Source organism: Pygocentrus nattereri, chromosome 1, assembly GCF_015220715.1.
Source record: "Pygocentrus nattereri isolate fPygNat1 chromosome 1, fPygNat1.pri, whole genome shotgun sequence".
In the NCBI taxonomy this organism is placed as follows: domain Eukaryota; kingdom Metazoa; phylum Chordata; class Actinopteri; order Characiformes; family Serrasalmidae; genus Pygocentrus; species Pygocentrus nattereri.
This window is the reverse complement of record NC_051211.1, coordinates 14,073,956-14,135,358: the sequence shown is the minus strand read 5'-3', so window position 1 is coordinate 14,135,358 and position 61,403 is coordinate 14,073,956. Positions and strand designations below refer to the sequence as shown.

Sequence of the window (61,403 nt, the reverse complement as noted above, 5' to 3'; positions counted from 1 at the left end):
TTATGAACTTCTCAAGGCCGAATGGCCAAGATGGAAAAACACCAGCAATCGTGCTAGGGTGTGCTAGGGTATGCCTGGTACATTGTCTTTTTTTAAAAATGATACAGATCGGACTTGGAGATAATGGTTCCATATGGTTCCATAGTTGGATATAATGATAATGACAATGAGTTATAAAGACATATGGGGCGGAAGAAAATCATCAATTTGGACATAATGGTGATGTAAAGAGATGAGATGAGATGAGGAGATAACAAAAAGGGGTGGGGTGACACCACCCCATCTTTACTGAGGGTATAAATTATGTGTACAAACCCTGTATCTGTGTGAGTGTTGTCTGAAGGCCTTTGGGAAGCATTCTCCATGCTCAAGAAGAATAAATGACCTGCATTCTTCTGCATGAGTCTTCTCTTAAATTCGTCTTATTTTACCAACCATAAATAATACCTAGGCTTAGTAGTCAAACAAGTGTCAAGCGACAACAATTTTATGACAAATGGGAAACGTCCTGGTCAGTAAAACACAGGGCCTACGTGATAAATTAAATGAGCCTGACTTTGTAAATGCAAATATTTGAACACAAACCAACTATATATTTAGTTAATTTTCTATGTGAAACCAAACCTTTCCCATGTGCAATTTTCTTATTTATGCAAATTTGTATTTATTTGGGTTTAAAATGTTAGAAAACATAAAACATACCATTTAAAAGGTGCCATAACTTTTGCACCCACCCCATTTCATATATATATAGTTGAGACGGAGATAGTAGGAGTGTGTGTGTGTGTGTGTGTGTGTGTGTGTGTGTGTGTGCGTGTGTGTGTGTGTGTGTGTGTGTGTGCGTGTGTGTGTGTGCGTTTGTGTGTGTGTGTGCGTGTGAATGTGTGGGTGAATGGGGAGGGGGGTGTTATCGTCCTTTGCTAAAGCCACTGAGAGAAACCGGAGGGCTGATCGTTACTGACAGCGACCCTGAGGAGAGAGAGGGAGAGAGAGAGACAGAGAGAGCAGAAATCAGAGAGAAGAGGAGGAGAGAGACTGAAGCTGCTGAAACGGAAGTGTGTGAGCGTGTGCATGCGTGTGCGTGGAGTCTATCACCAGCAGCAGAAATCGGGTAGGTCGCACTTTTACATAAACCTACATTTGCCTGCACTTTTTATGCGGGAGAAGTAGAGTTGTTGTGGTCAGTAAACAGAGAGTAAACAACAGTGAGCCAGTAAACATGCATAGTCTTCTGCTGTTGTTGTTGCTTTGGTGTGTGTGGGTGTGTGTGTGTGCATATGTGTTATCCTCTTATGAGGATCTGTTGTTTTTCTGGTCTCTTGAAGAGAACATCACAGAGCTTTAGGTCTGTCTGGAGACTTTACACACACAGGACAGAGATTATGGACGAAATGTCAGAGCACTGTTAGTGTGGGATCTGCTTCTGTTGCTGATCTATGAGTGGTTTAGTGGTGGTTTACTGAGTAGTGATGAATTCATTTTAATGTAACATACATTAATATAATAGAACATACATTTTTTTACTGTAACACTGTGCACACATACATACGGGTTTATGTATAATTTTTACAAAGACTATAAAGAGGGATGAATAATATTTGTATAAATTGTATTGTATATATATTGTTAGATACTGAGACTGTGTTATACCTTCTGGAACATAAAACAATATTGGTCAGCTCTTAGTGTGACAGTTAAAATGGACCTGCATTATTCTGCCATAATTGCTTTTTTTGTTGAATAGCTGATTTTCCTCAGATATCAGAGCAGCACAGATGGATTTTGCAATAATGTTCAATAAATGAAACACTGCTCAGCCTTAGCTGTGAGTTTACACACTGTGTATTTGTCAAAAACTGCTTTTGAAACCAAATAGCAGGCCAGACTGCAACAAAAACCAAGTAATCCAGGCTGAGCAGTACACAGTGCACTACAAAAAAAAATGGTATCATGCCAAGTGAAATGATCTTAAATCTAGTCAATACATCGCTGCTGTCGGAAGAAAACCTCATGTCTCCATTTTTGTCATTTTTCTGTTTTTGCCATAACTTGAAAAAGCCTACTGCTCTTCACATTGTGTGTAAATTTCATAAATAATAGACCAAAAGAAACAACCCAAAATGACTTTGAAAAAAGTCTGGTTCCATTGACTTACATTAAAAGTAAAGGAGGTTTTTTTCCTTCTCCTGTAAAGTTACCATTTTGGAGATACAAGGTTTTCTTCAGACAACCGTGATAACTGATATGAGATGGTTAATCTGACATGGTTATGCACAAATTATAAGATTATCTAGTTTATTTGTAGGCTTGTAAAATGGTCTTGTAAAATGGTCTCACTAATTTTGCTGGTTTCAAGCATATTTCTTAAAACAAGCACAATTATCTGCCAATGTAGTGAGACAAATTTACCTAATAAAATGACTTAATACACGTAAAAATGTAAAGTAATGACGTAAAAAATCACGCTTATCACAATCTAAACATGAGAAATATTATCTTTACTGACCATATTTAAGATCATTTTACTTGACAAGATCTCATTTTTTGTAGTATCTTCTTACAATGAATGTATTTTTTTTAACATGCATTGAATTTTTTACATGTTGCGTGTGAAATATACTGCCAGTCAAAAGTTTGGACACACCTGCCAGATGCTCAATATTCCAAAAGTTGTTACCCTAACAAAAATAAATATGGCTCACACCATTTATCAATGTATTTTTCTAAAACAAAAATTTTAATTCTTATTTTTCTCAGTTCTAGAAGTCACCCAAATCTTTTCTATTAATACAACCCTAAAACCTCTCTTGATGTGCTTATATCCAGGGTGTGAAGACAGGTGTTGCACTCCTACTGCGGGTGTGAGTGCATGCGTGTCACGCATGCCACTGATTTTGTTCAGCTTTCTGTCGTTTGAACGGAAGATACAGGCTTCTAAAAAAAAAACAACAGAAATCACAAGCAGAATCTGGCCTTTACAATTCCACTTGAATTACGTGGAAGCCAAAGGGAGCCAGATTCTGCAGGGAAGGCAGAATTCAGCACAACACCTATTGTCTAAATTGGCTGCCTCCATTGTTCAGCTTCACGATGAACTTTTGTTGATTTTTATAGTTCACAGTAAGTCACACTGAGTCCTAAACCACGGCAACAATTATGCACCCCCTTCACAAAACGTGGATATGGTTTTTGTTAGCAATGTCAGCCTCATAGCTCTAGCACTAAACTAAACAAGCAAAGTCTGAACACATCTTGGCTGCTCTGAGTTGAAAGGAAAATAGAGTAAATTTGACATTTCACTGAACCTTAACAAGCTAATCCCGACTCCCCTGGTCCTAGGGGTCTTTGGTCAAGTACAGCTTGTTAATTTCCCTGCTCTTAGCTGATGAGTTGAATCAGGTGTGTTAGAGCAGGAAACCGTGCTGGACTAAAACCCTCTCAAACCAGAACTCCAGAACTGGACTCTACATCTTCAAATCTGCTCATGTGCCAATTACCATTCTTTATTCCTTCAGTGCTGTCCGAGGTCCTGAAGACACTCCATCTTGACCTCTTGCTTGACCTCCTGGAGAAATGACCGTTGCCAGACTGCTGCTCGGCCTCGCCTATGTTGCCACTTTCTTCACTACATTTGTCTGGTGTCAAGAGGGGGCATGTCTGCAGGACGGGAGACACAAAGCCACACCCAGTCCAGAGCCCTATCTGAAAGAGTGCTCAATGTACACGGAGAGTGAGTACATTTTCTTATAGATATGCGTTATTCAAATAGAACAGGTTGCACAGAAACTGGAACATTATGTTCTGATCTGCTGGCCAGTATTGATTTTCTATTCAAGGCCGGCAGATAGACCCACAGAAAATGCTGCATTCAATACGTTTCCCAACGTAAACCCACCTGGAGCGAAAACATAGCCTTGAAATTTTGGCCTGAAGCAAAAGTAAAAAATAACTAAAATGTTTATCCCACAAGCAAAAGACACATTATTCATTTCTTATCCTTAAATTTAAAATTAAACTGCACTGTTTAGTGACTTGTCTATGGGCATTTTTCCACTGCACATTGAAGAACAAGTACTGACCCAAGCAGAAGTAATGGAACATCCAGTTCTAGTATCTAGTACATTTTCCACCTGCTTGAGTGCCAAGTCCTTGTTGAGAGACATCAATTAATGGTTTCATTGTCTTTTTGCTTATTTTATGTATGTGTGTGTGTGTGTGTGTGTGTGTGTGTGTGTGTGTGTGTGTGTGTGTGTGTGTGTGTGTGTGTGTGTGTGTGTGTGAGTGTGTGTGTCTCTGCTTCACTGTCACTATCTCACTGCTGTTATCCTCATTATGTTTGAAATCTGGTGTTATGATTACACAATCATGAATAATGATGAGTTGTGATGCATAAAATATACATTAATGACATTTTTGTAGCTAGCTAATATACCTGGCTACTCTGGTAAGGTTAGCTAGCTTGCTGCTTTGCAGATTAGGTAGATGTTAGCTAGCTAGCAGCTATGTAAGGAAAGTTAGCTAATTTTAGTATTTACCTCCAAAAATGTCCATATTAGCTGATTAATGACTGACGCTTGAGCTTTTAGTCAGTCTCTATTTAGCAGGCATAATCATTTAGCTAGCTAGCTACCAAGCTAAATAACTGCTCATTTAAGTAGGCTGTAAACAGCTAATTGTTGAGCTTTAGCACACGGGTAAGGCATGAATTTCGATTAGTTATCCTACATTCATCAACAATTTTGGATTTTGCAGTCCACACAACAGACCACAAAAGCCTCCCCAGCACACAACATCTCTATTGTTGTCTTCTGACTCACATTATGAGATAGCTGATGTTGTTTGACAGCTATGAAGTGCTGAACGTCAAGCTGAAAGGAGGAAAGCTGAAAAAGAAGTTCTGGATCCTTTTGACAGGTTTAGATCACGATGATCACGATGTGTCTCTAAGTAACAGCATAAATTGTTCAGCTTCAAGGCTTCATTTCACAAGATCTCATACAACACATTCTAAACACAGAGCCGTAGTGGCTTGTTTTCAGTTCCTGTGCATGTGAGGCCTAGTGCTAATTATTCACTGCTGCATTCTCTCCTGTTTTTCAGTCTGAGACACAGTGGCTGTGTTACTTGTTGCAGATGGCCCAGCCTCGGGATTTTTTTCTGTTGAAACCATTTATCAGTGAAGGATGAATTCCACACAATCAAAAGAAAAGAAAAAAGAGCATGCTTTACATTCATTTGTACTGAAAATATAAATGTAACTAGTTTGCATTTTGCCAGACTAATCATACTTAAATATAATTATTTAGCAAATAATGTAATATAATAATCATACTAATATAGCATTAGTCATGCTTAATTACATTTTGTTAATTATGCAAATATTGTACAGACATTAAAGTTTAAAAATGAAGGCTGACAACTCCATAGCAGTACCACCAAGACCCAAAGGGGGCTGCAGCTTAGAAGCACTGTACTAAAGGACACTGTAGTCTTCATCAGCCTTTACTGTGTACATGAATTTCCAGCCTTTTGGCAGCCGAAGCTCAAGAAACCCAAGAAATGATCTGCTAAGACAAATTCATAAGAGCGTGACCTGTGTGATTATTTGGGTTTAGAAATGTGATTAAAATACATTATTCCTGTAATACTGAAATGTTGGTCATGTAAATTTTTTTAACACCAACATTTCACAATATTCATTTCAATTTTAGAACTTTTCTCAGGTTTCCTCTTTCAAAATTTCTTTAGTAAGACAATCGTTCTATACAGAATCATTAACACTCATGAATTCATTTTCATGTCGTTGCAATTGTGAAATGGTTCTTAAGCTTGGTGGACAATGTGTATCTGGTTCTTTATAGCACCAAAAAAGGTCCTTCTCTTGTTATAAGCTTGGCATCATAATGTGAGAAGAACCTTTTTTGGTGCTATATAGAACCATTTTCAAAAAGGTCCTATATAGAAACGTATACAACACACTCTTCATCAATCTGAAGAACCATTTCACCATGCAAAGAACCATTTAATCATGCAAATGGTTCTTTGAGTGTTCATGGTTTATATGGAATGAATGTCTTTACTAAAGAACCTTTGAAGAGCCATCTGTTTTTTAAGAGGGATGACAGTAATAACACACCTTATATCCCTGATTACCTGCTCATTTAATCTCTCTCTCTCTCTCTCTCTCTCTCTCTCTCTCTCTCTCTCTCTCTCTCTCTCTCTCTCAGATGCTTGCTGCTTAGAGCAGGACATTGATGACCTCACTTCGCCCCCTGCTGGTGCTGACAGTGCCCCGTGGGACAGGTGTGGTACACTCAGCCCTGTGTAAGTCACAGCCTTTCTGGTTCTGTTCTTTAAAAGTAGTATTAGCCTGGACGGCACAGCAGAGTCAAGACAGAATAAAAATGTATCTGGTTGGTCTGTGAGGCAGGAGGTAACTGACTGACACAGTCTGGCCTGCAGACACACTTTGATTAGGGCTGGAATTAAACTCTGCTGGAGGGCAGATCTCCACGCCTGCAATAGACGGCACAGACTTCAGATGGATCAGTACCTTACCACTGGAACAGTACTGATGCTTCAAGCACATGATTTTTATTGGATCAGATATTATTCACACATCTGATACCTATCTGATTATTTCTATAGATATTAATCCTTTAAAATCTCTTATTACTAAAATCTCCCCTTATATCTCGTATTATTAAAAGGCTTATTACTTACTAAGGTTTATTATTCAGTAACTACAGGGACTTCAGTGCAAACTGCCTGAGCTGTTCTTAGGTTACGGAAGGGTATAATAAAACCTGGGGCCCACCAGCAGGGCCTGACCACGTAAGGGGTTGAACAAATATAGTTTTAAGATTAACAACTGAATCATAAGATTGCATTATATTCAGTAAGTACGTTCTCATTCCAGCTACATTAATGTAACATAGTCATATAAACAAACCTGCATAAGTGACAAGCTGATCTAAAGATTATACGCTACTCTATAAAGGCTTTACCTATTGAGCTGTACTTGATGAACGAAGAATGATGTAAAACCATAGGCTTATTATTTTTATACAGTTTTTTTTTTCGGTAGGGGCATTTTTGTCAGATAATACCACCAACACTAGGAGGGCACTGTGGCATGAGGCTTTAGTTTACATCACATCTTCCTCTGTGCGTTTATTGGTTGTTTGCAAAGCAGAAATCTGATTACTGCCTGACTCATGTAGACCTGGAGTTTTCCAGCTAGCTAATTACCAAAGTGCAGGTAATCGCGTTAAACGATTTACTGACAAAATCTGATTTTCTGCCATCATCAGATTATTAAGCGCATGTAAAGGCCCTCATTGTCTTATGTAGGACTACCAGAAAGCCTTGAGTGACTTTTCTCACAAAATTGTTGCTGCCTATTAGAAATCAATGCAATTGTAAATAAAATGATATTTGTACACCTTTGTGTAAATAAGTAAAGCACCACGCATTTGTTGAAATAAGTGACATTTGAAGATGATGTCACTGCATAGTGGGGTTACCTTGTTAGTGATGCATAAAATACTACCTTCAAATTTGCCCAAATTAAGATACATTAGCAGGCAGCATATGTAAGGTATGTAAGAACTGAGAAAGTCAGTTGGGGACTACAGGTAACACTTCATTTAAAGGCTAACTACATAGGGGATTTATAACACATACATAAGCTTGATAAGATAATGTACATAATTGATTAGTAGTATATAAGGTGAGACACTACAGTCAATAGGACACTTTTTTAATCACATTTGATTGTTGCCAGGTGACTACTGATATTCTAGCAAGCATTTTTTGTATTTTGTAAGTTCAGCAAAAGTACATTTAGATATGCAAATGGTCGCTGTTCTGCTGCTTCAGAATCCACACCAGCATGTGCTCTTCTCAGTGCTCAAAGGTAACACTGTGCTTCTGTGGAAAGCTAAGCCACACTTGCACGTGTTGTATGTCACGACTTGATCCTTAATTTTAGGAAAATGCTCCTTGCTGTGTTTAAAGGTCTGTTTTTACCATATTTGTTATTTACAGAAATGACTGAGCACATTAATAAGTATCTTTATTTCCACCATCAGGCATTAGACGACTCAACTCTACCACTCTCTCCCTCTGTCTCTCCATCTTCCTCTGTAGCTGTGAGGCCTTCCTGAAGAGGGTGGTCTGCTTCTATCGCTGCTCTCCCCATGCTGCTCACTGGCCACACCCCCAGCGAGACTCCTTCCTGAAGGCAGTGCCGCTGTGCCACAGCTTCTGTAGAGACTGGTGAGGCCACATGCCCTTAATCAGTACAACACTGATGCTGACATTTACTCGACTCATCAGCTAATTTAGCCTTTGTTTGAGTAAGGAAACACTAAACTGTCTCCTATTAGAAGACTCTGGAAATGACTGACCTACTCTGTCCTCTGCCTGTGTCAGGTACGAAGCATGTAAAACTGACCTAACCTGCGCTCGGGACTGGGCCGGAGACCCAAGAGGACAGAACTGCACCGGCAGCTGTGTACCTTACCAACAGGTAACAAACGTGCAAAGCCCACATGACTCTGACCAGTGTTACAATCAGGAAAGCAAGGAAGGCAGAATCAGTATTTGATATTGATACCATGCTGCAGCGTTTGCAAGAACGGAGGGAAGGAAGAGGGGTGATTCATAAGCATTTCTCCCTTAGATGATGTAGTATGATATTTATGACCTCTAGACATTACTGACTATGAGAAATGGTGAAGGTACTATGATTATCAGCGTTAGGGTGATTACATAAGCATTAACTCTTTAAAAGGAGTTGGCAAAAGTCTGAGAAGAGAGAGAACATGACATCTGGGGATATCTCAATACCAAACTGTTCATATGTGCAATAATAACAATTGTGTGTGCAATAACTCAGAGGGACACTAACTTCATTTAAATAATTTAAATAAGTGAACTGCTTTATACCAGTTTTATAACAAAATATGTTTCATATTTCCTATCACATTCACCGCCACTTTACTATATTCATAAGTACTTAAATCTTGTGTACATACCGCAAATTTCTCTATATTGTCTTAAATTATTATTAAACTGTTTATTCTTTTACATAAATGGCTGCAACTGTAACAACTGCAATTTCCCCCTGGGATCAATAAAGGAATCTGAGCAGGGACTGGGACAGGGACTACCCCTTCAGACGAGCTAACAGTAGAGCTAACTGATCACCCGATCACCATCTCTTAGTCTAATAATTTAGATTAATTTACTACTGCTATTCTCGCTGCGGGGTTGCTGTGACAGTGCTGTACAGTGTGATAGTGTTGATTACATTAAAAATATATTCTGTGCAAAGATAAATACTGTAGGCTAATGGTGAAAAGTCAAGTTAAACAGAATCAAAACAATGAAAAGGTATTTTATTTAGTTTTAAATGTAACATTTTGTACATCATCCACCAAAGGGGCAGTCGTGGGCTGGAGGTTAGGGATCTGGCCCTGTGCCCGGAAGGTTGCCAGTTCGATCCCCAGGGCCAACAGTCCATGACTGAGGTGTCCTTGAGCAAGACACCTAACCCCCAACTGCTCCCCGGGCGCTGTGGATAGGGCTGCCCACCCACAAGTGTGTGCTCACTACCCCCTAGTGTGTGTGTGTTCACTAGTGTGTATGTGGTGTTTCACTTCACGGATGGGTTAAATGCAGAGGTGGAATTTCCCCGGTTGTGGGATCAAAAAAGTAAAAAAAAAAAAAAAGACCAAAGGTCTCATCAATCCACCAAAGGAGAAATCACCATCAGTATCTAATATTTCACTAGTTATGGCTAATTTTAGCCAGTGTGTGAAATATGCCCTGGTGCTCAGAGAGTTCCATGTTGGCTGGCTACTCCAGCGTTGGCTGGCTGCTAACTGACCTGTCATAGTGATGCTGGTGCTTCAATGGTACCAAATGTTTAGTTCAATCGTTCTTTCTAGTTTGGCAATGCTCTCTTCCATACATTAATGGATATCTTACACATCTTCTCTTTTGTCTTCGGTTTGAGAATTGAGTAACAATACTTAGGAAATTGGGCATGTTTTCAGATTTATAAATATGCTATGGCATATTATAAAGTTTTCAAATGTGTCTCAGAGATAGTTATATTTGCTAGGCTGTGAAGTGACCAAGTGGGTGAACCAATTTGCAATAGCGCCACCCTGAGAGAAACCAGTGCTATATTTCAAGTTAGTTAAGACTATTAAAGACAGAAACTCACTGTTTTGCAGACGAAGCAGGTAAACAGTGACCTGAATTTGTAAGTAAGCGTCTAGTTTTCCCTAATGAACAGCATAGCACAAGTTTATTTTGAGGGACTCCTCAGAATTTTGTTTTTGAGACATTCAGGGGGTCCAAGAGGTTAATTAAAGGTCTTGGACCCCACAGGACCCCTGTATTTCGTACCTTTAGCTCAAATGCTAGCACAGCTGACACTAAAATTTAATGGGTAAACGATTCCCCTTGGCTTGTTTATGACCAAGCCAACAAGGTTATATTCTGCTGGTAGTGTCAGACAGCAGGTGACCCACTGCTGTTTGTTTTGATGAATGGTTTTTTTCTTGGATTTTTGCATGAAATATCTTAATAACTTCTAAATGCTCACATATGTATATATGAACTAAAAATGCCATTTAAAGGTAAAGTTTTGGAAGAGTTTTTCCTTTACTTAATGGACAAAATAGCATTTAGAGACGTTGTGGCTTACAGGCCTGTCAGTCATTAATTTGCAAACAGTCAGTAATTAGGCTGTGGAGTAGGATATATAATGAGATTTGAAGAGAAGAGAAGAGAAGAGAAGAGAAGAGAAGAGAAGAGAAGAGAAGAGAAGAGAAGAGAAGAGAAGAGAAGAGAAGAGAAGAGGTTTATATAGGCTATAAAGAGGCAGAATGACCCTGGGCTTGGACACAGCTGGGACTTTCTCTGGCCCACTGCCTGAAATACACACACACTCTCTCTCACACACTCTCTCTCTGATAGACACACACACACATGCAAACATACACAGTCCTTGTCAGTTTCTATCATCATCTCTGACCACTGGCACCCTGTACATGCATATGGTGTGATAGAGAGCAAAAGGGAGAATGAGAGAGAGGGAGAGAGGAAGAGAGAGAGGGAGACAGAAAGAGGGAGACAGAGAGAGAGAGAAACACAGAGATGAAGGGATTCTGGAGGATTCTAAAAATGGCTTCCAAACAAACATGTAAAAGTGGGTCGCGGTGGAGCGGCTGGGTGAAAACATGTTAATGTGGTGCTGTGCTCTGCTTACATATGCATAATGAAGCCCACGGCTGAAAAGACCAGGAAAGAAAGAGAAAGAGGAGGAGTTTGGACGCTTGCTGGTTGAGGACATGCACTGGGGGCGATTCTGAAAGAGCAAAACGCTTCTTTTGGTCATTAAGTGTGTCTCAAAGTAAAGGCTACAGCTAAATTAGGAGAAACTTTGCTAGCACTGGTATACACAGCTTCCCTTCAGTGCTCACTCTCACACATTTGAGGCAGCCTGAGCAGGCGGTACCAGCTGTATTAACATTCAGTTCAATTTTATATATGATTACAAACTGTGGTGCAGCAGTATCACACCACTCATGACTTTTTAAAATTGGTGGTGAGTGAAGGATTGTGGGCGACTGAAGGTTTTAAAGGATACACCAGCGATTTCTCAGAAGCCAAGGACACATTTCTCAGCTGCATTTGAAGGATCCTAAAACTCGGGCTAGTCGTCAGTGATGTAACGGCTGAGAAATGCAGCATTTCCCGGCTAGGTCTTTGGCATTGAAACAGGGCTGTTATCACCGTTATTCCTGATTCACTACGGAGACAGTTTGGTGGGGAAAAAATACAGTTTCCTAGTTTTTCTCTTTTCTATTTGGGAGCTTATAACTGACCATCTACAGACAAAATTCAGGATTCAGAAGTACTGCTATTTATGATTTTAGCTATGTGATACAGGTTTATCCATGTTTATAGACAGCAGTGTGCAATAGAGTGTCAGAAACCACATAAGCAGTTAGCATGATGCTAATTGTTGGGATATATGCTTCTATCACTTGTCAGCTACATGAGCCTCATAGCTGCAGTGCAAAACTATTCAGACACCAACCATGTGTTGGTTGGTTTTGGGGAATTGTGTAAATGTTTTGTTAAATTAACAGTTTAAAATATCAGAATCAAAGTTTCTCAATAATTTTATACTGTTTAATATTCGTGGGAAGCCAACACCCTCATATTTTGTTGAGGGGACTTAAATGACTAGGAATTTCTGTAGGATTACTGCGTGTGTGTGTGTGTGTGTATGTGTGTGTGTGTGTGTGTGTGTGGTTTTGTAATATAGCAAGACATGCCCAATTTCACGCATTGCTATTCAGGCTGTAGGTACATTAGGCTGTAGGCCATTGTTAGGGTAGCACGCGCACACACACTGGTGTGACAAAGTAACTGGTAATGACAAAGTAAAAACTTGTACTTCGTGGCCATTCTGGCTAGAAACCTGAGGTGGGGGCTCTGTCTTTTTTGTACAGTGAAATTATGTTATGTGTTGCATTGACTGTGATATTATTGGTGTGGGAGATTTTATGGAAAAATCCTCAAAATATAAAACTTTAAAATAAGCTTTATACTTTTCTCAATAACCATTCCTCAATCCCTCACAATGGTCTTTGCATAATTTCAAGAAATGGGCAGCCATACCTCTTTATGTCCCCTGATTTTCGCTTATGAACATACCGACGTAAGAACCAACACACGCACACACACACACACACACACACACACACACACACACACACACATTTACACAAATACACAAACTAAATTCATTGCAGTGGACCAGACTAGTAGATATACACAACTGAAGTAGATATTTTAGGCACACTGACAAACATACTCAGACAGCCCAGTGCCAAAATAAACAAAACACACACACACACACACACAGTCACACACACACACACACACACACACACACACATCAGATGCTGTTTTACTTGTATAGTCTTTCCTGTCACTGAACATGGCATCATAGAATATGTGTTACCATCTGGGTCATTCTAACACTACAGTGGCAGAACTTTGAGGCCATGAAAATTCGTTCAACCTTTATTTAAACTCTGAGATATACTGAGGAAGAAACCCATTTTCAAAATAACCAAGTAAAAACACAAATACAAAACCACAAACCGTTCATAACATAGATAAGAAACTAAATTGCTCTGTATTGTTTAAACGCCAAATTGTATATAATTTATAAAGGGTAGTCAAAATAAGCTATAGCTTATTAATTACAATTACAGAATACATTTATAAAATTAATTATTGTAAAAAAAAAATAAAAAGAATAAAAACAAATGTAAGAAAATAGTAAAATAAATATTTTTAAATATAAATCACAGACTTATTATATATTATTTAGTAAATACAGAATGTTATGGTAGAGACTTCACACTATTATTTTTTTATGTGAAACAATAATTTTGCTGCTTGTTTTTCAGTTTATTTCATTGTAAAAATACAATACAATTATTTTAAATAGATAATAATATATTCTGCTAATTCACATTTTCTGAAGGAGCTTTGTCAGTGGTGTGGTGTTACAGAAAATCTAATTCTAGTAAGGAGGTCTCACAGACTAAACTAATTCTTTAGCTTACTTTAGTTAATGGAACATGTTTTTTTAGATATTAGTCATTTCAACATACTGTGATGCTGTTCATTAAAACAGACTACATTTTACAGTTGAATTAGGTATCAGTATTTGTACCATTTGGTAGAATGACCTAAAATTCTCTCACATGCTGGAACAGACAGATTACACACATAGTATCCTCAACACACACACACACACACACACACACACACACACACACTCAAACATAACACCACAAACGAAGCCGCTCATATACAAACATACTCAACAGATCAGTCTTCATAGAAAATGTGAAATCTGCTAAATCTGCTTTGGAATTGTTTTCCTGCATGTTTCAGTCTCACAAATAACTCCAGTACACCTGGTGGAGATCCAGGAACCCTGCTGATTCCTACTAAAGCCCATTCCAGCCAAAACCAGTTCACTCCAACAACATTATTAAGAGCACAGAGTTAGATTAGATTGTAAGATTGGCTTAGAGTTTTAAGTGCCCAATGTTAAATTCACTTTTGGCTGTGCAAAGCATATTCCACTGTATCCAATATATCCACCATATCCCATTGTATCCCATATCCCCCATATCCCACTGTATCCCATATCCTCCATATCCACCATATCCCACTGTATCACATATCCCCCATATCCCCCATATCCCACTGTATCCCATATCCCACTGTATCCCATATCCCCCATATCCCACTGTATCCCATATCCCACTGTATGCCATATCCCCCATATCCCACTGTATGCCATATCCCCATATCCCACTGTATGCTATATCCCCCATATCCCACTGTATCCCATATCCCCCATATCTCACAGTGGTGATTAACTACCTGAGCCAGATAGAAATGTCAGAACTCGGGAAACAAAAGGATGTATTAGCAAAACGCTGTTTAGTAAAATGCTAGCAAAATAAGAATCATATGACTGCAAAGTATTAGCATTTTTTGAAAACTGAAGTTCATTTTAAAGAAGGATTACATTTATTATGTTATTTATCATTCTTATGTACTATTGTGTAGCATATCATTGGAGCCTTAGCCTCATCATCTTGATGGCAGTTTTCATGTTCTTGTTCATCAATGTTTTCTCACTGTAATATCCAGTGCTGCGCTGTGCAAATGTGTCATAGAGCCATTTGCAGTCCCTGTGGTGTAAACAGACTTGTAGAGAGGAGAACTGCCACTCTGTAATGTCTTCCAGGTTTCTCAAATGCTAGAGGGCGCTCCCGAGCGAGTCCAAAATAAATGGGGTGAGCAAAATTGTGGTTTGTAAATGCTTAAACTTTTACAAATGTAAAAGGATACAATCATTTCCTGAACATAGAACAGCATAAACTATTTTAACACCGCTGTTATATTTTTAAACTTGACTTGTAGGAGTTTAAAATGGCTCCTCATTCATAATGTCTGTGAGCGCAAACAGCTAATGAGCTGCTCTGCTCGCCAACCAATCAGCACTCAGTAACAGTAATGCTAGCATCTTGCTGCCCAAAACCCTGTTTGAAGAAATAAGGAAATTTATAGGTATATTTTCTTTGTTTTTAAGTGAAATACATCCTTCTACTTTCTAAAATTAAATTTAAGTTCTGGATGTTTAGAAACTATTTTAACTTTCTGTTTTTAGCCATTTAGCTCCATTCACCCAATTTATTGATTACTCGCTCGTGGGCGCCCTCTGGCGGTTTGCAGTCCTGTTGTTGACATAACAGGGGAAATAGGAAGAGGCCAGCTTCCTCACAAATCATCTGTTGTGTAAACCATTACTGACTGCTAGTCTATAGCCAGTGAGCTAAAACTTTAATCGGTACAAATCATAAAGAAAACAGTGATTGAGCCTTTATTCCGCATAAAGACTGTTACTTTTCCAGCCAGAGAAAAGGAGCCAAACCTAGAGAACATTTCGAAATAGCCAGGTGATGTCTTGCATTCAGCCGTAATATGATATCCAGCTTGCTAGCAGTAACATCAGCTATCTGTTTTTACTTCTGTCTTCATCATTCAAAACTGTCTGTCCCTAAAAATCCACCCTGAAGCAGTTGCATTTCTTTTAAATGTTCCTCCAACCTTCAAGATACATCATCAGATGGGGGAAGGTTACCTAGTTCTTTTAGATCAGTCTTAGCCCCAATTCCATTTCTTATTTTTACCCCTTCCCCTTGTTTTTGAGTGTCACCTTGCCCCATGGAACTGAGATACAAGGGGTAGTGGTTGAAATCATCCCTTATGAAATGGGACCCTCAGGAACATAACGTCATTAAGAGGCTACTAGCGGTGCTCTGATGGCAACCCTGCCAGTCTGCAATGATAGCAGAGGAGGGTAAAGTTCAGCTCCTCACTGCTGGGCTTTAGTTACATTAAGGGCATCGTGTGTTCTCAAAAAGGGCAGGGAATCATTTATTATTGCCCACCACTAATTCTTTGGTGATACAAAGTAAACAAAGTAAAAAAAAAAAAAACAGAGTAAACAAAGTAAAAATAAAGTAAAAAACAGTAACCAAGTTAATCTTATAAGGGAACAATTTGCAGACTATTTTCCATCATAAACATCATTAATGACTGACTAACTGCTTATAGTAAACAAATCTCTTCAAGAATGGCAGATGTTGTGGATGTACAGGTGTTACAGTGTGAGAGATGAAGGTTCAGTGAGCTGCAGAGTGCCAGAGTGAGGAAACTCCTCTCCCTCAGCCACAGTAATGATGTCCTCAGGAGGGCATGAAGAGCGGAACTGGTTTTGTAAGATTAAGCAGATCTAGTATGAGTTTGACCCTGAGGTGACTGTCTGCCCTGATCACAACACAGCTCACGCTCACAGCTCGACTGCTACAGTGTGTGTGTGTGTGTGTGTGTGTGTGGACCCTCAGGCCAGCACCGTCACCCTCACCCCTCCGATCTGCTCACAGCCTCACTCCACTGTGTGAGTGAGTTTATACTTCATACTCTCTCATGCCAGCAGACACTCACTGATACTTCTGTTCACTTTCAAACAGCAAACATCATCCTGACTGACACTGCAGAGAGAGAGGGACAGACAGAGAGAGAGGCAGAGAACGAGAGAGAGACAGAATGAGACAGGGAGAATGACAGACACAGTAAGAGAAAGACTGAGACAGAAAGACAGTGTAATAGAGTGTGAGAGGAAGAGAGAGTGAGCAATAGAGAGAAAAAGTGAGAGAGAGACACAGTGAGTGAGAGAGACAGAGAGCGTGTGAGACTCAGAAAGTGTGTGTGTGAGACAGAGAGAGAGAGAGCAAGAGAGACAAAGAATGCAATAAAGAGAAAGCACAATAGAGAAACTGAAAGTGACACAAAGGAGAGAGACAAACATAAAAAGTGACAGAGAGAGACAGTCTGACACAAAGGAGAGAGAGACAAACAGAAAAAGTGATAGAGACAGTCTGACACAAAGGAGAGAGAGATAAACAAAAAGTGATAGAGAGAGGCAGTCTAACACAAAGGAGAGAGAGACAAACAGAAAAAGTGATAGAGACAGTCTAACACAAAGGAGAGAGAGACAAACAGAAAAAGTGATAGAGACAGTCTAACACAAAGGAGAGAGAGACAAACAGAAAAAGTGATAGAGACAGTCTGACACAAAGGAGAGAGAGACAAACAGAAAAAGTGATAGAGACAGTCTGACTCAAAGGAGAGAGACAAATAGAAAAAGTGATGGAAAGACAGTCTGACACAAAGGAGATAGACAAACAGAAAAAGTGATGGAAAGACAGTCTGACACAAAGGAGATAGACAAACAGAAAAAGTGATAGAGAGAGACAGTCTGACACAAAGGAGAGAGAGACAAACAGAAAAAGTGATAGAGACAGTCTGACACAAAGGAGAGAGAGACAAACAGAAAAAGTGATAGAGAGAGAGAGTCTGACACAAAGGAGAGAGAGACAAACAGAAAAAGTGATAGAGACAGTCTGACACAAAGGAGAGAGAGACAAACAGAAAAAGTGATAGAGAGAGACAGTTTGAAACAAGGGAGAGAGACAAACAGAAAAAGTGATAGAGAGAGACAGTCTGACACAAAGGAGAGAGTGAAAACAGAAAAAGTGATAGAGAGAGACAGTTTGACACAAAGGAGAGAGAGACAAACAGAAAAAGTGATAGAGAGAGAGAGAGAGTCTGACACAAAGGAGAGAGAGACAAACAGAAAAAGTGATAGAGAGAGAGAGAGAGTCTGACACAAAGGAGAGAGAGACAAACAGAAAAAGTGATAGAGGCAGTCTGACACAAAGGAGAGAGAGACAAACAGAAAAAGTGATAGAAAGAGACAGTCTGACACAAAGGAGAGAGAGACAAACAGAAAAAGTGATAGAAAGAGACAGTCTGACACAAAGGAGAGAGAGACAAACAGAAAAAGTGATAGAGAGAGACAGTTTGACACAAAGGAGAGAGAGACAAACAGAAAAAGTGATAGAGAGAGACAGTCTGACACAAAGGAGAGAGTGAAAACAGAAAAAGTGATAGAGACAGTCTGACACAAAGGAGAGAGAGACAAACAGAAAAAGTGATAGAGACAGTCTGACACAAAGGAGAGAGAGACAAACAGAAAAAGTGATAGAGACAGTCTGACACAAAGGAGAGAGAGACAAACAGAAAAAGTGATAGAGAGAGACAGTCTGACACAAAGGAGAGAGTGAAAACAGAAAAAGTGATAGAGACAGTCTGACAAAAAGGAGAGAGAGACAAACAGAAAAAGTGATGGAAAGAGACAGTCTGACCCAAAGGAGAGAGAGATAAACAAAAAGTGATAGAGAGAGACAGTCTGACCCAAAGGAGAGAGAGATAAACAGAAAAAGTGATAGAGACAGTCTGACACAAGGGAGAGAGACAAACAGAAAAAGTGATAGAAAGAGACAGTCTGACACAAAGGAGAGAGAGACAAACAGAAAAAGTGATAGAGGCAGTCTGACACAAAGGAGAGAGAGACAAACAGAAAAAGTGATAGAAAGAGACAGTCTGACACAAAGGAGAGAGAGACAAACAGAAAAAGTGATAGAAAGAGACAGTCTGACACAAAGGAGAGAGAGACAAACAGAAAAAAGTGATAGAGAGAGACAGTCTGACACAAAGGAGAGAGAGACAAACAGAAAAAGTGATAGAGACAGTCTGACACAAAGGAGAGAGAGACAAACAGAAAAAGTGATAGAAAGAGACAGTCTGACACAAAGGAGAGAGAGACAAACAGAAAAAGTGATAGAAAGAGACAGTCTGACACAAAGGAGAGAGAGACAAACAGAAAAAGCGATAGAGACAGTCTGACACAAAGGAGAGAGAGACAAACAGAAAAAGTGATAGAGACAGTCTAACACAAAGGAGAGAGAGACAAACAGAAAAAGTGATAGAGACAGTCTGACACAAAGGAGAGAGAGACAAACAGAAAAAGTGATAGAGACAGTCTGACACAAAGGAGAGAGAGACAAACAGAAAAAGTGATAGAGACAGTCTGACTCAAAGGAGAGAGACAAATAGAAAAAGTGATAGAGAAAGACAGTCTGACACAAAGGAGAGAGAGACAAACAGAAAAAGTGATAGAGAGAGAGAGTCTGACACAAAGGAGAGAGAGACAAACAGAAAAAGTGATAGAGACAGTCTGACACAAAGGAGAGAGAGACAAACAGAAAAAGTGATAGAGAGAGACAGTTTGAAACAAGGGAGAGAGACAAACAGAAAAAGTGATAGAGAGAGACAGTCTGACACAAAGGAGAGAGACAAACAGAAAAAGTGATAGAGAGAGACAGTCTAACACAAAGGAGAGAGTGAAAACAGAAAAAGTGATAGAGAGAGACAGTCTGACACAAAGGAGAGAGAGACAAACAGAAAAAGTGATAGAGAGAGAGAGAGAGTCTGACACAAAGGAGAGAGAGACAAACAGAAAAAGTGATAGAGACAGTCTGACACAAAGGAGAGAGAGACAAACAGAAAAAGTGATAGAGAGAGACAGTCTGACACAAAGGAGAGAGAGACAAACAGAAAAAGTGATAGAGACAGTCTGACACAAAGGAGAGAGAGACAAACAGAAAAAGTGATAGAGAGAGACAGTTTGACACAAGGGAGAGAGACAAACAGAAAAAGTGATAGAGAGAGACAGTCTGACACAAAGGAGAGAGAGACAAACAGAAAAAGTGATAGAGAGAGACAGTCTGACACAAAGGAGAGAGAGACAAACAGAAAAAGTGATAGAGACAGTCTGACACAAAGGAGAGAGAGACAAACAGAAAAAGTGATAGAGAGAGACAGTCTGACACAAAGGAGAGAGAGACAAACAGAAAAAGTGGTAGAGAGAGACAGTCTGACCCAAAGAGAGAGAGACAAACAGGGAGAAATGCAGTGTCGTTTGGTGGTCTGGCTTTGCGGTGGAGAATCTTGGCGTGTTTTTTTCTCAGTGCTGAAGCGTGAGCCAGAATGTGAGGGGACGCTGGTGGCGCTTAAGCTGAGGAAGACCAGTCTTCAAACCATTCAATGAAAAGAGATCAAAGCAGTGCTTCATAATAAAGCAGCACTAAATCAACCATTTAGCTCAGGCGGCTAAATCTCATTCCATTTGACTAACAGTTACCCAGAGCAGTAATCCATCACTGCGAGACTATAGACTCCACAAGACATGAATCCAAGAAAATATTCATCAAACATGAATAATAAAACATGCAGACAAATATGGCTCCTGAATATACCTCTGCAATTTCATGGCCTGTGCTGTGACGATGTGTATAATTAGATTAGCTGGTTTTCTTTTAGATACAGATTATTTTCACTCCTAAATTAGAGATGCTGCTTTCAATCCTGATGCCAATACAGCTGCATTTAGCATTTTATTTAAAAGGCCCCAAACCCCCAAAATCCTGTTATTCTGCCAGCATAGTATTTAAAAAATAAGAGTGCTGATGACTAATGCGTCAGTCTTGTCTAAATCTGTGTCACAGTCATTCATTTTTGCTGTCTACTTTAAAAAGCAAGCTAAAATGCCAGTGGGTTGGTCAGCGCTGTCCATCTAATGACCCCGGAACGTGGCACAGATGGGCTTTGTTTACACCACTTGTAATTGTTTACCTACATAGAATTGTTTGCTTATTGGCATGACGCATATACACTGACATTCAAAAGTTTGGAACTACTTGTCATATTAATGTTGGTAATCGGAGAAAACTTTGAATTTACTGAGATAACAGAAGTCATTCAAGCATGATAGGAAGTAATGAAAGGAGAGGGTAATTAGCAGTAAGCAGTACTAGCAGTCGAGTACAGCAGTGGCTCTGGTTGTCAAGTGAAGTTATGAGCAGTTGTGGTTAGGGCTGCTTTATTATGGCAAAATCATAATCACGATTATTGTGATCAATATTGAGATCTCATTATTTACCATGATTACTCACTGATTATGCAAACATCATACATTTATTGAACTTTTTAAAAAAATGCTTTTCTTTTAACAGTGGATTTCCTTGAACTTTGAACAAAACTGAAAAACAAATAAATAAATGCAAAAAAAGATTAATAAATAAAATATATATCACAGTTGTCTGGACAAAATCTTGTATCTCCATTTTTCTTGTTTTTCAGTTTTTGACATCATTTGAAAATGTCTGTTGGCCTTTGCATTGTATGTAAATTTCATGATAAATAGACCAAAGCAAATAGCTCAAAATGACTTGGAAAAAAGTCTGGTTCCATTGATTTACATTAAAAGTAAAACGTTTCTTTTCCTTCTCCTGTATAATTTTGGAGATACAAGGTTTAGTTCTGACTAATATATATAAATAAAAATAAATAAGATCAACTATGGTGTAGTGCACTTCCACAACCTACTGAAAACCACTAAATAACAATAAAAATAATAATGAAAAATGAATTCAATCAAAATAAATTAGATGAGTTTGGGAGGCCCAAAAGCACATCGCGCTAAAGGAAAGGGGTACACTGGATTATTAACACAAGGAAAAATGAGAGCATCAGTGCAAAACAGAGTGCGGCACAATAATTGTTTTATCTCAGTTATCTTGTTTTCACAATCGCAGTCAAAATTCAGATTACTGACCAGACCTACCTGTGGCCTGAAATCACAGAAAGCCACCATGTACACTTTAGTAAAGGCTACACAGCTACAAGAATGTGTCCTACATCACAGCATTATCCAGGTGATTACAGGCAATTTACACAAGAATATCCAGCACACAGGACAAACTACTGATAACTCGTGAGCTAAAGCTCAAGACAACATGCTTCCATGTACAAAACAAACAAGATTCAGGGGAAACGCTAGCAATGAGTACTAGCAGCAAGGCATTAGCAGCGTTCAACAAAGGGCAAACTCAGGTTCACGTAGTTGAAGAAAAGCAACATCAAGGTATAATGTGATATGAGCCGTATAAACATAATCTGAACTGAGCTATATTAAAGAGATAAGATTGAACTTAATAATTAGACCCGTCAACTGTGTGGAAGAATCTGGTCGGAAAAAAAATCTTGAATGACTGTGATGAAGTCGCAACGTTAAAAACTACTGTAGAACCCATGTACATAGGTAAGTAGGTGATTTCAAAGCCTAACACTGAATATTAATGGAGGACAGCTTTAGCATGTTAGCTATAATTTAGCCTGGTATGTTTTTACCTATTTGTTTTTACATAATCTTGCCCTGGGGAAGGTTCACTGGCGGAACACACCAACAGCAGCTATACCAGTGAAAGTAAATGATCACCAAAGGAAAGCTTATTTCTTAATTAAATGTTCAATGTTTTGTTGTATAAAACCTGTGATCCTGGACTTTAACAAGGAGCTATGCGGTGTTCATGGCTACCAAATCAATATCCGGTTTATTTCACTGCTGTAGGAAAGTTGGGAAAATTAACCTCTTGATGGAGCTTACCAGTCAGTGGTCTGATGCTGCTGGCAGTAACAGAATTTTCTGTCAGTGATCTGTTGAAATCAATGAAATATCCGGTTTGCCATCTAAAGACAGATCAATGATTTTTTAGCAATAATTGCTGCATTAATACAGAATTCAGCTGTTGTGATGTGCCTATATTAAGCACTTTACAGCAGCTTCAAATGCAGCTCTACTCATTTTTAAGTTTTAAGGACCAGGTGTGATTCCACATTTTACAGTAGTGTAACCGTGTGTGTCTGTGTGTGTGCGTGTGTGTGTGTGTGTGTGTGTGTGTGTGTGTGTGTGTGTGTGTGTGTGTGTGTGTGTGTGACTGACAGATGTATCAGCATGGGCGGGACCTGTGTGAGAGTCTCTGGGGCGACGCCTTCATGACAGTGGAGGATGAGGCCGGTGAGGAAGACAGGGTCGAAGGTCATGGCTGCGGCTGTTTAACCCTCAGCCCTTCAGATCGTGATGTCATCGCCGCCCTGAGAGCACAGAAGGATAACCCAGATGAGCTGGACACCACCAAAAGCGGCCTGCCCCAGTACCGGGCGCCCTGTGCCCATGCTGCTGCAGCCCCCCCACAGACCCGGAGCAGCAATGCGAATTCAGTCCTGCGCAAACGCTCGGTTCCCATTCATGACACAGAGGGCAGCGGCAGCGGCTTCTAGAATCTTCCTCTCCTGAATCATCTTCCTTATCTTCCTGAATCATGAGCAGTGGACCCCAAACCTGGGCCTGATTTCCCCCTGCCCTGCGATTTTGGCATTTTTTTCTATTTTTCATCTAAACCATTTGAAATTGTCCACTCTTAAAAATAAAGGTGTCAAACAAGCGTTTCTGGAAGTTCAAAGGTGTTCCACATAATGTAAAGGTTCTATATTATTTCGGTGTATTTTTCAGGTCTTTCACATTTCAAACAGCCTGCCCCCAAATATACACCCCAAAGCAGATGTAGTTTTTCAGAAGTTCCTCCCACCTTCAAGACAGAATTTTTTTTTTGGGGGGGGGGGTTGTTCTTAGTCTGGTCTGAGGGTCCCTCTAAGGGTGGAGTATGAACATTTATGTTGAAAGGCCCAATAGAAACAGATGAATCCACAATGACTTCTACAACACTGGCAATATTTCAATGTTTTTTTCTGCTCTTACTCACCTGATCCAACCAGTCAGCTTATTACCAAACCCTTCCTGGGTGATGATCAGGAAAACACAAATGTGCAGGACAGGGGTACCTCAGCACCAGGGTTGGGAACCACAGTTATACAACTTTTAATATTCTAAAAAAAATAGCTGTTCTACAACATATGCTTCTTTTCCAGAACAAACCATATCATTACACTACAATGTCCCTGATATGGATGTGTTCTTCCTATTGTTACTTCATGCCAGTCTGCTGCTTAGGTCTTTTAAAGGAGTTGTTAAGTCTAACCTGCAAGTGTAGCTAACAATAAATGAATGTGATAAACCACCACTTAGCATTATGAATATGGAATCATGTTAACTGGTGGCTTCCAGTTTGTATTTATAGTTAGCCGTGTTAACATGTTTGCTAAAGCTCTTCCTTTAATGACCTATTTCATGACCTATTTCAGTATCTGCTCATTTAGTAACACTACCTTACACAGATAACTACATATACTGAGGCGTATTAATAGAGTATGATTATTGCAGTAAGCAATATCATTACAATACAATTTCAATTCAATACAACTAATGTTGCTTTCTATGCATTATAGTGTCAGTGATAGCACTGGATGTCTGTCTCCATAATAACCCAAACCCACTCTGCAGCCTGTGGATCTCATGAGTACATGGTCAGCAAAAGGCTAGCAGATACTGGGTCTGACCCTGAAGTATAACATGTCCACCAAGTATGTGGGTTGTTTATGGTAACTAATATCAGTATCTGCTTTGTGGTTGTTGTCTATAAAAACCAGTAGTGAGAAGTGTTGGACCAAACATAACAAACATGGAAGCCATCATGATCATAAAGCACACACTTGTTAAGTACAAGATTCATTATAGAGCCAAAATTCTATGCTAGACTCCTAGTCTCTCAATGCATGACAACAGTGTCTTAATATTGTGCTAATCTAGTGTAGCAATGTATCTCTTTATGATGGGTTGGGGTTTTTGAGTAGAAAGATGGTGGAGGCTGAAATTACGACAATGTACTATACAAAAAATACAAGGTAACACTTGAATGCTGCTACAGAACATTGGCCTTGCTATAAATATGCCATGGCAGGTTTCATCCATCTATATAACTGTATCATTTACCGGCAATGTTCAAATGTTTGATGTCATGATGGCTAGAGTACACTTAGTATGACACTGTGAGGTTGGTGTAGTGTAGTGGGTAAGACTTTTGCCTTCTGTGCTGAAGACTGGGGTTCAATCCCACTCTATGCACTCTACACTATACCAGTAAGAGTCCTTGGGCAAGACTCCTAACACTACCTTTGCCTACCTATGTAAAAATGATGCAATTGTAAGTCGCTCTGGATTAGAGCGCCTGCCAAATGCTGTATATGTAAATGACACTGTCATATTACTGAACAAAATCCCCCATGACAGCATCCAAAGAAAAAGAAGTATCTCCAAAATAGTAACTTAAAAATGTTCTTAACTTTTGATGTAAAGCTAATTTAAGTGTTTAAGTTATTCTGGAGTATTTCTATTGATCCACTGGCATGTTTCAAAATGGAGACACATGTTTTTCTTTGGACAGCAACGATATGACATGCACTATGACATCTTTCTGGTGCGGTTAGGTCAATGTTATGTTAGCAGGGCTCAAGTAAAGTGTTACCGTAAGTAATCAGCAGACTGAAAATGATGCTGAAAGTGTGTTGGTAGTAGATGTGTGTGTGTCTGTGGCATTGTCTGTCACATATCTTTTGGTGGTTCTGCCCAAATTCAGTAGAGCCTGTTTAGGATTGGTGTACTAGGGCAGCCTCAAAAGCTGCCTGTTTAATCTGAATGTGAAAGCTTGGTGGACTACTGTATTACTGACTCCCTGAATAAACACTGTATTTCTAATCTGTCTTTCATTTTTATTTCATTGATTCAGTTCTTCAGCTGTTGAAAAACAGTAGCAATTCATGCTGATATAAGATGGGCTATGCTGGTTAATCCTACTCTAATCCTGGATTAGCCTGGTGTAATCTGGTTCTGGTTTAGCTGGTCACCCCAGCATGGTCATACTGGTTGACCAGCATACCAGCATCAAAACACAGCATATCACAGCTGTCAGAAACAAAACCTCATATCTCCATTTTTGCCATTTTTCAGCTTTTGGCTAAATAGGAAAATGTCTGATGCTCTTTACATTGTGTTAAAATTTCATGATGAATGGACCAAAACAAATGTCCCAAAAATTACTTGAAAATGTCTGGTTCTATTGACTTACATTGAAATTAAAGCATGTTTTTCCTTCTCCTGTAAAGGTACTATTTTGGAGATACAAGGTTTAGTTCAGACAGCAGCAATATACTGGCTTTGCTGGTGATCAGCATATTAACTTCCATTGCTGCTGACCAGCCTACCAGCATCCAAAGGGAACATATGCTGGTTTTGCTGGTGACAGACCATGCTCTATGCTGGTTTATGTTGTTTTTTCTAGCAGGGTGGTGGCTACACGTTTATATTTATAGTTAGCCACTTTAGCATATTTGCTAAAGCTGTTACTTGAATGGTATGCAACATTTGTTCAGTACCTGCTCACTAGAAATAAAAAAAAAACCTGTTGTATGGCCTTATATTAATTAAATGGAGGTGAAATCACATGAACTTGTGGCTACTAGTTTGTATTTATACCTTATTAATAGATACTATTTATTTAAGCCACATGTTTCCATTGTCAAATAAAGTACACTGAACAAAAATATAAACGCAAACACTTTTCTTTTTGCTCCCATTTTTCATGAGCTGAACTCAAAGACCTAAGATTTTTTCTGTGTACACAAAAGGCCTTTTTCTCTCAAATATTGTACACAAATGTGTCAAAATCTGTGTTAGTGAGCACTTCTCCTTTACCGAGATAATCCATCCACCTCACAGGTATGGCATATCAAGATGCTGATTAGACAGCATGATTACTGCACAGGTGTGCCTCTAAAATGTGCAGTCTCCAAAGGCGTTTCAGAGAATTTGGCAGTACATCCAACCGGCCTCACAACCGCAGACCATGTGTAACCACACCAGCCCAGGACCTCCACATCCAGCGTCTTCACCTCCAAGACCGTCTGAGACCAGCCACCCAGACAGCTGCTGCAACAATCGGTTTGTATAACTAAAGAATTTCTGCACAAACTGTGAGAAACCGTCTCAGGGAAGCTCATCTACATGCTCGTCATCCTCATCGGGGTCTCCACATGACTACAGTTTGTCGCCGTAACCGACTTGAGTAGGCAGATGCTCACATTCGATGGCGTCTGACACATTGGAGAGGTGTTCTCTTCACGGATGAATCCCGGTTTTCACTGTACAAGGCAGATGTCAGACTGCATGTATGGCGTCGTGTGGGTGAGCAGTTTGCTAATGTCAACGTTGTGAATCGAGTGGCCCATGGTGGTGGTGGGGTTATGGTATGGGCAGGCGTGTCCATGTTATGAACACAGGTGCATTTTATTGATGGCATTTTGAATGCACAGAGATACCGTGATGAGATCCTGAGGCCCATTGTTGTGCTATTCATCCACAACCATCACCTCATGTTGCAGCATGATAATGCACAGCCCCATGTTGCAAGGATCTGTACCCAATTCCTGGAAGTGATCCCAGTTCTTGCATGGCCAGCATACTCACCAGACATGTCACCCATTGAGCATGTTTGGGATGCTCTTGATCGGTGTATTTGACTGCATGTTCCAGTTCCTGCCGCAATATCCAGCAACCCCTCCCTCAACAGTACAGTAAAACTGGACATTTTTAGAGTGGCCTTCCTTTCATTGTGGCCATCCTAAGGCACACCTGTGCAATAATTATGCTGTCTAATCAGCATCTTGATATACCACACCTGTGAGGTGGATGAATTAACTCAGCAAAGGAGAAGTGCTCACTAACACAGATTTAGATATTTGATAAGGCCTTTTGTGTTCATAGAAAAAGTCTTAGACCTTTGAGTTCAGCTCATGAAAAATGTGTTGCCTTTATATTTTTGCTCAGTGTAGAATGAGCATTTGCAATTTATAGGACATGCAACGGAGAGGAAAGACTTTTGCGTTGGAGTTTCAGCCTAGACTGCTTTTTGAATGAAGCACGATATAAGGCAGCCAGTCAGAACAGAGATCATTTCCATATATCAGGCTTAAAGGCACAGTAAAGGAAACAGCCTGTTTAATTCTAAGTGACAGGGGTTAGAAAGCGGTCATGGTAAAATAAATTATGACTGTTTTGTGTAAAAACTACACAAACATCATAAATGGGCAAGAAAAGTCTAAAACATGGGCCCTTTAAAGTTGACATGTCACTTTGTACACCTAACAGCCCTCTTTGTTCCTTTTATACCAAAGGTTTATTCAATACAGATGCCAATATACACACAAATGCAAGGGATTATATGGAATGTATTCCTCATCCTCTCTCCTGTCCTCCTCTCTTCTCTCTTCAGTGACAGGCACAAGAATGTCTGTCACCTTCCCCAGCTTTGACACCCGTCAATCAGTCAAGTTTGACCTTTCTTGGCATCAGACATAATAAGACCAGCGTCCGTACATTATTCTCTGAGTAAACAGAGAGGAGGCCATAAGAAAAGCAGGAGATGACTAAGAGCTCATAGCAGCCTGTGACTAAGGACCCATAACTGCATTTCATATGGCATTATTGGACTGCCTTACAGAGATTTGGCGGAGTATATTTGGTGATAGAGAATGAGGAGTGTTCTGACATTTGCTGGGATTTGTAAATAAGCCGATGAGTTCATATTTCTCCACTTGTACGGATAAGCATTCATATATACATGGAGAGGGAGAGAGAGAGAGAGAGAGAGAGAGAGAGATGATATGCTATGAATTCTAAATCATTGAGAATACTACTATTGTGTTCTGAAAACATTTTTAACTCTGGAATCTTAGACGAATTCCAAAAATTATTCTTTTTTTGCTGAACTGACCTATCAAGGCTTTACCCAAATATATATTCTTTAATAGCAACATGCTATTGCTGGGCAAAAGTCAGAGACTACCTTTTTTATTCAGTGTCCAGCCAAAATGGCCATGAAAGTGATCATTTAAGAGATCTTTGGGGAGATAAGATAATCCGCTTCCATAGCTAAATGGAACATCAAAGCTTCCAAAACTGGAGTTCAAAAACTGTTGAAAACATACTGAGAAAATGAGACTCCAAACAACAATGCCAGGCCTAGTACACCACCAAAACTGTCCCCAGCAGATATGTAGTACTTAAGGGAAACTCAACCAATTTTTCCAAAGTTCCACACAATTAAATGGTTAAGATAGTCATTCAGAGTTGCTTGGTGTGAAACGCTCCATTCTAGGGAAACTTACAGAGTCAGAATTGCTCAGAGTGGTGGTGATAGGAATCAGATGTCCACCTCTAAAACTCTCTCACAGAAAGTTATTACATGAAATGGTTATGCAAACACTGCCTGATATATGAGACGTTGCTTTATGGTAGTTTAGTAATAATGTTTTTTAATCAATTTATTTTAATCCATTCTTGGTAGAGGGATACATGAGGTTGTGCTAAGGCAAAATAGTCCCCAAATAAAAAACATATTTTTTCAGATTGACCACTATTTTATCATCAACATTACATAAAAACTCAAAAGACACAAGTACATTATATTCCCAAAAATATTCACTCACCCATCCAAATCATTGAATTCATGTCTTCCATTCAATTCCATGGCCATAGGTGTATAAAACCAAGCCCCTAGGCCTGCAGACTGCTTCTCCAGACATTAGTGAAAGAATGGGTCACTCTCAGGAGCTCAGTGAATTCCAGCATGGTACCGTGATAGGATGCCACCTGTGCAAGTCAACTGTCAGTGGTACTATAACAAATTGAAAGTGATTGTAAATGAAAGCAACTCAGTGGTGGGCCACGTAAAATGACAGGGCGGGGTCAGCGAATGCCAAGGCGCATAGTGCGCACAGGTCGGCAACTTTCTGCAGAGTCGATCACTACAGACCTCCAAACGTCATTTGGCCTTCAGATTAGCTCAAGAACAGCGTAGAGAGCTTCATGGAATAGGTTTCCATGGCTGAGCAGCTGCATCCAAGCCTTGCATCACCAAGCGCAATGCAAAGCATTGAATGCAGAGGTGTAAAGCGCCACCACTGGACTCCAGAGTAGTGGAGACGTGGAGACGTGTTCTCTGGAGAGACAAATCACACTTCTCCATCTGGCAATCCAATGGAAAAGTCTGGGTTTGGCAGTTGCCAGGAGAATGGTACTTGTCTGACTGCATTGTGCCAAGTGTAAAGTTTGGTGGAGGGGGATTATGGTCAAAAGAATGGTCAAAAATTCCCATAAACACACTCCTAAACCTTGTGGAAAGCCTTCCCAAAAGAGTTGAAGCTGTTATAGCTGCAAAGGGTGGGCCGACATCAAATTAAACCCTATGGATTAAAAATGGAATGCCACTCAAGTTCATATGTGTGTGAAGGCAAGTGAACAAATACTTTTGGCAATATAGTGTAGGTTCACTGGTGGTTTTTAATAGTAAATAAAATGTCATAAATAAATAAAATAGACATTAGGACTCCTGGTTCCTATCACCACTGTAAAGAGATGGCAAGTTTCTCTGCAAATGAGCCCTTTTAATCAAACCACTGTAAATGACTGTTTTTATCTCAACCACTGAATCACATAGAAATTTAGTTTGAAGTTGGTGGAAATCCCCCTTAAAGCTTACATCTTTGAGAGAGAGGAGAAAATCAAGTTTCACTCTTGGTTCTGATGTGGAAAAATCTGCAGGTGATTCTATCGATCTTTCCACTGTGAGAAGACGACTCAACACTATGAGTCTGAAAGGATGTATAGCTGCCAAGAAGCCCTTACTGAGAAAGATCAGACTGTTAGAACAGATATGGTGCAGATTTGGTTATTTAGTGCAAGCTTGTTGTTGTTTCCTGCCTATTTTCAAGTAGCTTCAACAGCAGAATCCAGCTCAGCGGTGCAGTGTTTTAAACTGGAAACTCAGTATTACAGAGGGAATCTAAAATCTTTTTTCAGTCTCACAGCAGTTGCTATGAAAGAAGACATAAGTGGGTGGAGCCTGAATTAGTCAAATAATGACTCCACATGAGATCCAAACTGCCGGTGAAGTAGAGGCTTTAACATCTGTAGCATTAGACATTCTGGAGTTCCTACATACTACTCTTTATTGGTGGCTATGTGATAAATTAAGTGTGTAAAAACTAAACTGGGCATGGTTATTGTGGTCTGCTTCAAATGATTATTCTTACAGTGCCCTCGTGTGGTGAGCACTGAGCCAGTCCAAGAATGTATTCACATGAATTAATCACTTATTTTTATGCTCTTTCATAACTGACTGGCACTTTTTTAGATTCCATTCCAAACTGGAAGAAACGATCCCAATATGCTTATAATATCTGAATTTTATGTAGTTTCACATTATTTCAGCACATCTGGCAACCCACTTACAGTCAATGTGAATTGGGAATCATATTTCAGAATAAGCCACAAAATCATGGAGGGTCTGTGAGCTGGCTGAGTGTTTCAGTAGATCATAAGTGGCAAAGGGAGATGAAACATGATCTTATTGGTTAAGATTTTTTTCCCCACGCACATGGTGATGTAATCAAAGATCGGGAAGGCCAGTCTAGCACCTGCGCTTTCTGATTGTGCCGCCAAGCTGTTGTGACATGCAGAATGAGGTTTGGTGTTATCATGTGGCAAGAAGCGTGGACATCCCTGAAAAAGGATGGTGTCTAAAAGGCAGCTCCAAAATGTGTTCAGAATTAATGGTGCTTCACAGATGTGCAAGGTACCTGCTTATTCAAAATACATACTCAGTTACCACCAGTAACAGCAGTGATTCTGTTTCAGCACATGACAAAGGCTGTTATCTTTTTTTGTTATCTTTGCTATCAGAGCTGTCAGTTACAGCAGTGGAAGAATTTTGCTGTGTGTACACTGAGCACATTTATAAACGTAGGTAATTACAACTGTTGTCTGCAGGTTGTTAAATATCCTCTAGATGGAGCTATTGACTTACATTAAGACATTCCTACAATTCTATTAGGTGATATGAATATGGATATACACAGCTACAAAAGCTTGCCAACATTTACCCATACAGGACGATGTACAAACTACATTGGTCATTTGATGATGTGTTGGATTGTGGTCAATTGTATAACTCCTATATGCTTATTCTGTCTGGTTCTGTTTATCAGAATAGTCATTCTTTCAGGTCTTAGAATGTTGAGATTTAGAGCGAGAAGACTGTTTGGGCCAGTTGAGGGTGAAAACAATCTATAAGTTCTAACATGGTAAACACAGACTTTGGACCAGGGGTTTATTGTTTGTTGCCCTGATCTCTAAAAGGCTGGTTTTCTGGATATCAAGTGGACTTGGAATTAAATTTGACCTTTTCCTTGTTCCTTTTAAATTCATCACATCATTTACATTTACGTCATTTGGCTGACGCTCTTATCCAGAGAGACTTACAATCTGATCATTTTACACAGCAAGGTGATGGTAGTGTTAGGAGTCTTGCCCAAGGACTCTTACTGGTATAGTGCAGGGGGTTTACCCAGGAGGGTATTGAACTCCAGACATCTTTGTCATTGTAAAGATAAAGATATCAACATTCATAACATTACCTTCAGATTACATAACCATGCATCAGCAGGTGGTGAAATTTTTAAAAATGTGTCACAGTGTGGAATGAAAATGCATTTTGCCTTCTAATCGAGATTAATTTTAGCATTTAGCATTTTAGTAAAATCTTTAGTCTTTGGCATCTTTAGTAGATTTTCTTTAGCAGTTAGCATCTTTAGTGGAATCTTTGGCCTTTAGCATCTTTAGTAGAATATTTAGCCTTTAGTATCTTTAGTAGAGTCTTTAGCCTTTAGTATCTTTAGTAGAATATTTAGCCTTTAGCATCTTTAGTAGAATATTTAGCCTTTAGCATCTTTAGTAGTATATTTAGCCTTTAGTATCTTTAGTAGAGTCTTTAGCCTTTAGCATCTTTAGTAGAATATTTAGCCTTTAGTTTCTTTAGTAGAGTCTTTAGCCTTTAGTTTCTTTAGTAGAGTCTTTAGCATCTTTAGTAGAATATTTAGCCTTTAGCATTGTTGGTAAAATTTTATCTTTTAGCATCATGTATAGTCTCTTTACTAGAGTCATTAGCACTTAGCATCTTTAGTGGAATCTTAAGCCTTTATTATTTTTTGTAGAGTCTTTAGACTTGTGATCTTCAGTAGAATCCTCTTAGTAGAGTCTTTAGCCTCAAGCATCTTTGGATGAGACTTCAGCCTTTAGCACCTTTTGTAGAATATTTAGCCTTTAAAATCTTTAAGAGTTCCACTGTAGCTATGATTATACCTACATGACATGACAACAGAGAACAATTTCAAATTCTACCGTCACATCTGATGGGATGTCACCTACAGAGGTGAAATGATAAAAAGAAAGCCACAACATCAAACGTGTGTTTAAAACCACAAAGTTTATTTCATTTAAAATTCCTCCAGCTTTCTTGTTCTACAGCTTGTTTTCTGGATCTGAGTTGAGCTTCAAATCCTACTCTGCGGTTTTTCAGTCCAGGATGGGGAGAGTAGGCGGAATATTCATGAAGTTAGGGGAGGTGGGATGGACAAACAGAGTGAGAGAGAGAAGTAGAGAAGAGAGAGAGACAGGTTGGAGAGAGAAAGAGAGAAAAGCAGGATGTGGGCTGGGGAGAGAGAGAGGCAAGATGGAGAGAGTGTGAGGGAGGTGAGTGGAGAGGATAAGAGAAAGGATGAACTGCTCTGAATGCAAAAGAGTGAGTGGGGGAAATGTGCCCACTATCACATTCTGTCGTCATCAACAGCGTCATACACAATCCCTCTGCGTGTGTGCCTGTGTGTTGGCGTGATGCTTCAGAACCCAGATTCTGTTTGTGTGAATATGACACCTCAGGGTTTCTGTTGTTTCCAGAGCAGGGATGAAGCAAACAGGCCCAAATGGCTCCGGCTTCATCCAGTACTGGAACCTTTCGAAGCCTCTTTCTTTGCCAGAGCAGGATAGACAGGATAGACAAACATTGTACTGATGTATCTAGAACATGAAGCCTCAGGTAAAATATTATAACTACTTTATACAGGAGCTACCTCAGATTTAATACAGCAGGAGCAGCCTTATGTAAGTTCTACACCCTTTAAAAGGGGCTTCTGCAAAGCTCCATTAGTAATGCAATTTGTATACAGTCATTTGCAAATGTTTGAACATGGGTTTTGTTCATTTGTGAACAAAAAAAGTGAAAATAGGTTAACATCTAAGTTACAGGGAAGTAACTTAAATATGGTATTTCCTATAATTTCATATAGTGCACAATTTCTGTTTCTGGTGGGGGGAAAACTTTGCAGTAATTTTTGCACAGGTGGCATTTAGTTTTATTTTTTCAGTATGTTAAGTCCTGTAAATTATCAGTAATTAAACATTAAAATGTAAAAAAGTGTTCTTTGTAGAGGGTGTGTACTCAAAAATAAACAAAGTGTAATTTGACTGAGGTGCCCAAATTTTGCATGTGACTACGTATAGAACTCTGACAACAGTAACCTGAATGTCTCAGTACTTTGGTTCTTTGCATGGTTAAAAAGGGGTTCCTCTCCATGATGGATAACCTGCTGCATTTGGTTCTTTATAAGGCCCACATCTTATGTTTTTCTGCTATTTTTTTTCTTAATGTCCAGTTATTAAGTTTATGTTGTTATAAGTACCATGTATAGCCATAATTCACTGTTACATGTACATTTTCCAAACTCTTTATCCCTTAGAATTAAACAGGTTGTGCCTAGACTACATAATTGTTCTGATTGACTGTCCTGCATTGTGCTGCAGGAGCAGGGATGTTGACCATAAATACAAACAAACTTTCTATATTACATCAAGCTTTACTTTCAAAAAGGGTTATGGGCTCTTTTTAAAATGTTTCCTGCTAGAGCTACAACTCACAGAACCTCTTTGGTACTATATACAGGGTTGGGATGTATCGGAATACAAGTATTGAGAATACGTATTAGTTATTAATCTCAGTGTTACTGAGCTCTGTTAAAGCCTGAGTGGTCTGATAAATCAATATGATGATCAGTTATTAATCTCAGTGTTGCTGAGCTCTGCTAAAGCCTGAGTAGACTGATAGATCAATGTGATGATCAGTTATTAATCTCAGTGTTACTGAGCTCTGTTAAAGCCTGAGTGGTCTGATAAATCAATATGATGATCAGTTATTAATCTCAGTGTTGCTGAGCTCTGCTAAAGCCTGAGTAGACTGATAAATCAATATGATGATCAGTTATTAATCTCAGTGTTGCTGAGCTCTGCTAAAGCCTGAGTAGACTGATAAATCAATATGATGATCAGTTATTAATCTCAGTGTTGCTGAGCTCTGCTAAAGCCTGAGTAGACTGATAGATCAATGTGATGATCAGTTATTAATCTCAGTGTTGCTGAGCTCTGCTAAAGCCTGAGTAGACTGATAAATCAATATGATGATCAGTTATTAATCTCAGTGTTACTGAGCTCTGCTAAAGCCTGAGTAGACTGACAAATCAATGTGATAATGAGTTATTGGGTTACTGAGCTCATGTGAGGGATGATCAAATAATTTCCTCAGTAATGAACATGTTTGCAAGTCATAAGTTTAGCATCTGTACTGGACTCCTGCTGAAGGGTTTGTGGGAGTAGCAGTGGACCTAATCAGGTGAAAACTGACAATCAGTAACAGTGAGAAATAGCATGAAGGTTCCTGTCCAAGATTTATTGTAAATGTATTCTAAATGTATTCTGAATATCTTTGTCCAACAAAAAAAAAGGATCTCATGAGATTTTTAGTTTTCTGCATAATTTGACTTCAGCAGTGGTCCATTACAATCTGTGCAATATTCATGATGAATGGACTGACAGAAACGCTTCAAAACTGCTTGGATCCAGATCTTTTACATTAACTTCCATTCAAATCTGAAAAGGCTTTTGCCCTTTCCCACAAAGTTAGGATTTTAGAGATACTTTGGACAGCGACAATACTGTTTTCTGCATTGTAATGAACTACATTTAGCACAGTGTATTGGGCATTTTGCCATTACTACTTTTTCTGAACACTGACTGTATAGAACTATTTTAGCTGAGAATGTAGGCCTGGTTAAATCACACCAGCACACATCACAACAGCCCCATGAAAAAGGGGGTAGAGGTTTGAGAATGTGTGACATTGTTCCACAGAAAGCAACCCCTGAAAATAACGGTGGAAATGAGACAGATCATTTAAACAGATTAGAACTGCAGCGCCTAAATTGGTGGACAAGGCCTCCATCTTACAACCGCAGGTCATGGAGCCTGAGTGGGAAAGCTTTGATGTGTTTTTTTGATTTCTGTATCAAGACACTGAGAAAAAACTCCCTCAGCCTGGCTGTCAGATCTACACGTCAGAGGCCAGGTGGACAGTGCAGGGCTGTGTGGGCTTTCTAACAGACTCTCGACGCCTGAAAAAACCCCTCTCCCTGCTCCAAAGAGTGGCATGCATGGAAAAAAAAAAACAGATACCCGCCCAAACACCGCTGCTGGCCTTCACAGCGGCTTATCTCACCGCGGAAATATTTGCTAACGCCTCACAGATTCGTTAAAGGCAAGCACGCCGTGTGTGTGAGCGGGAAAAGGGCTTCGTTAACCATCTCACTTTGAATTTGTAGCTGCTTTGAAGTGAGCTGCTCGCGCGCGTGTTTGAAGGTTGACGCGTCTGTTTTTGCAACGGTCCGTCTCGAAAAGCCGTGCTCCCCTCTCCGCACCCCCCCCGCGCCATTCTCCGCTGCAGAACGCCAGAACGCCCACGCGCGCCTGCACGCTGACCCGCCTACGCGTTCGACGTTCCAGCAGCCGTCGTCATTTCCCCGCACGTGTAAACTGGATGCGTCCAATCAGTCATCACGAAAGCCAATAAACCAGAGGATTCAGGGGGCACAAGTGCAGACCCCCTACACTCTTGAACACGTGGTTCTTCAAGGGTTCTTTAGTAAAGACGCTCGAAGAACCATTTACATGCTGCAACGTTTTCTGTTTTTGGTGAAATGGTCCTTCGTGTTGGTGGGCGTTGTTGCGTATGGATCTATATAGAGCTTTTTTTTCTGAAAATGGTTCTATAAAGCACCGAAAAGGTTCTTCTATTGTTATAACTCCCAAAATTCTGCTTCCTCAAGGGTTCTTTAGTATACAGAACCATGAAGACTCAAAGAACCGTTTGCATGCATAAACATTTTTTGCATGGTGAAATGGCTCTTCAGGTCAATGGAGAATGTGTTATATATGGTTCTATGTAGAACCTTTGTTGAACCAAAAAGGTTCTTCTGTTGCTATAACGACGGTTCTTTAGTAAAGACGATGTTTCTAAACAGAACCGTAACGCTCAAAGAAACGTTGCATGCTTGAACTGTTCTCTGCACGGTGAAATGGTTCTTCATGTCGATGGGGAATGTGTTGTCCATGGTTCTATATAGAACTGGTTCTGTATAGCACAGAAAAGCATTCTTCTATTGTTACAGCCTTCTTAAAAAGATGGTTCTTCAAGACAATGGTTCTATATAGAACCATGAACACTCAAAGAACCATTTGCCTGCTTAAATGGTTCTTTGTTTAGTGATTGAGGAAGAATGTTGTAAATGGTTTTATATGGCACCCCATTTGGTGTTATATAGAACCCATTTCAAAAAGGTTCTACAACCATATACAACTTATTCTCCAGCAGTCTGAAGGACCGTTTTACCATGCAAAGAACGGTTTAAGCATGAATTTGGTTCTTCAAGTGTTCATGGCTCTATGACGAACTACTGTCTTTACTAAAGAACCCTTAATAAAATATATCTATCTTGTTAGATCTAGAACAAATGCAGGTATTCAGATATTGTGGGACATCATGATTTCCCTGCTGAAAAAAACCATAGAAATCCATCAAGTGTTTCTGTTGGTTCCTAGTTGTTTTGTAATGTGTTTTGGCTTTTTTAATGGGTTAATATCACAACGTACTGGATCCTAATGGTTTAACATGTGACTAATGATTCTGAATGCATTTGATGGTTTCAAGTTCTGACGCAGGCTTCATTATAGACCAGACTAAAGCTGTGTCCAACATACTGTACTATGATATACTATATGTAGTATACAAATAAATATGTTGCCTATGGTGTTGTGCTATTTAGATAGTATCCTGTTTAATATGGTAGTATGTTTGGACCCAGACCAACACTGTCAGAAAAGAAGGGACTGTGCAGGAACATTTTAATGTAACTGTACTTTCTAGAATGTTTTTTTTCCAGTCGGGATATGAGACAAACATGCCATAGGCCATGAATGATTTTCATGCCTACCTTTACTTTCTCACTGAAAATGACTTTTTTTATTTCATTAGCCTATTTACAGCACCTTATTTTGCTCATCTAGAAAGAATTCATTGGAATAAACACGTTTTGTAGTTATCAACTGCGGGTTTACGAAACAGTAACTCAAATGACTTGAAGAAACTGGCTTGATTCTTTCGCCTCCATTGCTCTAGATATGAGACTCAGAGCAGCCTAATAAATTACATAATAAATCTAGGTCACTTAAAGTACAGGCTCCTGCCCTCTGGACCTTAAAACCACTGTTGCACCTTCGAAGGTAGTTACATTAAATTGTAATTGCACAGTCCTTTCTTTTCTGACAGTGTTGCTCTGAGTCCAGTAAACAGTATGTTATCAAAATAGTTCACCATCATACACTCTTAGAAAAAAAAGGTATGAAACTGTCAGTGGGGTGGTAACCTCAAGGGTACATCTCAGTACCTTTAGTCAGGGATCATAATTGTGCCAAAATCCATTGAAAATATATGTTCCAAACTGTATTGACTCTACCATGTCTCATCTTGCCTCCAGGCGTTTTATTTTATCGATCTGCTTCATGTTTTGCTAAATTTCCTTCGGGATCAATAAAGTATCTATATATTCATTAAAAAAATATTAATATCTGATACCTTATTTAAGGTATACAGTTGGACCTTAAAACCACTGCTGTACCTTTAAAGGTTCGTTTACATTGATTGTACCTTAATGAACCTGCAGTTGCTTTATTTCTAACAGTGCATGGAACACATGTCTGCTACATAAAACATGATAGTACAGTATGTTGAATGCAGCTTTAGTCTGGTCTATAATAAAGCCTGAGTGGGACAGGACATCAGAACATGAAACTGAGTTTTCTAAGGCCTTTATTATGCCCACCACACACCATTATGTCTTCATTAATGAGGTGTTTACTAGTGAACATTCATATTTCCTAGGCTGAAAAACTTCCAAGGCTATTTGTGATCAGAAGTTCCCCCCGTTGACTGAAAAAGTACTAGCAAGGCAGAAAATGTCTAGAATTTCCTTTGCTGCATTTTTCAGTGTCGGTGGAAAAAAAAAAAAAAAAAAAAAAAAAACCACAAGGTGGTCGTGTTCGATTTCAAGCACCACCTCGCTGTTTTCCAGCCTATTGATCCTCACATTGACTCCATTGGAGCAAAACGAAAGCAGGATGTAGGCGGAGAGAGGGGGGTGTTTCTCAGTAAAACTACCTGGATGTGACGTACATGGTCCAAAAAGTGACCATATATGGCCATGCTGTTCTTACGTAGATAGGAAAAGACCTCACGCCCAAACGTCAGTGGCGTCAGAAAGAGAGAAAAGCTCTAAACTTGGGCGAATTAAGAAAACAAGGCATAAACTTGGAAAGAAAAGTTGGGAGGAAAACACGATTCATAAGCCAACCACCACCGAGATGATGGAAAGGTCTCTGAACTGTGAATATGCTTTAGAGGAACAGGTCTGCACCTACAGAGAGTTATGAATATCAGTTACGTAACACCGGACGCTTCAAGGAAGACAAGGATAAATAATGAAAGAACAGATGAAGACTGCAGTTATATTTCAAATGTTTTTACTTAAATAAACAGCGCACAAATAAAAAAAATGTAAACATTGAGACAAACACGAGTCAGGATCAACCCGACTGAAACATAATAATATAATAATTTACACATTTAAGGAACGCTGTATTGCGTGACCGCATCAGACGCATTTACACTCGGCTGAGACCGGCTCCCTATTCGCCCGCTTCTTTCGAATATTGCCGTTCCACCTTAAATGAGGCGCCACAAGGCCACCACTTAAGGTGGACCGGAATAATTCGAACAAGAAGCTGGCGAACGAGCAGCTAACCTTAGCTTCGCTGTATTTACAGAATAGGCTACGAACACCCAAAACTCCCTTTGATAATAACAGAAGACGTTATTGACATGGAGTAGGCTACTGGCCTGTTCACTGTCTCCAACCAGTTTGTACTTGGCTCTTTTACAGTTCTGTGTTTCTTTGCCTCTCGGCTGTAGTTCATCGTGTGTGTTTTTGTTTGAACCCTTTTTCTGCTTTCACGGCTCCTTTTGAACGGTGCCCAGCAACCGGAAGTACCATTTTGAGTCCTCGTTTGTCAGTAGAATGTCGGAGTGTCCCGACGCCACTCGGGATGTCAAACGATGAATGTCACAAATCTTCCAGTGTTTGTTGGGTTGTTGTCGTGTTACTTCAGTGTCTAGTGAGTGTTCAACATCGACAGCGGGGGCTCAGAACGCCTCCATCTTGCTGGTCAACATAAGCTGGCAGCCGCTGCTGACGTGTCTGAGGACCTTCTGCTTGAGCTGGGCGACCTGCTCCCGGAGGACCGACGCCGTGCTGGAGAGCCCCGCGTTGTCCGACTTGAGCACCTTCACTCGGTCCTCCAGACGCGCGATGCGCTCCAGCTTCCGCCTCCGACACTTGGTGGCGGCCAGGCGGTTCCTGAGGCGCTTCCGCTCCGCCTTGATCTTCTCCTGGGTTTCCAGGTCGATGGGGGACATTGGCGGCGAGCCATGGTCGCTGCTGGTGGCGTGCATCTCCGGTACGGTCTGTGGTTCTTCCTTGAGAGCCGGGAAACGATGCTGGAGGACACCGGAGGACCCGGGGAGAAGGTTCTGGAAGGCGTGCGCTGACGTCGTTTCCGCCGCCTGCTGCTGGTGCTGGTGGTGGTGGTGCTGCTGCTGGATGTGTGGCGGTAGGTAGCTGATAGTGGCGGAGGGATACACGGAGGAGGAGGAGGAAGAGGCGGAGGACGAGAGGCTAGGCGTGGGGCAGTACGTGTTCAGCGTGGTGTAGATTGGCGGCTCTGGCTGCAGGGAGGAGCCGAAAACGGAGGCAGCGGCGGCAGCGGCACATGTCACGCCCCCGGCTCCAATCGACACGTTGGGAGGGGGCTGCTGGTTCATCTTGTGAAGCTCGTCCAGTGCCTTCACGAAGCCCTCCGCGAAGCCCTCCTGCTCGTCAGTGATGCCCCGACCGTAGAGGTACTGGCCCGGTGTTGGGCTGGTGATCACGCCGTTGCTGTTCTGGATGATGAGCCTCTCCAGCTCGGGCGAGGCGAGCTTGAGGGAAGCGGCGTCCGCGCTGGCCACCTGGTACGTCTCGGACTTGAGGCTCCGGTACGGCTCGCTGAGATTCAGGTTCATCGCCTGCTTCTGAAGTTTGTAGTCGTGCAGGGCGGCGTCCGAGTGGCCGTAGCCCAGCAGGAAAGAGTCGTCGTGGTAAAACGGCTGTTCCATTTTTGTGGACATTCGCTAAAGAGAGAGCTTGGGTATAAAGGGGGCGGATGCTGCTGCTGCTGCTGCCTTACCTACTTACTGATGAGCCTGAGTCAAGTGTGCAGTCAGATACAAACGGACCAGTGTCTGTAAAAACAAGAAAATAAAGTTCTCGATCCTTTTTCTGAGCACTCACAGGCTGTTCGAGCTGATGAAGTAGTTAAGGCAGAAATCTCCCAATGTAGAAGAGCAGCAGAGTCGAATCGAGTTGACACCTCAAGTGAAACGATGTCCAAAGTGTCTTCCCAAAATCCTTTTCTTGTAAGAGTCTGTGCGATAGAAGTGTCAAAAATAAAGTCAGCCAGGCGAGTGTTGTCAGCTAGCCTGCGACTTTAGTCAGACCCGTGTTGTGTTCATATGGATTCGTATCCCGGCCGCCACTTTCCCTTTTATACGCGCAGAGACCGGGTCTTGCTCGTTGCTCAACGCTGATTGGTCGACCACGCCCCGCTTCTGACGCGCTATGACGCTATTGTCGGGAACTACTGGGACTGTAAACAAGCCCCCTGGGCGAGAAGAGGCAGAAAGACCGTAAGGCTCGAAAAGTGGGCGCATAGGGCAGTTTCTATTCACTGTTTGAAACAACTGAATACATAACACCTTTTTCAGGTAAAATCCAGCGATTATAAAACGCGGGCTTTAAACTATGAATATTAGACTCTTGTGCTTTATGTTTCTTTAACTTCTGCACTAATCTCTCCATTCTTACATAACACGTAGTAAAGGGACAGGCGCAAACGAAAAGTTTAGTGGGCATAAAAAGCAGGAATCACTTCCTATTTGCAGCAAACTGCATTTGCAGTTTTATTGTTACCTGTAGCCCAGTGCCCTCAAACATCTGACATACTGACACACAGCATAAAGCAAACCACAAACGTATCTAAATGAAGAAGTCGTTGTTTTACAGTGCTGAACAAGCAAACTACAAATTTGTTTTAGCGTCTGTGTGCTAAAAACAGAGCCGTGTTATGGTCATTTCTATGGCCACTTCAAGCATCGCTACATGACAGGCAGTTCCTGCCGGAAGCATATAGTCCAAATATGGACATGATGACGTAGGAGTTCCTTTTCGTGGGAAAAGCGAGAAGCCCCGCCCACTGCTGCGAGTTATTCACTGGGCTGCTTTACTGCTTCAGACTGGTTTATATTTGCTGCATTCCAGTGCATATCGATTCAGTACGTAAACCATAACCAGGCTATCAATTATACATTATATATCGAATTATACAGAGACAGAAATGTAGCATAAAATGTGGGCTAACTGACTCCTAAGCTTTAGTAGAGGTTCAGTATAAAAAATAATGTATTGACCAAAGGCATAGGCAACTGTGCTCAAGTGCATAATGAGAATAATATAAAGTAATGTATATCAGCAACATGTTATGTAAAGAGAAAAATACTGATGGATTTGTAACTGATTTGGCCACATTATGTCTGGAGTATGACAGACAAATCAGATGTTTCAGGTTATTTTTTTCAATTATTATTATTATTATTATTAGTAGTAGTAGTAGTAGTAGTAGTAGTAGTAGTAGTAGTAGTAGCACACACACACACACACACACACATCTTCTAAGCCACTAGGTCACAGGGTGGAGCTGGAGCCCCTCCCAGCAGCCATTGGGTGGAAGGCAGGATACACCCTGGACAGGTTTAGTAGTAGTAATAGTAGTAGTAAATATATATTTAATCTTATCAAATTATTAAGTTCCAGACCTAATTAGGTCATAGGTTATGATGCATTTCTGACCCTGGTTTAAGCCTAAAGAAACTTCCCTCAATTTTTCAAAACGTCTGTATAACTCATTCATCATTCATTCAATCATTGACATGTAAACAAAGTTATTTTAAGTGGTTTGATGTGAAGTGAACCAATATGGAGAAACTTCCTGAGTCAGAATTGTTCACTGTGGTGGTGATAGGAACCAGATATCCAGAGATTTAATGCCTCTAAAAGCTTCATCATAGAAAGGTATTACATGAAATAGTTAGGAATTGCCTCATGCGCAATACATTACTTTTAAAACTTAGTTAGTTTTATCATGAGAGTTTGGCCTAAAACAATACAGTACATTCATGGTGGATAGGTACATACAGGGCATTGTAAAGCAAAATATACCCCAAAGAAAATGTGTTTTTTCAAATATGTTCACTATTTTACCATCATCAACATTATATGCAAACTCCATGTTGATTTACTGCTTGTTATGGATAGCAAAAAAGGCTATATTTGTGTTTTAGGCATTACAACCATTGGTCCTTGAAGTGTCTGTACAATTAAATATTTCATACTAAATCACTCTAAATAATTTTTTTTACTCAGTCCTTAAATTATGTTGTAATGTTCTAAGCATTGTAACTCCCTGTTAATATTGAGAGCGTCTATTTTTCAATCTAAATAGCCTATATGATGTTAAGATGTTTGAGTAACTTAGTTTGCTATATGCAGTATTATATGCTGTATTATGAATTATCCCACTATTTAATAATTGATATAACTGGTAATCCAAGTCATAATTCACCTATTTTTCACCTCTTACATAAGTGAAAGAACAACTGATCCCTGCATGAACCTGATCCTGGACAGAGGGGGCGTAATTCCCCGCTATATAGCCTCCACACATACACAGGGTTGGGTTTTATATCAGATCCAGCTACAAATAAAAGGGATTTCACTCTCAGCATATCTCCTTTCTCTTCAAAGGCCAACAGTAGTGTTTGAGCTGAATATACCCAACATGTTTGGTTTAAAGCGAAGCCAAGTGGTGTTGTTTTCGTTGGCTACCTGACTCATCTGCCACCCTGAGTTTGTTTTTCAGGGGGGTCATTTATCTTTATGGGTCTAGCCATATGGGTCAGCCATTTTTTGCAGCTGGAACACTTTGTAGTCTTATTTTTTGAAGGTGCATATATACCTCAGGCAAGACAAGTTGAAAAAGCCTCAGCGAGGCAGTGCACCTGTAAAACAACACGTGTTTGCAGGAAAATGTGTCAGCACTGTGCGGACTCCATGCTGTTCACTCAGAATACTAGACCGTGTTTTTCAATCATCTACAGACACATAAAACTGGCATCAATGCCTGATGAGAATATGCCTGTGGTAGTTTTGGATCACAGTGTTGGACCAGAAAGATTAATAATGCAGTCACTTCATGCAATTCAATAGACCTGTAAAACAATACTGCAGTGCACAGTAAGAGAACACCTGCCAAAGGCACCAACGCTGATGGTTACAGTAACACACACAGTTGTATGTGAATTTTGAAACGCCTCTGCTCAAATGAAATGTTTTGTTGATTTTCTAGGTGAAAATATGTTAAGACGCCCTCTATATGACCATTTTCTGCCCTATTTAACATATTGTGAAAAACATATAAATAAAATATAACAAAACATTTGCATGCAGCTCATTTCATGTTTGTTTTCATATGTTAAAACTGTAGTTGTGCATTAGAATGTGTAGAAACATGTTCTCTGTTGAAGATATGTTAACCTATTTTGTCTTCGAAAATCAATAAAGTATGTCTTTTGACCAGGGGCGCCCAAACTTTTGCATGTTTGTGCGTGGGTGGGCTGAGGTAATAGGTCATGGCCTGTGTGCATGACATGTTCACGTCTTATCGGGGCCAAGGACACTGTCCTGATGTTGTTTACTACCAAGCCTGCAATCGTTCGGGCACATGCGGTTTTTGGTGTTTAGCTCAAGTAAACATGACTTTTGTCCAAATGCTGATGCCTTCAAATGAGGCTTTTGCTCAATTCCATTGGCATATTAAACTACCCTGGTAAAGCTCAGTCCTTCCTCTCCCAAATGACATAAATATGCCCACAAGTACAACATGATCTTGATGTTATGACTGTATAATTTATACGGGTTTTAAAGGTATACCCAGGGGAAAGGTAGCATCCAGGAGCCTTTACTTTTAACTTTTAAAAATAGAACATTGAAAAAAGGCCTGAAGTGGTGACAGGGTGTATGGAGTCAATGAATGCTACTTAACTTCAACAAAATATGGTGTGGTGTTATACCATACGGGGCTAACCCTACATTTACTGGGGTTTCACAGACACACTAACATTAGCATTATATGCTTGTTATACTACTTGTTTGCTACATTCGTAGCACTCTTGCTGGAGTTTTTATGCAGGTAGGCCTGGGCCACATAGGTCATTTGTCATATCTAATACTCATTTGCGCAAATAATCAATGAAATCTATAGCTGAGCGTTGAATGCTATTGTTTGGAAGTTATTTGTTATTATCATTACTTTGATACAGGTATTATGTTATTGATATCACAATAATTAATTAATTAACAAAATTGATATTACAAGTGTTTCTGTTATACTGTCATTTGCTTTCTGTCATAGATTATTCCTTAATAAATGAATTGTGTGTAAAGGGTTCAGTTGTATTTTACACTGTAATACCTTTTGTAAGTTACTTTGCTTAATAATGCAGCTATTGAAAAAAAACACAGACTAGAAATGATCTGACATTAAAATGATGAATTCTCTATAGAGGTGTCACTATATGCATGTCCTGTTTTTGTGATACAGGGGTCATGATACATGCTGTGAATCTAATACAGTTAGATTTCTTGCTTTAAAATGCTTGATAACCGGAATAGTTTCTATACTTCTATCAAACGCAATCCATGACAGTAGTAAAAGTGACAACCACTAGAAAAAAAATGGTTTTACGCAGCCTGTCCTGGCTGGTTGATCTGCCAAGCTGTTTGAAATGGCGAGGCTTCTCAGTACGGTACAATAATGATGGGCAAAGAGAACAGTGACAACATTGGTCAATGTGAGGATCAAATACTTGTGCTAATGCTAATATCTTAGATATGCTAATTTACTTGTGAAGACTTGTGATCACCTAAATGTGTCGGTTTCCAGAGCAAGGAGAAAACACGAAGCTAAAGTTAGCTTCTTATTTGATTTTTAAAAAGAAACTGGCAAATAAGAAGCCAAGCCATTTGCACCTCTATTTAGTTGTAGAGTCCAATGCTATTCAGTTATAGAGTCCACCACTATTATGATGTGGAGTCCACCTCTATTTGGTTGTGGATTCTGCGTAAAACATACACTCATTGACCAATAAATAATTAAATGTATATTTGCTAATATGCACAGTAAATAGGTCTTTGATCATGAAATATAGCCTGTTAACAGCAAGCTGCGGCTGCCAAGACACAATCAAAGATTAGTCCATGAACAGGTTTCTTATAGCTTGTCATTAAAACAGAATTTAAGTTATGAGTGTGATCATAGTGTGTGCATTTAATGTTTTATGGCATTTTGAATGTGGCTAAGATAATCAGATTTTAGGACTACAATCTGTTTAATAATAGCAATAATAAATGTAAATATTTTCTTATTTCTTATTTCTCAACAGGTCTGGACTGATGTGTTTTGACATGTACAAGACAGGTAATATAAACCATTTCTCTCAACATGCACACACTCACAGTTCCTGCTATCTTTGCGCAGGATACACAAAATAAAGTACCATTACCAATTTAAAGGAAACGCTCGTAGTGTCTTCAGTTGATCTGTAGTATTTTATATGTGTGTTCAAGCATGTTTGAATATGTGAGTGGGTATGCAGAGAGGTAATGTGTGTGTGTGTGTGTGTGTGTGTGTGTGTGTGTGTGTGTGTGTGTGTGTGTGTGTGTGTGTGCTTTTCTCTGGGTGGAATTTGTCTTGGCAAATGCTGATTTTAGTGGTTAAATCACATGGACAGTAGCCAGGGAGAACACAATGTTACCTGCACTAGAATCTGAAAGACGAATGCCCCCAGGTGCTAGACACTTACCGTAAGTGTGCGCTTGTGTGTGCGTGTGTGTGTGTGTCTGTGTGTGTATATTTGGAGTTCAAGGCTATTGAAACAAACACCATGTGGGTGTTCATCAAAGTTGCAACAGCATACCTAAAGACAGAGTGTGATCAAAGTGCTAAACTAAAGCCTTTGATGAAAAGACTATTTTTTTTCCCAAGTATTTGTGGACGTGAAATCTGACCTGTGTTCTCAATAGACATGTTGAACCTGATACCAGTACTATCTCTATCTCTTTCTCTCTGTACTATTTGTGTGTGTGTGTGTGTGTGTGTGTGTGTATACATGTGCTTTTTCTCAGCAGCCATCCCTTTCTTGAACTTATAATGCTATTAGCCATTGCTTTCTATTTCATTACATCTAAACTGTTATATATATGTATGTATATATACATATAAATACATCAGTCAGAGCCAATCCTTGACCTTGAGGGTCAATATCACTCCCGCATATCTTTTTTATCATTTAAAACAATAACTTAATTGCTGAGGTGCCAACAGAGTCATTCAGAACATTTTGATGTGAAATTGTTCATTATAGAGAAACATATCAGCTCTGATGTATTTCCAATAGTGGTGAAGCAGGAGTTGTGATGTATAATAAATGCCATAATTCATGGGTCTTCTGAGTTTCTATATGTAAGGTTGATGATGGTAAATTTGTCCCTTACAAAAAATTCACAAGAATTTTGCATGAAACACAAAAATATATTACTGCATGTTTACATGTGATCAGATGTAAATAAATGATCGCATGAAATCATGTGTGACTTTGTGGTGGTAAATCTGAAAAAAGTAGTTTTCTTTGCATGAGAATGCCCATCTATTAATTGATTGAAAATATATATTTTAAGCCAAATCCTGATCTTAAAACTTTTGCAAAACAATGCCTCAAGCACATACTCAAGCACAAAGTATTCATTACCAGATTGTGTAATATCTTTCAGTAAGATAGCTTTCAGAGGGATTAAATGCTTCAGACGTCTGGTTCCTGTCACCACTACTGTGAACAATGATAACTTGTTAAGTTTCTCTAGAACGGCACATTTCACATCAAACCATGACAAATGACTTAATGGTCTGATTATGCAGAAATTTTGAAAAAATGACAGATTTCCTCAATTAAGGTCCCAGTTATGAGCATGTGTACCAGTGCCACAGCTAGTCTAGCTCTAAGCTAAATAAAAAAATGAATACACAGCATGATATTATGATGATGCATTAAACCATGGCTTTGCCATTATTCAACTTCTTAGACTACTAAAAGTCCTGTAGTGATTACTGCAGTGATTCCTGGCACGGCTGTGTTCTGAATGCCTGTTTATTCCAGCCTCCTGTCAGACGGGCCTGCGTGCCCTAACAGCACCTCCTCGCAGCTACACATGTCCAACAGCACCTTCATACAGACTGTCTATTGTATCTTCTTCCCACATATAGGCCTGCTATTGTGTCTCCTTCAGTCCATAGCGCCCGTATGATGTCCCGCTCTGCTGGAAAACACAACACGTGGTGGCTGACTCACATTTGGCTTTGGTGTCAGAGAGGAGGGGGACTTCTAGATGACCCTCAGTGTCTTGAGACTACTGTAGTCAGCAGAAAAGAAAAAAAGAGGGATAGAAAAGAACAAGAGAAAGGGAGGGTGGAGGGGAGGTGCAGGGAGATTGTCAAAACTTTTTTTCTCAGTCAGCAGAAAGCAAGGGAGGGCCAGAGGCCAAGAGTAAGGAGAGAGAGAGCGAGAGAGAGAGAGAGAGAGAGAGAAAGAAAGAAAGAAAGAAAGAAAGAAAGAAAGAAAGAAAGAGACAAGAGAAAGAGAAATCATAGAGTAGTTAGAGCCTTAAATCAGGCCCTCTGATTTGTCTTTTTTATTTTATTTATTTATTATTCAGTTATTTACCCTTCACACGCTCACCCATTATGATTTTTCTCTTATAGATGTCATTAATATTGGTCACTGTTGCTTCAGACTCATTTGAAAGATCTGGCCGAATGCTAACTGGCAGCTGTGTGTGAGGAATATGACTTGGACGTTAGCTTAGAAGCTAGCTAGTGAGCGGAGCACAAAAATGAAAAGCCTAAATGCTTCCAACGTCTGGTTGCTATCACTCCTGCTGTTTCCTTAGAATGGAGTGTTTCACATCAAACCACTCTGAATGACTTTGCTCACATCTCAGTGATATTTATTCAGAAAATTAAAAAATGGTGTACTTCCACTTTAAATCATCCCTGGCCAAGAGTTCTCCAGAAGTAGGGTTAAAATCCAGAGCAACAAAGAGAAAAGGGCTGGAGAAGATGGACTGAAAGAGAAGCTTCAACAAGGAGATGTAAACAAGCAAACAGAGAAAAGATCCCGCATGAAATCTGAAGAGGTCGCTTAACCACCAGCTGAGTCACCTCTTGACCAGGGCTGTTGACTTCATCCAACATAATGGGAGCTCTCATGGCACTGTGGTCAGCAAGAGGACAGAAATACATCTATCCATCATCAGCTCAAGGCTTTAATGGCTCTGAACTCCAGACCGCAACCCCACAAACAGGCCGATTAGCATCATGCTAGCACTGATTGATTAGCGCTGATAACTGTGCAGTGGCTGATGAGGCATAATGACCCTGGAGACTATTCCCAGCTTAGCTTTGTTCCCATTTCTGTCTCTGTTCATTACTGAAGTCCATGCAGCTCTGATGATGAGAATTGAATATGTTGCTAAATGAAACTGGCTGAAAAGGCTAGATCTGGCAGTGTATTTTGTACATCTTTCAGGAAAATGCTAAAAAATATGTTATAGTATATTCCATTTGTGTACTTGGGTTCTTTTAACACTGCATAATCATTTACAGGATGACTACAACCTTCTGGATTAGCACATTTTCCCCTTGTCCCAATGCAGTCAAGCAGCCAACATTTGGTGTCAGAAGTTTGCCTCTTTAGCATTACAGATACAAGGTTAATGTAGCTAACAAGGAATGAAAGCAATAGAAAATGGACAAGCAGTGGATTTCAGTCAAAAGGAATGCTCTTGACCCGAGCTAGGTTAGCCTCAGTGAGCTAGTTAGCTAACTTAGCAAAATTTGTATTCTAAATTCTGTTTTTATAGAAGTCAGAACGAAACATGATTTAACTAACTAGCAAGGCCTTCTTAAACTGAATGAGGGTAAACACTAATCTATGCAGCACTTTGGCCCAGAAGGTTCCCAGTATGACATGCCTCCTCCATTGTATGTTCTTTTGGCCAGACACACATTTTCTTCTCAATAAAGTTTCACTGAAGTTTCAGACTATTTTTTGAGCTGGAACCATGCAAAGTCATTTTACCCTGAGGATTGGTGACTCGTATGCAATGAGAATGTGGGCATTCTTTGCTTATGATGTGTTTCTGTCTGTGTTCTGGTCCATCTGTCTTTGTCTTTTTGATATATGCCCCTTTGCACTGAACCTGGTAATAAAATTGTCCTACTTTAGCCTCATTATGTTTCCTGGCCATATTGTGTCTGTCTGTGAAACCGTCTTATTTCCTGAAAGGGCCAAACAGTCAGGTCTGATGCGGCTGTTCCCTTCCTCTTCTGACCTGTTTATTATACTTGAATTGCTTATGTGGTTTCTGCCTGACATGAGATACTCATTTATACATAGCTAAAAACATTAGTAGCAGCCATTTTTCAATCTTGAATTTTTGCCTGAAGATTTTTTATACGTAACAGTACGGTATACAGTAAGAGGAACCACATCAACAAGGTGGCTTGAGATTACAAGTTGACGCAGTTTAAGGCAAGTGTAAAGTGATTTTGGCATGACATTTGCTCAGTGCTAAATGGTGCAGTATAAGCTTCCAGGAGCTACAGTGAGGAGCGTTGGACTAAAGTAGAATGTCAGCTTTTACAGAGAAATTATAAAGGAAGAGGAGATGAATAACGAATAAGAAAGCTCTGGGTGCTCAACGTGGTGCCTGTTTACAGCAAAAGTTTCCCTCTTCACTGCAAAGAGCAAAACGTTTTGCAGGCACTTTTGCTGGTTTTGGGTTATTTGAGGCAAATGGTACAAACTTTTTTTGCTATGACCATTTTCATTAGATTTTACTAGTCATTTCAAATCTGTTTTTGAAATAATGATGTGGTTTTCAGTTTCAAGGTCATAGGTCTCTCACCATTCGAAGAGAAAGGAGCTTGGTCTTGTATGAATGGAAATAAATGCCCAAAGGCATGGCCTAGATGGCTGCTGAGTGAACAGACTTATACACTATAGTGTTCTATAACCATACAAGGAAAGTGTTGTTTGTTGTGTTTACTCTTCTGATTTCAGCTGAAGGCTGCATAAGCCTAAGTCTGCAACCCACTGACATCACCAGCCTCTTTCAGTTGGTGCTTGTTTTGCTTTATTCTCATGTTCAAAACTGCTTTGTCTAGTTTTCATCTTGTTTTGGGCCTTTTAAATCAAAACAAGACCCGTAATGCAAACTAATGACTACAAGCAAGCCTACACTTTGACAATGTGTACAATTAAGAGAACAAAGAGCACCTGGACAATCAGAATCACTTGTCATTTGTCCTAATACTTATGCTCAGTTGAAATTGGTGATCAAGTGACAGGTGACCAAAAAAAGTATGCTTTATGTTGGATGCAAAACACTGCTCATAAATAAAAGTTCATGTTCATCTGGAATACCTGTGTTTCAGATATAAATAAACAATATTTTTGATTCTCAGTGTACACAAATCTCACAGCTCTGGTGTAAAACTAAAGAAGCGTGCTTCAGACAGCAAACATGCCATGGCTAATTGACTACATTTGAAGTAAAGGGGGAAAAGTGTGTAGATTAGATTTTTGGCCTTGCTTTAGAAGAGAACTGCAGAAGAAGATTGAGTGTATGAATCTCATAAAAAGAGGCACTTTTATGATCATATAAACCATGCAGAGTAATTTCCCTCTCAAACTGTTCTGCTGACAATAGTGCTTTTTTTTAAAGCTCTATTAAAAAAGATCAGAGATGATAATCACTTTGCCACATGGTCTTCAGGCCAGGCCTGAGAGCAGGGTGGGATTAGTGATGTGTTCCTGTTAATCTTCACACATTTTCTTCTCTTCATTTACTCCACTTTTTATCTGTTCTCTCCTCTCTGGCCTCTTCCCTGATCCTTATCTTTCTGCCTTTATTATGAGAACTGGAAAGTTTGGCAGCTAAGCATTTGGGCTTAGGGTCGTCATGGAAACCACCTGGCCAGAGAATCCCCTCCAGAGCTGGAAGGAATGATAAGGGTCACAGACTCATGTGTCGTCACGGCGATCCCCGAGCGAAGGCGATGAGGGGATGAGTAAATGTCGAATCACAGGGCCAGACGTCGGGCGCGAGACGAAGTAAGGTAAACTAACATCTGACCGCTGTTACCACACAGCCACAGAGCCGATGAGATCACAGCCACACTTTATCAGGCGGGAAACTGTAGCAGGCCATGACATGGCCTGCAGGAAGCGAGTGCACAGAACAGAGTTTAGGCCTTAGACTGGAGAATTTTTAGTGACCTGTGAAAAAGCAGTGTGGCTTTATTTATGCCTCGGGAGAGACAGCAAACAAGGGGGAGAGGGAGACAGAGCGAGAGAGGATTGTGTCATGTCTTTAGCACGCTGTGGTAAGTATACTCAACATGTTCAGACACGGTCTCCCCCAAAGTAAAGCCGTGCGTGTTAAAACAAACATCAACAACACCTTTGCCTGTGGCTATATACCACCTGACATACACACACACATTCGCTCATTTGCAAACCTGCCGTCTTAACTACTCACTTTTAAGCAGTACAGTCATTCCGACACAGCTTCAGCTGTTCACGCAGTCTCGAGGCACTTTTGCTTTTCTTACTATGTAAAATGATGCGCTGCTCTTTTCTTCATGTGCCCTAACATTGCACAGATTAAGACACGCTAGCTGAACATAGTAAAGAGCAATGTGCTCTGGGCCTTTGCAGTGATGGCAAAGGGAAACCTAATGCTACATTAGTAGTGGTGTAAATCTACAACCTTGCTGTTTGACTACAGCCTCAGAATTTCACTATGATTTGTTTCTATTCACTTTGATTATTTTAGTACCAATGATTTTTAAAGCTACACTATGTAACATTTGGAGATTTGAAGACCTCCCTGTTGAAAAGGTATAATTGCATGTAATGTTCCTAAGAACATTTTACATTTACATTTACCTTAACACTGGACACTTACATTTACCTTAACTTACCAGACACTCCTATCCAAAGCAACTCACAAAAGTGCTTTGTTGTCTACACAGATAGTGTCTTCGCTAGTTACAAATAGGTTAGAGTGAAAGCTAGTCCTGAGCACAGATATTGCTAGAAACAAAAGCTGATATTGATACCTAGAGAAAAAGAAGCAGTATTTAACATAATACAATACATTACAATAAGTGCTGCACAACACATTTCAATTCATTTTAATAAGTATTTAGTGGTGTTAAAAGAGACATGTCATCAGTCTGTGTTTGAAAACCCCGAGAGAGTCTGCTGTTCGCACAGCCAGTGAAGGTTCGTTCCACTACTTGGGTGCCAGGACAGAGATTTTATAAGTGGATGAATGAGTGGATGAATCTGATGACTGAAAAAAGCATAGAAAGAGAACTTTATTAAAACTTGGTGAATTATCTCCTACTAATTATCTACTATTTGCATCTGAGACCTAAACATCAAGCTGGACATTCTTTTTGAGCCTGTGTGTGTGACTAATAAAGACATGACTAAGTAAAGCTACTTTTTTCAGTAAAAAATCTTACATAGTGCACCTTTGAAAAAATACACCAAATACCCAAATGTGGACTGGAGGGACAGTTTACACAGTAGTGGAATAGAAGCAATATACCACATAATTATCTGAGAAATTTATTTTGGCCAAAAAACTGAGTGCATGATGTGTTACATGAGGTTTTGAACTAGCAAAGGTTTTGAGCTATTATATAAATCAATTCACATATGTAAAGTACATGCAGGGTATGCTAAGGCAAAATAGTACCCAAAGGACAATTTTCCATATCCACCACTACAATTATTAACATTGCATATGATGCAAAAACATTTGTAGGTTCGCTGGGAGATCTATAGCGGGTGAAATTAGCCAACAGCCAAATTGCAACTGAGCACAAACTGCATATAATGTTATTGAGGTCTATTAAAATTGATTTTAACATTCTAAGATCGATGTTGTTGTATCTCCACCTTTGGTCTGATGCATCTTAATGCATCCCCAAAGGGATTATGGTAAATAGAAAAGCTGATTGTTGAGTTCATTCAGCTAATTCACATGTTTGAGCCACTAAACGCTGGACATTAGCACTGTCCTGGATGTCACAAATTCATCTAATGGGAGATTTCACTCCATTCAGCTCAGGCTTGAGGTTAGATTGTTTTTTCAAATGACATCACGGTTGCCACGGCCACCTGAACTGAGCTTGGGATTCACAGAGTGGAAACCATGTGTTACATTACACTTGAGTGCATTAGCATCCTGCGGTTTGCACTTAGCACAGTAATTACTGTGAAGAATTAAAATAGTTTACTTAAAGCACTTCTCAGGAAACCACTACACAGGACGCTAGGCTAATTTCACAGTCTTGCTTTTGGCACTAATGACTGTTAAATTGACCCTATGAGATTGTTTTTTGTAGATTTTAACTGGCGCACAAGGCTTTAGCAATTTGGATAGAAAAAGGGTAGAGGGGGATTGATAAAGCGTACAGTTGGACTACAGTCTACAGTTGTACATGTATAGTGGTCCTATATGGTGAGTGTTTCTAATTAAGTGTCCAGTAAGTAAAAATACAATGTGTATCTAATAAAGAGGATGTATAAGACTTGCGCTGTTAAACAAGTCCAGAACTCATTCCATATGAGTTAGACCTCTGAGGCAGGATTAAAGTCAATGTCTGCCAAAACTGGCAAGACCAGTAAATTGAACACCTACACAAGACACAATTGGCCAGCTCATATCACATAGACCTAGAAACACCCAGACTGTTTCACACACATAGACATACACCCAGACTCTCACTCTCTCCTTCTTTTCCTTCTTTCTCTCTCATTCTCAGCCACCACACAGACATAGACACACTTGTGGTTTAGACACATTCACTTGCTCCGCAGCTTGCTGCCTCGCTGCAGAAGAAACTTAAGAGACAAAGTGACTGTGACAAGAGTACTTTCATTCATCATCTCGCAGAGCCATTCACACTGTGCACACACTGTAAAACCATTTGAGCTTGCACAGACAAAACAAATTTAGCTAGTAACCAACTAAAAAAGTAATTATTCTGACTGGCGTTTTCTTAATAATTTAGTTTCTATATTTTTGCAACTTTATTGGCTGACATTCTGGGTGGAAAAATCACTATAAAATATAAAAGTATGTTAAATTTAGCAACGAAACAGTAATTGTGCTGGAGTGTGTTCTCTGAAGAGCAGGGGTGTGAAACTCTAAAACCACTAAAAGGGCATTATTAAAAAATCTCAGCAAATATGTGGGCCAGAGAACACCTATGCTATATATATATATACTGGTTAACCATCTTTTCTTCTTTTACATCTACATTACATTTACAACAGAATTGCAGTTTAACTGAAGTTTTAGTGGTAGAGGAATGTAGTGTTAGGTGTCTTCCCCAAAGACCAGTGGTGTAAGTAGAATCCTTTAGGCCAAACCATTAATGTCTCTCTCCCCACATGAAATGTACCTTTGATGAATAAAAACATAACAGTGTAGATTATTTACTATTTTGTTATATCTTACGGCATGCCTCCAACACTAACCTAAATGTTTATGTTAAGACTTTAAATGATATATAATGAATATATCATGTTGCAGGTTGTGCAGGATCCAGCTGAAAATGGTTGTCATGGTTGAGATGCTTTATGAATACGAGGGCGGTAAATAGATGTCTGGGCTGTCTTTCTATCCAGTCTAGAGATGTGAACGCCGGGTTTCAACTACTCGTTTAACTGGTCGAGGTGCCAGTATTCAAATACTGAAACACTATTCAAATAGTTGTTACGCTGCATCATATGAAGCTGGAGAAAACATACAGATAAACAGCTCAGGAAAACGTTCATGTCAAAGCAAACTGTAAAACATGAAAGAATGGCCCACTGCACATGAGCCAAAAAGCAGTCCACATTAAAACATGCTCATTTGGACCTATATCGTGCCCTAAAACAGATGTGGGCAACTGGGTCACAGAAATATGGTAGTATATTTGCTCATGAAAATAATTAACATGAACACCCCCAAAACTCCTAGTTGGAAATCAAATTTAAATTTGGTTGAAAATGTTTTTTGTTTTGATTGAACACTAAATATGGAGTTCACATTCTGCTGTGCTACACAAACCGCTACACACCCTGTATTCAGCTGTTGAGAGGCCAGTTGACTCTGATGTTTGTACATTATGGATTTTGTATAAAACAACAGGCCAAACAAAAATTACAGCCTTCAGATTTTTGAAAGAAGGCAGATAGTTTAATGCATATCATGCCTAGCATTATGTGTGATTTCCATTTCTGCCTTAGAATGACATGTTGGTGTTGAGAAAAGATCAATTTAATCTGCAGTATGTGGCATAATCTAATAATCTAATCTAATAAATATCATTTTTCTATTCAACTTGACAAAAATGGCATTGAAACTTTTGCTAAGTTGGAGTTTTTTTTTACAATTTATAAAATCCTACAATGTTCTGGGTGCAGTTTGTGCATAGAGTAATTTTGTCTTAACTTCAGTCACTATGCTTCAGGCTCTATGTTAGCAAGTGCTTTTGGGTTTTGCATGTTTTGGCAGAATAGAAAGCTCAGCCCATTACAATAGGGGTTGTAATAATTAGCATAATTGCAGCTAAATATGCCCTAATTACAGCTTTCAGCGAATTATATATATATTGTTTTTATTACACAGAGAAAGCAGCCATTTCAGTCTGCATTATTCACTCAGGCTTTGTCAATGTAGTTTTGGATACACACATTCCTCTTTCATAATCAGTAAACAAACAGACTTGACTGTTGCTCTTAATAATAGTTAGTGCATATTAAACACTCGATGGCCATTTTTGATATGCCGTCATAATTCAGCCACTTAATTAACATCAATTTGTGCTTTTCCTTTGATATGCAGTAAAGCTTCATGATTAGAAGAACACAAATCCATGTAATGAAAACTGTTACCTCTCACCACACCCCCCCCCCTCTCTCTTTCTCTCTCTCTCTCTCTCTCTCTCTCTCTCTCTCTCTCACTTTCTCTCTCTCTCTCTCTCTCTCTCTCTCACTTTCTCTCTCTCACTCTCTCTGCATTGTGTTCAACCCTTTGAAGTCATGCCAGGTGTTTAGTATCTCAGGCAAAATGAGGGAAAAGAAATAGTCAATCAATGCATGTCAAAAAGTCACACACACACACACACACACACACGCACGCACGCACACACGCACACACACACACACACACACACACACACATATAAGCACATTAAAAGGCTCATAAAGATGTATTCATCTAATTCAGCTCTCTCTTTACCCCATCTACAGCAGGAGTACCTAAACTTTTGATCTTGGAGAGCCAAAGTGTAATGATGTAAGAGGTTGGCTAAAGGCCAAAAAGACTTTAAAAAGTACATGAGTAAAGAAGGTGGGGGGGGGGGATTCAAAATGAGTTATCAGTACATTATATTTTTCATTGTTTTTATATGTGTATAATTAATGTTAGGCCTATGTTTCCCTTTTGTACAGTGACTTTGTGGTCAATGACATGTATGTTAAGGATTTATCAAAACGTAAATATATTTCACTTATTTTAAAAATGCTGTCCCATGTTTTCATATCACTACCGAAAGAGTTTTAGACAATAGATGGAGCCTATTTTAGCCACACCCCTGCATTTTAGCACAGGAAGCAAGACTGCATCCCTGTCCCCCATGTCCACATGGTGACCAGTTAGATCCCATTGTTTTAAGGAAACTGTGTCCCAAAGCCTGAACGTCAGTGTGTAAACTTAAGAATTGTCACTACCGAAACACATATTTTCTTCATTTAATGAACTGGTTTGTGTTTTAATGAAAAATATTATGATTTTTTTGGTGTGTACAACCGTTCAAAGCTGTGTTTGTTAGTGATGTACTAGTGTTTTTAAATTCTACTCAAAATTAGACAAAACTGTCACTACCAAAACAATCAACACTGAAAACATGTAAAGTTTCAGAGGCATTATTATTACATTGATAGCAACAAAATTGAGTGTTTAATCACTATTTGCTACATTAGGAAATCAACGGCACTATTTCTAATCATTATTCCCTGGAAAATCAGGAACGTTCTAAAGAACACTATTATAGGGTACAGAAATGATTCTGTAATCAGTATTCCCAACATTGTAAAATCAGGAATGTGATATTGAATTATATTATAGTGAACAGAGATCAGCCCAATCACTATAGCCTGCTTATGGCAATTAATCAACATTGTTATAGAGAACAGAGATGGTCTCTAATCACCATTCCCTATATCAAAAAATCAGAAGCACTATATAGAACAATGTTACAGTGAATTGATATAGTCCCTAATCACTGGTCCCTATATTGGAGCACTGTATAGAGTACTACTATAAAGAACCAAAATGGTTGCTAATAACTAATCTCTGTGTTAGGAAATCAAACGAAACTATATAGAACGTTATTTCTGAGAACAGAATTTATGAATGAATCAGATGATTTTGTACACTAATGTTATATGAGCTAGCTCATCACATTCAGTCACTATTCCCTACATTAGAAAATCAGGAGCACTATGAACACTATTATAGAGAACAGAAATGAACAGAGCATTTTCATGGCAGTGTTCACATTCTGTTGCATTATGACATGGTTTGGCTATTCCATGTCTGCTTAATGGTTTTTGGGCTGCCCCAAAGCCAAAGTTTTGTGTACTTATGTATGTGTCTGTGTCCTATCAGCTAAGTGTTTAATTGTGTCACATTTCTGAAATGTGTGCAACACCACTGGCAAAGGCCTTTCCTCAGGAGTGTGTGATATAATATTTGTTAACCCCTTCAATTTTACTACCTTTTATTGACCTTTTCTATGTTCTTATCTTATATTCATCTGTTGTATGTCATATAAGCATTTCACTACACGTTATACCATGCATGGCTGTGTGTGTGACCAATAAAGCTTGATTTGATTATAACACGAAACACAAGATATGATGGAAAGAGTGAGTCATAACGTTTGACTGATTAGAGGGAGATATGAGAATCTTCATTCATTTATTCAGCAATTCAGTGAATAGTCAGTCAGCTAATGAATTGACTTTGGACCCCCTAGGCTTTCCAGTTTTCTCCATCACTTCAACGCTCTCAAACATAATATTTTATGTATAATTTTTCTGCACAATTACTGTGAAAATCTATCTACACAGATAGTAATGGGTGATGATATAAACACTCTGCGTTGACACATGATATCATTTAGCATTTTTGTAGATACTTTGTGCAGCTTTTTCTTGTTTATTCACTGTTAAATGTAGATTTTGTGATTTGTGTCTACAGTCATGGCCAAAAGTTTTGAGAATGACACAAATATTATATTTTCACATGATCTGCTGCCCTCTGGTTTTTATGTGTGTTTGTCAGATGTTTTTATCACATATAGAAATATAATTGCAATCATATTATGAGTAACAAAAGCTTTTATTGACAGTTAGAATGAGTTAATGCAGCAAGTCAATATTTGCAGTGTTGACCCTTCTTATTCAGGACCTCTGCAATTCTCCCTGGCATGCTCTCAATCAACTTCTGGACCAAATCCTGACTGATAGCAGTCCATTCTTGCACAATCAATGCTTGCATTTTGTCAGAATTTGTAGGTTTTTGTTTGTCCACCCGTCTCTTGATGATTGACCACAAGTTCTCAATGGGAAAAAGATCTGGGGAGTTTCCAGGCCATGGACCCAAAATCTCTATGTTTTGTTCCCTGAGCCATTTAGTTATCACCTTTGCTTTATGGTGATATACCTTTGCTCCATCATGCTGGAAAAGGCATTGTTGTTCACCAAACTGCTCTTGGACGGTTGGAAGAAGTTTCTCTCGGAGGACATTCTGGTACCATTCTTTATTCATGGCTGTGTTTTTAGGCAAGACTGCGAGAGAGCCGATTCCCTTGGCTGAGAAGCAACCCCACACATGAATGGTTTCAGGATGCTTTACAGTTGGCATGAGACAAGACTGGTGGTAGCGCTCACCTCGTCTTCTCCGAACAAGCTGTTTTCCAGATGTCCCAAACAATCGGAAAGGGGATTCATCAGAGAAAATGACTTTACCCCAGTCCTCAGCAGTCCACTCCCTGTACCTTTTGCAGAATATCAGTCTGTCCCTGATGTTTTTTCTGGAGAGAAGTGGCTTCTTTGCTGCCCTCCTTGAGACCAGGCCTTGCTCCAAGAGTCTCCGCCTCACAGTGCGTGCAGATGCACTCACACCTGCCTGCTGCCATTGCTACTGCTTGTAGCCCGATCCCGTAGCTGAAACACTTTTAAGAGATGGTCCTGGCGCTTGCTGGTCTTTCTTGGGCGCCCTGGAGCCTTTTTGGCAACAATGGAACCTCTCTCCTTGAAGTTCTTGATGATGCGATAGATTGTTGACTGAGGTGCAATCTTTCTAGCTGCGATACTCTTCCCTGTTAGGCCATTTTTGTGCAGTGCAATGATGACTGCACGTGTTTCTTTAGAGATAACCATGGTTAACAGAAGAGAAACAATGATGCCAAGCACCAGCCTCCTTTTAAAGTGTCCAGTGGTGTCATTCTTACTTAATCATGACAGATTGATCTCTAGCCCTGTCCTCATCAACACCCACACCTGTGTTAATGGAGCAATCATTGAAACGATGTTAGCTGGTCCTTTTAAGGCAGGGCTGCAATGAAGTTGAAATGTGTTTTGGGGGATAAAGTTCATTTTCTAGGCAAATATTGACTTTGCAATTAATTGCTGTTAAGCTGATCACTCTTGATAACATTCTGGAGTATATGCAAATTGCCATTATAAAAACTGAAGCAGTAGACTTTGTAAAAATTAATATTTGTATCATTCTCAAAACTTTTGGCCATGACTGTATCTATCTATCTATCTATCTATCTATCT

At 39.6% G+C, this 61,403-nt stretch overlaps 2 protein-coding genes across 2 annotated transcripts; one reads left to right on the top strand and one right to left on the bottom strand.

Moving 5' to 3' along the window:
- The first annotated feature begins 915 nt into the window (after nt 1–915).
- On the top strand, nt 916–23,626 carry rtbdn (retbindin). Its single transcript, XM_017720706.2, has 6 exons — nt 916–1,111; nt 3,516–3,730; nt 6,228–6,324; nt 8,152–8,280; nt 8,437–8,533; nt 22,876–23,626. Exons 2-6 carry the CDS (start codon nt 3,574–3,576, stop codon nt 23,209–23,211), a joined length of 816 nt encoding a protein of 271 aa, XP_017576195.1. The 5' UTR covers nt 916–1,111; nt 3,516–3,573; the 3' UTR covers nt 23,212–23,626.
- A 16,036-nt stretch (nt 23,627–39,662) lies between these two features.
- Nucleotides 39,663–41,780, bottom strand: junbb (JunB proto-oncogene, AP-1 transcription factor subunit b). The gene has a single exon (XM_017720705.2). It carries the CDS (start codon nt 41,379–41,381, stop codon nt 40,359–40,361), a length of 1,023 nt encoding a protein of 340 aa, XP_017576194.1. The 5' UTR covers nt 41,382–41,780; the 3' UTR covers nt 39,663–40,358.
- Between the last annotated feature and the right edge of the window lie 19,623 nt (nt 41,781–61,403).

Coding starts and splice junctions, on each gene's coding strand:
- rtbdn (XM_017720706.2), top strand. CDS start 3,574: ATGACCGTTGCCAGACTGCTGCTCGGCCTCGCCTATGTTGCCACTTTC. Junction 6,325..8,151: donor TGTGGTACACTCAGCCCTGT/GTAAGTCACAGC, acceptor CTTCCTCTGTAG/CTGTGAGGCCTTCCTGAAGA. Junction 8,281..8,436: donor CACAGCTTCTGTAGAGACTG/GTGAGGCCACAT, acceptor TGCCTGTGTCAG/GTACGAAGCATGTAAAACTG.
- junbb (XM_017720705.2), bottom strand. CDS start 41,381: ATGTCCACAAAAATGGAACAGCCGTTTTACCACGACGACTCTTTCCTG.